The 72,089-nt window shown below is 36.3% G+C and overlaps 2 protein-coding genes, 2 non-coding genes and 1 pseudogene across 4 annotated transcripts; 2 read left to right on the forward strand and 3 right to left on the reverse strand.

Moving 5' to 3' along the window:
• Positions 1 to 1,958: 1,958 nt before the first annotated feature.
• Positions 1,959 to 18,002, reverse strand: LOC123895267 (annotated as a pseudogene).
• Positions 17,518 to 17,624, forward strand: LOC123903357. Its single transcript, XR_006807935.1, has one exon. It is a non-coding gene; the product is annotated as a small nucleolar RNA R71 (small nucleolar RNA).
• A 5,876-nt stretch (positions 18,003 to 23,878) lies between the features above and the next one.
• Positions 23,879 to 24,841, reverse strand: LOC123895276. The gene has a single exon (XM_045945533.1). The coding sequence runs from the start codon at positions 24,839 to 24,841 to the stop codon at positions 23,879 to 23,881; it is 963 nt and encodes a 320-aa protein (XP_045801489.1).
• A 21,304-nt stretch (positions 24,842 to 46,145) lies between these two features.
• LOC123895286 lies at positions 46,146 to 51,344 on the forward strand. Its single transcript, XM_045945543.1, has 3 exons — positions 46,146 to 47,805; positions 48,598 to 50,220; positions 50,725 to 51,344. Exons 1-3 carry the CDS (start codon positions 46,146 to 46,148, stop codon positions 51,342 to 51,344), a joined length of 3,903 nt encoding a protein of 1,300 aa, XP_045801499.1.
• LOC123903362 lies at positions 46,524 to 46,630 on the reverse strand. The gene has a single exon (XR_006807939.1). It is a non-coding gene; the product is annotated as a small nucleolar RNA R71 (small nucleolar RNA).
• Positions 51,345 to 72,089: the final 20,745 nt, after the last annotated feature.

Below are 72,089 nucleotides of genomic sequence, written 5' to 3' on the forward strand. Positions count from 1 at the left end.
GCATGGCGTGTAGCAGTGAAACAATGAAGGAATCTCTATATAGCCTTGCAGGTCACATGAGTTTGCATGCTCATAATAATTATAAAAAGAGATGATACTTGTGCATGCGACTTGCAGAAAATTAAGTGTAGCTTGTGGCATATAGGGTCATGTGAGCTGATAAATTTTCTTGTTGTGCAGTGTGTAAGAAATGCTTTTGACTAGACTAAACAATTATGTGGATACTATAATTGGATATTGACCATAGTAGCAAAGCAGTACGAAAAATTTAACTAAGTTGAATAGTATATATATAGATAGATGAAACATGCAGAAAAAGGAAATCTAACATGAAAATACGTACATAATTTATTAATTCCAAAATAAAATAATTGTATCTAATTGAGAAATTTATGCAGGAAAATTAAATAGTTTAGATGCATAAAAAAATAAAATACTGAAAGCGGGAAATAAATGTTTTCTTTCGCGCAAATTTATTCAAAGAGGTGTTTCGGCGCGAAAGAAGAAAATAGACAGATGTTTGTCGTCAGCCACTAGGTTGTGGCGCAGCGGGAGGCAGTTGAATGGCGCGTATCTGGTTCGAGCATTGATCGAACTGTCCTATGACCAGGTCCATGAATCTATGGAAGTCTCCCTTTAGAGTAGCGAGATCTGCACGAAGAGTTTCAAGTTCATACTGAATTTCGGCGATGGCCGCTCCGTAGTCAGGTGGTGGTACTGAGGTAGAAGCAGCTGTTTGGGCAGGTGATGGAGGGGCAGGTGAATAAATGAAAAGTGGGGTGGGGGTTTTGGGTCATTAATAATGTGGTAGTATGGTGGTGTCTCAGGGTCTGTTTCATCTTGTTCTTCCAAGTTGTAGAGCCAGTTCTTTTTATCGTGGACATTAGTTTTGTCATAATAAGGCAAGGTAAACTCATGAACAGGCTCAAGGTTAACCAACAGTTGGAAGGTATCAGGGCCAAGGTTTCCTATTAGGTGATTGTTAAAACAGAACTGAATACCCATAAGTTCTACTCCTACAGAGAGGGTGATCTGTGATAGTGGGGTATACAGGTCTAGGGCCCTAGCTATGATGGTGACAAAACCACCAATACCTATGCGGCAAGTTTGGTCTTGGGTGAATTTGGCTAGGCTGTCAAGTAGGAAGGCTGCATCATTTAGTGGTCGACCTTGGGATCCACAGAACATTATGAAAAGTTCTTCCCTACTGACGGTTGTGACGTTGGGGGGTTTTCCGAAAAAGGTGTGAGCGATAATCATGTGGAAATATCTTATTGCCGGGTTATGGATGGCTGTGCTTAGTCTTTCGTCAGGGGGTGAGTTAGGGTTACTTGCTATGCTGTCCCAGTATTGTTGAAGCATGCTTTCCATATAGGTATCATCTTGTATCTCAGTAAAAGCATCTGGGCCACAAGCTACTCCTAAGTACTCGGCTATCTCTTGGGTTGTAAGATGGTAGGTTTTTCCAAACAGTCTGAAACTAACTAGGCCTCCATGTGTGGAATTTCCACGAGTCGGCTCATACCTAAATGCACTTAGGAATTCTAGAGTAAGATTACGGTAGGTGGGTGGGTTGGAGAAGATGAAGCGGTCCCAACCTAGCTGGTTGATTAAGAACCTTACACTCTCAGAGATACCTAAAGCAACTAAGGCGTGATTGTCTGGAAAAACATGGAACGATGTCACTCGGTGGGAAAGGTCTTCGTAACGCTGCTTCTGTGTGGCGCTTCTGAACTTGACTATCATTTTGTCCTCCATTTCGTTTTTTTTTCTTTTTCTTTTACTTAAAATTAACTCAGTATCTGCTATTTTCAGTAAGAGAAAACAATCATACAAGTTAGTGCTGATCAACAAAAAATAAAAATAAAGCATATGAAAAATGGAAAATACACATATGGGTTGCCTCCCATGCAGCGCTTCGTTTAATGTCGGTAGCTCGACAGTAATCCGGTCAACGTCTAGGTTTCAGGTGGGAGATCATCTAACTTTAAACTTGAGTAGTGATCTCTGTCATTGGGGAAATAGTAGTGTTTTAAACGCTGTCCATTAACAATGAATGTTGCGTTTGATTTACTCTTGATTTCTACGGCCCCATTTTTAAAGACTTTAGTTATTTTAAACGGTCCTGACCATCTGGAACGAAGTTTTCCAGGAAATAGCCTTAGCCTAGAGTTAAAGAGGAGTACGAGTTCTCCTTCCTTGAATTCTTTTCTTAGTATGTGCCTGTCATGCCATTTTTTAGTTCTTTCTTTATAAATCTTGGCATTTTCGTAAGCATCTAGCCTAAGTTCATCTAGCTCGTTTAGTTCTAGCATTCTTTTTGCTCCGGCAGCCTGATAGTCCGTGTTAATATTTTTAATTGCCCAATAGGCTCTATGTTCTAATTCTACCGGCAAATGGCAAGATTTTCCGTAGATGAGTTTAAATGGAGTTGTCCCTATGGGTGTCTTATAGGCGGTTCGATATGCCCAAAGTGCATCATCCAGTTTGGTGGCCCAATCCTTTCTAGAAGTGGATACGGTTTTTTCTAGGATTGTTTTGATTTCTCTATTAGAGATCTCTACTTGGCCACTTGTTTGTGGGTGATATGGGGTTGCAATTCTATGTCTCACTCCATATTTTTTTAATAAGTTTTCTAACTGTTTGGATATAAAGTGAGAGCCGCCGTCGCTTATGACTAACCGGGGGACTCCAAATCTAGGGAAAATAATTTTCTTAAACAACTTAACGACTACTCGTGTATCATTAGTGGGAGAGGCGATTGCCTCTATCCATTTTGACACGTAATCTACTGCTACGAGTATGAACTTGTTACCTGATGAGGATGGAAAGGGTCCCATAAAATCTATACCCCAAACGTCGAAGATTTCTACTTCAAGGATGTTTGTGAGTGGCATTTCGTTTCTTCTTGAGATGTTTCCCGTACGCTGACATTGGTCGCATTTTGCAATAAACACGTGAACATCTCTAAAAAGGTTAGGCCAATAGAGACCGGCTTGTAGGATTTTATAAGCGGTTTTAGAAGTGCTTGCATGCCCTCCATAAGGTGAGGCGTGACAATGGGTAATGACACTCTCCATTTCTTCTTCCGGGACGCATCGACGAAAAATTCCGTCGGCGCCTCTTTTAAATAAAAGGGGCTCGTCCCAGTAAAATTGTTTAACATCATGGAAAAATTTCTTCTTTTGTTGATAAGATAATTCAGGTGGCATTATTCCGGCAGCTATGTAGTTAACATAATCAGCGTACCAGGGGGCTGTAGTTTGGACTAGAATGGTTTCTATTTTCTCATCGCGAGCTCTTTCTTTGTTGGAGGAAAAATCTAATTGGGCGATCAGTCTATCACAAGGGAAGTCATCGTTAATTGGGATATGTTCTTCCCTAATATCATCTATTCTAGACAGGTGGTCTGCTACCGTATTTTCTATGCCTTTCTTGTCTTTGATTTCTAGGTCGAACTCTTGTAGCAGCAGTATCCATCTTAGAAGTCTTGGTTTTGCATCTTTCTTACTCATAAGATATCGGATTGCTGCGTGATCGGTGTAAATGATGATTTTAGATCCTACCAAATATGAGCGGAATTTGTCGATTGCAAATACGACAGCTAAGAGTTCTTTTTCGGTGGTAGCATAGTTTAGTTGTGCCGCGTCTAGAGTTCTACTTGCATAGTAGATAGCGTGTAGCTTTTTATCCTTTCTTTGTCCTAGAACGGCTCCTACGGCGTAATCGCTGGCGTCACACATAATCTCGAATGGTTCACTCCAATCAGGAGGTTGCATTATAGGTGCGGAAATCAAGGCTTGCTTGAGGTGTTGGAATGCTTCCATACATTTTTCGTCGAAGATGAATTCGGCGTCTTTCATTAAAAGGCCTGTTAAGGGTTTAGTTATTTTAGAGAAGTCCTTTATGAATCTACGATAAAAACCTGCGTGTCCTAAAAAACTTCTTATGTCCCTAATGGTTTTTGGAGGTTGAAGGTTTTCTATTACTTCAATTTTAGCTTTGTCCACTTCTATTCCTCTATTAGAAACTATATGTCCTAAGACTAGTCCTTCACGAACCATGAAATGACATTTCTCCCAATTGAGTACTAAGTTGACTTTAACACATCTTTGTAATACCAATTCTAAATTAGCGAGACATCCTTCGAAACTTTCCCCATACACAGAAAAATCATCCATGAATACTTCCATGATATTGTTTATAAAATCTGCGAATATCGCCATCATACATCGTTGGAAGGTTGCAGGGCGTTACATAATCCAAAAGGCATACGTCTATAGGCAAAGGTACCTACAGGGCATGTGAAGGTGGTTTTTTCTTGGTCGTCGGGGTGTATCGGGATTTGGAAAAATCCGGAGTATCCGTCTAAATAACAAAAATATGAGTGTTTAGCTAGACGCTCGAGCATTTGGTCAATGAACGGTAAAGGAAAATGATCTTTCCGAGTGGCTTTGTTTAATTTTCTATAGTCGATGCACATTCTATATCCTGATTCCACTCGCTTAGGTACAGATTCTCCCTTCTCGTTTTTGACAACTGTTAGTCCTCCCTTCTTTGGTACTACATGAACAGGGCTGACCCACTTACTATCAGATATTTGATATATTATGCCTGCGTCTAAGAGTTTCAGCACTTCTTTCTTAACTACTTCGCTTAAGATAGGGTTTATCCTTCTTTGGTGTTCTCTCGAAGCCTTTGCATCTTCCTCTAATAAGATTCGGTGCATGCACACAGAGGGACTAATTCCCTTTAAGTCTGAGATGTTGTACCCTAAGGCAGAAGGATATTTTCTTAAGACATCTAATAATTTTTCTGTTTCTATCGGGCCTAGGTCAGCGTTCACTATGACTGGGCGTCTCAGATTTTCGTCTAGATATTTGTACCTAAGGTTCTTGGGTAGCGGTTTGAGTTCTAGCGAAGATTGTTTAGGTTCCGGCGTGAGATTGGGTTCGAATGGAGGTTCCTCTCTCAAGTTATCTTCTACACTAAGTTTTAGTGAAGCTTGGCCTTCATCTATAGGAGGTTCTAGAATTTCTATTTCTTGAGGTAGTTCTTTCTCTATTTCCTTAACACACTCATCAATTATGTCTATGGCATAGCAAGTGTCTTCGACAGCTGGTGTTTGCATGAATTTAGAAAGAATAAATTCAATTTTCTCTTCGCCTACTTCTAATGTAAGTTTTCCTCGCTTAACGTCTATTATTGCTCCTGCAGTGGCTAGGAATGGTCTTCCTAAAAGGATTGGAATACATGAATCTTCCGTAATGTCCATTACTACAAAGTCGGTAGGGATATAGAGCTGGCCGATTTTTACTGGAATATTTTCTAGGATACCTACAGGGTATTTAACTGAACGGTCTGCTAGTTGAAGAGACATCCTAGTAGGTTTTAGATCACACAATTTTAACTTTTTGCTGATTGAGAGGGGCATGAGACTAACACCTGCTCCTAAGTCGCATAGTGCCTTATCTATTACGTAGTTGCCTATTACGCAGGGAATTGAAAAACTTCCTGGGTCCTTAAGTTTAGGTGGCATTTTGTTTTGGAATATGGCACTGCATTCTTCGGTAAGTGCGACTGTACTATCTGTAACGACCCGATTTTTAGTAAATCGATATTTTATATATTTGCATATATTTTGGGTTAGTGTTAAATATTTATTTACGCGACGCATAATTATTTATCGCGAACATAAGTTTGTGAGCGAAACCTTTGTCTTGTTAGTGGGCTTGGGGCGTGTGATAGAAGCTTATTGGGCCTAAGCCATTGGGCTTGGTTCATGACTAGAGAGTAGTATAAGTAGCAAGTCAAACCTTGAATAGTATCACAATTCATTTTTCATGAGAAGTTAGAGTTTGTAAGCTTAGAAGTAAGAGCAAACCCTAGGAGAGCAAGAAGAAGAACACGAGCAAGGAGAAGAGATTTAGAGGCCAAGAATCACCATTCAATCCAAGGTGAGAGTGGTTAAGCATAAGCTTGGGTGATCCAAGAGAGGGGAGGTGTCTAGCCTCCATTCCTAAACTCTCTCATCCAATTTCTTTGGGGTTTGGGTGAAGTTTCTTTATCATAAACATGTCTTTTCATCTTAGTATGCTTAATGAACATCTAGGAGGGAATATGTATATGTTTGATGATGGTTTTGCATGTTTATGCAACTTTGCTTATTTTGCAAGAAATTGACATGATTTTGATTGTTTGATGTATTTGAATGTTTGGAAGGGATGATTAATGTTCCTTGATACCATATATGCTTGAATTAGCTGTTTATAAGAATTTATAACATGTCTAGATGGATTTTTGGTTGGATTCAATGTTAAACCGCCTTATTGAAACTCAAGAACAGATATTTTTCTGGTGTAGTTCGCTAAGCGACCAGGAGTTCGCTGTAGCGAACATGTTCGCCGAAGCTCGCCAATGCTCGCCATGAGCAGGTGACTTCCTGGTAAGGTTCGCCATGTCTCGCTAAGCCCTCGCTTAGCGAAGGCCTCTGCGACAGCAATTGTTGTTGATGTTTATAAGTGTATCTAGGCACTTGTAACATGGTTTTGTTTTGGTTTTGAATTATTATATGTTTAATAATTGTGTTGTGTGATGGCATTTATATAAAATGTCAAAGAAGTATATGTATTTTTGTATATCGGGTTGTCCGATAAAGAAGAATATCAGTTTGTCTGATAAAGAAGTTTAATGGGTTATGCTATCCATGTAATGAGCAGTAGCTTCGTGCTAAGTGATTATCATATGTTTGGTAAATGCATGACATTCATAAATTCATGCATTATTTAGGGATATCAGACTTGTCTGATAAAGAAGGATATTGGACTTGTCCAATAAAGAAGGATATCAATGGTAAGTTCCTTGATAAAGAAGATGGTACCACATGCATTAGTCGTGTCTAGGTTGGCATGACATTGAATGTTTGGCATTAGTCGCATTTGAGTAAATGTGCAATTATGTGTTATGTGTTATGTGAGTTCTTTGTGTTGTCCGAAACGACGTGAAACTATCTGGTTGTGTATTTGTGAGTATGTGTTATCTGGTGTATTACCTATTGAGGCATGTGTGTGAGTTAGTAATACGTGATAGGTTGAATATAGGTGCGTTTCTATATTCGTATGTATGTGATTATGTTTACTAACTCTCTACCTATTTGTTATGTGCTGGACCTTTGGGGGTTCAGGTATTTAGGTCGAGGTCTCGTTGAGCTTTAGCTGCAGATCGTTTTGGTGTGGAGCACTTTTGTGAGGAGCTAGTGTAGGCTACCTCTGTATAGTCTTGTTAAGTTTAGTTGGGTTGTGATGTATATTAGTGCTCTGGTATTTTGTAACATCGAGTCGGGGATCGTTGGTATTCCGTCGTATATTGATGCGAACATCTTAACTTATGTTTTATGTTAATGAATTATCTTTCGAACTATTTTGTTCATTGCTTTGAAAATCCTTTATGTTATGTTTTCCGCTGCGACGTTTCGTGTCATGTGCACGATCGTTTTATAAAATGTTTTCCGTAGCGCTCCGGCTACTTATCTTTAAAAAGTTTTTAAGATCACGTTTTTGAGGGTAGTTAGTTCGGGGTGTTACACTATCCTCATCTAATTTCCTCTTGTTTGATAGAATTTCTTTAAGAAATTTTGAGTATGTTGGCATTTGCGTTATTGCTTCTGAGAAAGGTATGGTTATGTTTAGTTGCTTCAGAAGTTCTACAAATTTCTTAAAATGTCCTTCAGTTTTAGTCTTAGCTAATCTTTGAGGAAAAGGGATAGGTGTTTTGTAAACAGGTGGTGCAGCAGGTGCAAGCTTTTTGGTTGTCCCCTCCTTATCTCCTAATTGGGGATTTTCGGATTCTCTCTCAGGCTCTTTTGGTGGTTCACTACTCTCGGCTTCCTTGTTGGTTATCTTAGCGCTTTCTGAGTTTTTTACTCCAGAATCAGGTGGTCCTTGCAACTCCTTTCCACTTCTTGTGATTATAGCATGTATGGCATTCGCATGCCCTTTTGGGTTAGGCTCGGGTTGTCCTGGAAATGTGCCAGCTGGGGCGGCAATAGTTGCTTGTTGTTGTGCCACCTGGGAAATCTGTGTTTCTAGCATTTTGTTATGGGTGGCTAGGGCATCTACCTTAGTTGCTAATTGTTTTACCAATTCATTAGTGTGAATGTTTTGGTTTAAGAATTTTTCCATCATAATATCGAAGTTAGACTTCCTTGGTGGATAAGGTGCGGCTGGTTGTGCTCCTTGCTTTTGGTAACCTGGAGGTGCTTGAGTAGGATTGAGTGTATTATTGTTCCTATAAGATAAGTTAGGATGGTTCTTATAGCCAGGATTATAGTTATTGGACAGAGCGGCATAATGCACTTGGTCGAGTCCGGCTAATATAGAACAATCAGATGGTACGTGACCAGGGATTCCACATACTTCGCAATTTGGTTGGATTGCAGCTACGGTGTGTAACGACCCATTTTTCGTATTCGTATGTTTTATTAAATGTTATTTTATTTATTAATTGGCTTTTATTATTTTAGTGAGCGGCGAATAATTATATAACCGAACGTAAGTTATTAGGCGCGAGAACCTTGTTTTGGGCTTAAAGGGGCGTGAGAGGCATGGGCCTAAGCCATTTGGGCTTGGTTCATGACATGAGAAGTAGTATAAGTAGCAAGTCAAACATATGAATAGTATCATAAATTCATTTCTTTGAGTTTGAGTGAGTAGAAGCAAGATAGAGCAAGAGCTAGGGTTTTGGCTAAGAGAAAGCTTGAGCAAGAGAAGGCTTGGATCATCATCTTTGCTTAAGGTAAGAGATTAGAATTCATGATTCTTGAGTGGTAAGGAGAGGGGAGATTGTCTATGTCTCCGTTCCCGAACTCTCCCACTCAATTTCTTTTAGACTTTGATTAAGCTTTTGTATGTGAGTATGATGTTCTTCATCATCACTTTGTATGTGTTAATCACTAGCTTGATTCCATGATAAATATGTATGTGTTGGGATCATTTTTGTTAAGTTTATGAAAGTTACTTAAAACCCAAGTAATTGGCTTGATTTTGATTATTAGAGGTATTTGGATGTTTGGAAGGGATGATTAATGTTCCTTGATACCATATATGTTTGGAATAGCTGTTTATATGAATTTATAACATGTTTGGATGAATTTTTGAGTTGATTTAAGGCTAAACCGCCTTAGATAACTCAAGAACAGATATTATGTTCTGGTGTGGTTCGCTAAGCGACCAGGAGTTCGCTGTAGCGAACAGGTTCGCTGGATCTCGCCGAAGCTCGCTATGAGCAGGTGACTTCCTGGTGAGGTTCGCCAAGTCTCGCTAAGGCTTCGCTTAGCGAAGGCCTCTGTGACAGCAATTTTTGTTGATGTTTATAAGTGTGATTAGGCACTTGTAACATGGTTTAAGAGTATCCTTACATGATTGTTGATACATGTTGATACTGTTAATGCTTATTGTTAATCATTATATGATTGATAAACGTGTATGCAATAAGTTGTAGCTTAATATGGGCAATGTTATGTTTTGGCATTAATTTGCAATGTTAAGTGAATGTGTTAGGATTGTGTTCCCGCGTTCATAAAAGAGTAGCTTCGAGCTAGAGAATATCATATGGTTGATATGTGTATGCATACATGCATTCATGATTGTATGTGAACATTGGAAACTTGGGTTCCAATAACGAAAATGGATTATGTGTCCATAATGAAGCCGAGGATCGGATTAGATGAATCCATGAGTCCAGAGTTGCTATCCAACAGGATATAAAACTGTTTTGGCTTATCCAAGGGAGATAAGATGGTTCGGTAAGTTCCGACATATCCAGCATGATATAAAACTGTTCTTGGTCCACCGTTGGTGAGACATCTTGGTACCACATGCATTTAGTTATGTCTAGGGATGGCATGACAGTGAATTAATTGGCATTAGATACCTTAGGGTAAATGCGCATATATTTGATAAATGGTACGTGACATGAATTGGTTGAATTGTGTTGAACTTTATTAATTGATAATCGTTTAGTGCGATGTTTTGGCGTGAGTTAGAATATGTATGATGTAGTTCGAAAGTGTAAGGTCTTTCTTATGCTCGTATGATATGCGATTATGTTTTCTAACTCTCTGCTTTGTGTTATTTGCTGGACCTTTGGGGGTTCAGATATTCAGGCTGAGGATTGTGCCGACGTTTAGACTGCTGTTCTAGCGTGGTGTTGAAGTACCTTTTGGTGAGGAGACTTAGCATAGATTACTCCTCTTAGTACTAGCTTTTGACTAGAGTTTGTAAATAGTAAATGCTCTGGTAATGTAACATCGAGTCGGGGTTTACGCTTGGATTTCATCGTATATCGGTGTTACCTTTTGATATGCTAGTTATTGTATAAGTGACATCCTTAGGGATGAATATGGCTTATGTATATATATATGTATATATATGCATGCTTGGTTTGATTGGAATCCGCTGTTGCTTTTCATGTTAAATTTCATGATGCTCTGTGTGTATGCTTGTGTTTTAATTACCGCGTGGCACTCTGCCTTTACACTTGTTGAAAAGTTTTTAAAATTACGTTTTTAAGGGTAGTATGGGTTAGGGTGTTACAATAGTGGTATCAGAGCAGGTCGGTTCGTGTGAACCAATTAGGACTTTTCTTTTCCCCGTATGAGCATGTGTAGGGAACACTGTTAGTACCTTCTAACGTCTAGTTGTGATTCGTTCAGGAATCATGGCTGCTGCGAGAACGAATGCTCAGATTGCGGAGGCTTTGGCCGCACTCACCAACATTGTGGTTAGAGATCATCAACCTGGAAGAGAGGTAGAGATGAGGTTGGAAAGGTTCATGAAGCAGAAACCGCCAACATTTACCGGAGGTTACAACCCGGATGGAGCTCACAAGTGGCTGGAGGAACTTGAGATAATTTTTGAAGCAATGGATTGTTCCGAGGAAGGGAAGACAACCCTTGGGACATATGTGTTGCGTGAGGAAGCGAACGTGTGGTGGAAGAACGCCAAGTTGAGGCTAGGACCCGGTGGTATGGCTATACCATGGGCAATGTTTAAAAGAGAATTTTTGGTTAAGTATTTTCCTGTTGATGTGAAGAACAAGAAAGTGGTGGAATTCATGGAACTGAAACAGGGAAATATGACGGTAGCCGACTATGCCGTCAAGTTTGAGACCTTGTGTGCGTTTAGTCCGCATTACAACACTTTGGAAGCGGAGAACGACAAGTGTGTGAAGTTTGAAAGTGGTCTACGTCCAGACATTAAACATATGATTGGATTTTCACAGATAAGGGATTTTGCGACCCTTGTGAACAAGAGTAGGATTTGTGATGAAGATGGTAGAGCTAAGGTGAACTACTACAAAGCTGTGAACGACCGAAAAGGGAAAGGGCAAGAGCGCGGGAAACCTTATGACAACCGCGGTAAAGGAAATACAAGTGGTGGTAAGAAGCCGGTGAATGGAAGTTGTTACAAATGTGGAGAGCGGGGTCATATGTCGTATGATTGCCCGAAGAAATTGGACAAGTGTTTGAATTGTGGGAAGTTAGGCCACAAAACTGAAGTGTGTAGGACAAGAGTGTTTTGTTTCAACTGTGGTGAGGAGGGCCACAAGAGTATAATCTGCAAGAAGCCCAAGAAGGTGATGGGCAAGGTGTTTGCTTTGAGTGGAGAGGATGCTAGCCTTGAGGACAATCTCATTAGAGGTATGTGTTTCATCTATGACACTCCTTTAATTGCGATTATAGATACGGGAGCGACGCATTCTTTTATTTCTTTGGATTGTGCGAAGCGTCTTAGTATTCCTTTAACGGATATGATGGGTAGGATGGAAATAGAAACTCCTGCTAATGGTTCAGTGATTACCCGACAAGTATGTCGTAACTGCCCCGTAACCATTTTTGGTAGGCATTTTGGTATGGATTTAGTGTGTATTCCACTTAGTGGTATGGATGTGATTTTTGGTATGAATTGGTTAATCTTCAACCGAATTCATATCAACTGTCGTGAGAAGGCCGTTGTTTTTCCGAAGCCGGAGGAGAACTTGCATTTGATGAGCGGGAAGGAAGTATCGGAAGCATTGAAAGAACATGCCGAGATGTTCATGATGTTTGCATCATTGAAACTCGAAGGAGGAGTTAAGATAGAAGAGTTACCGATCGTTTGTGAATTCCCAGATGTGTTTCCGGATGACATATCTGACGTGCCTCCAAAGCGAGAGGTAGAGTTTTCTATCGACCTAGTACCTGGAACTAGTCCGATATCGATGGCGCCGTATCGAATGTCAGCGTCAGAGTTGAATGAGTTGAAGAAGCAACTTGAAGAGCTGCTTGAGAAGAGGTTTGTTCGACCGAGTGTTTCGCCATGGGGAGCGCCGGTATTGCTTGTGAAGAAGAAAGATGGAAGCATGAGATTATGTATAGACTATCGTCAGTTGAACAAAGTGACGATCAAGAATAAATATCCACTCCCGAGGATAGATGATTTGATGGATCAACTAGTTGGAGCTTGTGTGTTTAGTAAGATCGATTTGAGATCTGGATACCATCAGATTAGAGTGAAGACGGAAGACATACCTAAGACTGCATTTAGGACGAGGTATGGGCACTACGAGTATTCAGTTATGCCGTTTGGTGTGACCAATGCACCTGGAGTTTTCATGGAGTATATGAACCGAATTTTCCATTCATTTTTGGATAGATTCGTGGTGGTGTTCATTGACGACATTTTGATTTACTCAAAATCCGAGGAAGAGCACGAGGAGCACTTGAGGATTGTTTTGCAAGTCTTGAAGGAGAAGAAGTTGTATGCCAAGTTGTCGAAGTGTGAATTTTGGATGAAAGAGGTGAGTTTCCTAGGGCATATAATTTCAAGTGGAGGAATCGCGGTAGATCCTGCGAAGGTTGACGCTGTGTCACAGTGGGGAACGCCGGAATCTGTTTCAGAGATTAGAAGTTTCCTTGGTTTAGCCGGTTATTATAGAAGATTCATCGAAGGTTTTTCGAAGTTGGCTTTACCGTTAACCAAGTTAACGAGGAAGGATCAAGCGTTTGTTTGGGATGGTATTTGTGAGAAGAGTTTCCAAGAGCTCAAGAGAAGATTGACTACTGCACCCGTGTTGATTTTACCTGATGCCAAAGAGTCGTTCGTCGTGTATTGCGATGCTTCGAAGTTAGGACTTGGTGGAGTGCTTATGCAAGGGGGTAATGTGGTAGCATATGCTTCAAGGCAACTGAAGGTTCACGAGAGGAACTATCCAACGCATGATTTGGAGCTAGCCGCAGTGGTGTTTTCTTTCTAAGCGTGGAGACACTACTTGTATGGATCGAGGTTTGAAGTGTTTAGTGATCACAAGAGTCTGAAGTACTTATTCGACCAGAAGGAGTTGAATATGAGGCAACGTAGATGGCTCGAATTCTTAAAGGACTACGATTTTGAATTGAGTTATCACCCCGGAAAAGCCAATGTAGTGGCCGATGCATTAAGTAGGAAAACTTTGCATATGTCATCATTGATGGTGAAAGAGTTAGAGTTGATTGAAGAGTTCCGAGACTTGAGTCTTGTGTGTGAGGTTACTTCTTCAAGTGTGAAGCTTGGAATGTTAAGATTGACGAATCCTTTTCTTGAAGATATTAAAGAACGCCAGAAATCGGATAAGAAATTGATGGAGAAGATGGTACTCATCAATGAAGGTAAGGAGACCAATATCAAGATTGACGAAGGTGGAGTCATGAGATTTCAAGGAAGAGTTTGTGTACCGGATGTACCCGAATTAAAGAGAATGATCATGGAAGAAGGTCACAGAAGTGGTTTGAGTATTCATCCTGGAGTAACCAAGATGTATCAGGATTTGAGGAAGTTGTTTTGGTGGCCGGGAATGAAGAGGCAAATTTCTGAATTTGTTTATTCATGCTTAACTTGTCAGAAATCGAAGATTGAGCATCAGAAGCCGTTTGGTTTGTTACAACCAATGTTTATACCCGAATGGAAATGGGATAGCATTGCAATGGATTTTGTGGGGGGTTTACCGAAGACCAAGAAAGGTAACGAGGTGATTTGGGTAGTGGTAGATCGTCTGACGAAGTGTGCTCACTTCATTGCTATCAGGAAAGGTACTTTGGTGCCTAAGTTGGCCGAGATTTATGTGGAGCAGATTGTGAAGCTACATGGTATTCCAACAAGTATTATTTCGGATAGAGATCCGAGATTTACTTCCAGATTTTGGGAAAGCTTGCAAGAAGCTTTAGGAACGAAGTTGAGGTTGAGTTCAGCGTATCATCCTCAGACAGATGGTCAGTCGGAGAGGACGATACAATCCTTAGAGGATTTGTTAAGAGCGTGTGTTTTGGAACAAAACGTGAATTGGGATTCATGTTTGCCGTTGGTAGAGTTTACATACAACAACAGTTACCATTCTAGTATCGGAATGGCACCGTTTGAGGCTTTGTATGGGAGAAGGTGTAGGACACCTCTGTGTTGGTATGAAACTGGAGAAGGTGCAATTCTTGGACCAGAGATTGTACAAGAAACAACAGAGAAGATTCGGATGATTCGTGAGAAGATGAAAGCGTCTCAGAGTCGACAGAAGAGTTATCATGATAAGAGGAGGAAGGACATTGAATTCCAAGAGGGGGATCATGTATTCCTACGAGTTAAATCGACTACTGGAGTAGGACGTGCGTTGAAGTCAAGGAAATTGACGTCAAGGTTTATTGGACCGTTTGAGATTTTGAAGCGAGTTGGGAAAGTTGCGTATAGGATTGCATTACCGCCATCATTGGCGAATTTGCACGATGTTTTTCATGTATCACAGTTGCGCAAGTATGTGTCTGATCCGACACACGTGATTGAATCGGACGATGTTCAAGTGAGGGATGACTTGACCATTGAGACTGTGCCTTTGAGAATCGAAGGAAGAGAAGTGAAGAGGTTGAGAAACAAAGAGATTGCATCCGTGAAAGTCGTGTGGGGAGGACCGGCTGGTGAGAATGCGACGTGGGAGTTGGAAAACAAGATGAGAGATTCTTATCCCGATCTGTTTCTAGGTAATTTCGAGGGCGAAATTCTTTTAAGGGGGGTAGGATTGTAACGACCCATTTTTCGTATTCGTATGTTTTATTAAATGTTATTTTATTTATTAATTGGCTTTTATTATTTTAGTGAGCGGCGAATAATTATATAGCCGAACGTAAGTTATTAGGCGCGAGAACCTTGTTTTGGGCTTAAAGGGGCGTGAGAGGCATGGGCCTAAGCCATTTGGGCTTGGTTCATGACATGAGAAGTAGTATAAGTAGCAAGTCAAACATATGAATAGTATCATAAATTCATTTCTTTGAGTTTGAGTGAGTAGAAGCAAGATAGAGCAAGAGCTAGGGTTTTGGCTAAGAGAAAGCTTGAGCAAGAGAAGGCTTGGATCATCATCTTTGCTTAAGGTAAGAGATTAGAATTCATGATTCTTGAGTGGTAAGGAGAGGGGAGATTGTCTATGTCTCCGTTCCCGAACTCTCCCACTCAATTTCTTTTAGACTTTGATTAAGCTTTTGTATGTGAGTATGATGTTCTTCATCATCACTTTGTATGTGTTAATCACTAGCTTGATTCCATGATAAATATGTATGTGTTGGGATCATTTTTGTTAAGTTTATGAAAGTTACTTAAAACCCAAGTAATTGGCTTAATTTTGATTATTAGAGGTATTTGGATGTTTGGAAGGGATGATTAATGTTCCTTGATACCATATATGTTTGGAATAGCTGTTTATATGAATTTATAACATGTTTGGATGAATTTTTGAGTTGATTTAAGGCTAAACCGCCTTAGATAACTCAAGAACAGATATTCTGTTCTGGTGTGGTTCGCTAAGCGACCAGGAGTTCGCTGTAGCGAACAGGTTCGCTGGATCTCGCCGAAGCTCGCTATGAGCAGGTGACTTCCTGGTGAGGTTCGCCAAGTCTCGCTAAGGCTTCGCTTAGCGAAGGCCTCTGTGACAGCAATTTTTGTTGATGTTTATAAGTGTGATTAGGCACTTGTAACATGGTTTAAGAGTATCCTTACATGATTGTTGATACATGTTGATACTGTTAATGCTTATTGTTAATCATTATATGATTGATAAACGTGTATGCAATAAGTTGTAGCTTAATATGAGCAATGTTATGTTTTGGCATTAATTTGCAATGTTAAGTGAATGTGTTAGGATTGTGTTCCCGCGTTCATAAAAGAGTAGCTTCGAGCTAGAGAATATCATATGGTTGATATGTGTATGCATACATGCATTCATGATTGTATGTGAACATTGGAAACTTGGGTTCCAATAACGAAAATGGATTATGTGTCCATAATGAAGCCGAGGATCGGATTAGATGAATCCATGAGTCCAGAGTTGCTATCCAACAGGATATAAAACTGTTTTGGCTTATCCAAGGGAGATAAGATGGTTCGGTAAGTTCCGACATATCCAGCATGATATAAAACTGTTCTTGGTCCACCGTTGGTGAGACATCTTGGTACCACATGCATTTAGTTATGTCTAGGGATGGCATGACAGTGAATTAATTGGCATTAGATACCTTAGGGTAAATGCGCATATATTTGATAAATGGTACGTGACATGAATTGGTTGAATTGTGTTGAACTTTATTAATTGATAATCGTTTAGTGCGATGTTTTGGCGTGAGTTAGAATATGTATGATGTAGTTCGAAAGTGTAAGGTCTTTCTTATGCTCGTATGATATGCGATTATGTTTTCTAACTCTCTGCTTTGTGTTATTTGCTGGACCTTTGGGGGTTCAGATATTCAGGCTGAGGATTGTGCCGACGTTTAGACTGCTGTTCTAGCGTGGTGTTGAAGTACCTTTTGGTGAGGAGACTTAGCATAGATTACTCCTCTTAGTACTAGCTTTTGACTAGAGTTTGTAAATAGTAAATGCTCTGGTAATGTAACATCGAGTCGGGGTTTACGCTTGGATTTCATCGTATATCGGTGTTACCTTTTGATATGCTAGTTATTGTATAAGTGACATCCTTAGAGATGAATATGGCTTATGTATATATATATGTATATATATGCATGCTTGGTTTGATTGGAATCCGCTGTTGCTTTTCATGTTAAATTTCATGATGCTCTGTGTGTATGCTTGTGTTTTAATTACCGCGTGGCACTCTGCCTTTACACTTGTTGAAAAGTTTTTAAAATTACGTTTTTAAGGGTAGTATGGGTTAGGGTGTTACACGGTGGATGTGGTTGGCAGGGTTAAACTCTCCAACTTTTGAGTAAGGGCTTCTACTTTGGCGTTGACATGGTCTATGCCACTTACTTCGTATATACCGCCTTTTGTTTGGGATTTCTCTATAGCAGCGCGTTCGCTTCCCCATTGATAATGGTTTTGGGCCATGTTTTCTATAAGCTGGGTGGCTTCTTGGTATGGTTTATCCATCAGTGCTCCACCGGCGGCTGCATCTATGGTTAGTCTTGTGTTATAAAGCAGCCCATTATAGAAGGTATGGATTATAAGCCATTGTTCTAGACCATGGTGTGGACAAAGTCTCATCATGTCCTTGTATCTTTCCCATGCTTCGAAAAGTGATTCTCCTTCTTTTTGCCTAAATCCGTTGATTTGGGCTCTTAGCATAGCTGTCTTACTTGGCGGGAAATATCTAGCCAAGAATTGTTTCTTCAATTCGTTCCATGTAGTGATGGAGTTCGAAGGTAGAGCTTGGAGCCAAGCTCTAGCTCTGTCTCTTAAAGAGAACGGGAAAAGACGGAGTCGTATTGCTTCGGGTTCGACACCATTGGCTTTGATCGTGTCTGCGTACTGCACAAACACTGATAAATGGAGGTTGGGATCCTCCGTAGGGGAACCAGAGAACTGGTTTTGTTGCACGATTTGCAACAAAGCGGGTTTCAACTCGAAGTTTCTTGCTTCGATGTTAGGGGGCGCGATGCTCGAATGCGGTTCTTCTTCGGAAGGAACGGCGTAGTCCCTAAGAGGACGTGCGTTGTTAGCCATGGGTAAGAGGTTTTGAAGTTCGCGGATTCGACGTTTAAAATGAATAAAGCGTTCTATTTCGGGTATAGGTTGTTGTAATGGTTCCTCGGAGTTACGAGTATTGGGCATACAACCTAAGAAAAAGGGTTGCCTTAATCGTCACAAATTAAAAACTAATTAGCGAAAATTGACTAAATTGTTCCCCGGCAACGGCGCCAAAAACTTGTTGCGATAACTCTGCAAGTGCACAGGTATATCGTGTAGTTATAAAAGATTATCGATCCCAGGGACTATTTGTTAATATTTCGCTTATGTTTTTAATATATCGTAAGGTTAAGGCTAGATATTAATTAAAGAAGGCGTTTTAGATAATTAATTAAACTGTATTGAATAAAATATTATTAAACTAACCGGAATGTAAATTAAGTTGCTTCAATGGATTCGGTAATTAAACTGTGTTTTGAAATAATGTTACCTTTTTAATAAACTGAAATTGATTAAAAGATACGCGTCTCACACTCTCGCGCTATTGAGTAATATCGTATAGTTATAAAATAAATGTTTCACTTTCGCTCTCGCACTTACTTATAAAAAATACTTTTTGAAAATCAATTCGATTTAATTAAAAAGATCTAGTTTTCTCAAAACAACATTAGTTTAAAAATATAGTCTCACGCCGTCGCGCTATTGAACTAATACTATATTATATAAATGAATGCTTCACTCTCGCTCTCACATTTATTTATAAAATACTTTTTGAAAACTAATATAGTTTAATTAATTTTAAAGAGCTGTCGCGGTGTTTAAAATTAATGTTCAGTTTTTACTATCCGGTACAAATCTCACACTTTCGCGCTATTAATTTATACCTTAGTTAATTTTCACTCTCGTGCAAAATCTTTAATTTAATTATTAAAAACTGAACAGAAAACTAGATTAAAAACGTAAGTCACAGATTAATTACCAAATCCAGATTAGCTTCCTAATTCACATTCCAGTTAAATAGATTTAGGTACGCATGATTTTATTTGACAAGATACTGATTAAATAATTCTTAGTTAAACGAAACATTTAAACAGAGTAACCGTAAATCAAACAGAGCATACGAATATCAAACTGGAATATAATAATATTGAAACTGACTAAAATAAAAGTACTGTTATTAAAACTTACAAATACTAGTGAAACTAGTACAGGTACACCGGAACAAAGGAAATCAAAGACTGATTGAAACTGGAACTGGAAGTGTAAGCAGCAACACCACACCTTTTTGCTCCGTAAACTAAAACACTTAACAACTAAAATTTTAAATTGAATTTTTCTCTTAAGTCTGCGTGGAATAATGTGTGAAAAACACTGACTGGTGTTCTCTATTTATAGTCTTTATGAGATACAAATATCTCCTTCGAATCCGTTGTTCCGTTATAAGAAACGTGCATATCTTAGTTGCTTCCACCGAAATCTGAGGAACGCCGAAATCTGAGGAGCAGTTGAGGATAAAGCCGTGTGAAACGTGCCCGTGAAAGTAGGAAGGAGACACTACGTGGCGGGTGCCATAAAGCACATGGCGGGCGCCATGTGTGCAAAGCCTGTGGCGGGTGCCACAAGGCACATGGCCGGCGCCATGTCTTATGGGTGTGGCGAGTGCCACAAGCATGGCCAACGCCATGTGTTGTTGTGTGGACCACATGTGCCTGGCACATGCCAAGTGCATGTGGGCTTGGCTTGTTCGTCCAACTTCTTTTGGGCTTCTCTTCCATCTGATCCAATGTCTTTTTTTTATCCACTTTGACATTAATTTTGTGACCTTTTTTATTTCGAGAAGTTCCGGAAATACCTGTAATACACAATAAAAAATGATAATAATACTACTAAAATGCAAAGAAAATAATAAAATATTAAACTAATATTATAAAATAAATACTATATTTTTCAGTGTTATCAATCATATCGAACGCATTCATGTCCTCATGTTGCTTCTGAAGCTCAGAGGTCATGGTAGCCAGCATGAGGCACTTTGCATCCATGGCATCATCAAGACGCTTCTGATAAGCATCCCTTTGAGCCTTAGGAGCATTGGCCGCAGGTTCATCGTCAGGGTTAGGTTGGGGTTCCTCAATAGCATACAGCTTTTTCTCGTGCATGAGGACTATCCTCAAGTTACGATGCCAATCAAGAAAATTTGTCCCAGACAATTTCTCTTTGTCAAGAATGCTTCGCAAAATGTTGTTTGAAGTATTGGTGTTTGACATGGTGATCTACAATTGTAAAAGTGAAAATATAAGTATTGAACAATTTTAATACACATTTAATTAGGCCTTTAATTAAACATGTGCTCCCACTATTTTACTCAAAACAAATGACCCTCGACATTTGATTCGGAAAATCCCGTTGGAAGATTTTCTAGTGAGAATGAGATCCATATTTCACTTCGTTTTAAGTCAGCGTTGGGCTGATTACACAAAACTTAGTTATTTAGGTAGGAAACTCCTTTCCAATTGTATCTCATACAACTCTCATATCCTTTCTATTGGGTGAATAACGCTTATTCTAATCCATCACATGGAATAACCCAATGCTTGCTTCTAAAGTCATATAATCTTATTATATTTTCTTTAGTTAAGTTAGACCCATTAAATAGCGATCGGATAAATAAATTACCTCACCGCAACTTATCAATATTGACAATGCACTCCGCGTTGGCAAAACCTACATTGATCGATATTGATCTTGAAGGGCGCTATTCGTTGGAAAGCGATAAAACTTAATATTAATTCCTTTGAGGGCTTTTATAATTAATTTGATCTCACCTTACCACGGCTTACATACAATGACGTCACTCCATACATAACATGCATCAACATACATAATATAATAAAGTGATATGGTTATGGCCCCTAGCGTGATTGTTCCCTCAAGCCAATGAGAGAACCTATGCTATATCTAAGAACGACCTATGCTTCTCCAAGATAGATCTTCATAGCTGTCCTTCCTGTCCTATTTGCTAATCTTATATTACATCACTACAAGAAACTCGTGTTCATACGAGGGAGTGAGATGAGAAAAGAAATTACATCAAGAGAATATAAGAGAGGCACGACACGCAGGCCGTATTTAAATCCCAAATAAAACGAAAAGAAGAACTAAGGCCATAACCATTCATCATGCAACTTTAATGACAATAAACACATAATTTATTATTATTAAATTAGTCCAATTAATAAAATACCATGATTGATCACCTTAATAAAATACCATAAAATATCAATTAATAAACACTTAATTTCGATGAACACTTCATCAATGAATCCTAATCGCACCAACACTTGATGCTTCAGATATAAACCCTAGCCGTACTCTGTTTGTATAACAACACAACCCTTGTATTGTTACAAAATTAATACAGTAATCATTCATCAAAACGTTTCAGGATTTTGTTCATCATAGACGATTGGATATATGATGCTTCACCAGTTATCGGTTCCGAAGCTCACGCTCACAATCATCCATGCTCACGACAATCACTTAAAACTTTCAATGAACAATATGTTCTGTTTATATAACAACACAACACTTGTATTGTTATAAACCCTAATACAACCACCATTCATCAAAACATTTCAGGACTGCTAGTTCTAGATGAACGATCGGATATATGATGCTTCACCATAAATGGTTCCGAAGCTCACGCTCACAATCATCCAAATTAAACGCCAATCACTCAAACATTCGAATGAATGACACGATCAATGTATCACATACACCGATGCGTCGTATCAGAAATATATATCACATATATATTTTAAAACCGATCAATCAAATTTTATTAATCCTTGTTATTATTATTATTAATACCGATTCAAAACCATATTAATAAAACAGTAATAAAACAACAAACCGATTCATGGTTTCACAAGTGGCTCTGATACCACTGAAGGAAAATCGTGTTTAAAACAGAGTATAAAACGCAGCGGAATTTTAAATTTTTCCTTCGATGGATCCTTGCGAATGGGCATGATCAGGGTTAAATGTTATACCTTTGATGAACTGAAATAGCAAACTCTTTGCTTCTATTCGTTGATCACAAGCACCACACGACGACAACACCTCTAGCTAGTCCACACGAACAGGTCTTCAACTTTCAGTGCTAGCTGCTACCAGATGAAGGCTTAGGAAGTGTGGTTAGGGTTTCAGAGCTTTAGGGTTTCTCTGAAAAAAACGAATTGTGAAAAGCAAGCACTCACTGAACTACACAAGCTTCTTATTTATGGAGTTTCTTGTGTGGTCAGTTGGGCCAAACGGTGTTTGGTCTTCTTAAGCCCAAAACCGTTTTTCACTAATCGCACCCTCAAAATAAGTCTTACTTATTTCTTCCATATCGACTGTCCTTATGTGTGTGACCCTGTAGGTTCTTATAACGTTGGTAATAATATTATTCTTAATATTATAAACAGTGAGCGGTATCTAGCAACACATCACTGCTACCCAAGTCACAAGAATGTCACGTGATCTGACAAACCTTTCCGTGATAAAACTCATGTGTCTAATTACCCTTTTACCCTTATGTCTATATTGAACACAAGGCATAGTACGTCACCCTTGTTAAGTTCAATATTGGGCCCATAGACATATCTCCTGTTATGTAGGAGGGGTAAATTCCATCTAGGTCACTCATGTCCCTTAGCATGATTCGTGGAATACCCATCAACCAACTTTATAGTCATCCTGTTACGGATAACTTTGAATGGCGACAAAGTACTACACTCCTACATCTAGGGAATATAGTGGTTTCAGGTCGAAGGGTGGAATACACCACTTATCACTATGAGAATATCCTATGACATTTCATAACATACTATGTAGTATTCTCATGGTGGGTCAATCCGATATAAATATTACTCTTAATATTTATATCTATGTGAAGACTTGATAACTCTTTATCTATGATCCGTGAGATGTGATCATCAGTCTATCAACATAATAGTCTCTATGTTTTGATGTTATCCCAATTCACATTAAAGCTCGACTACGGATGTTTTAAGAATAGTGTTCTTATGTGTAATGGACTCTCACGATTAAGTCACACTTAACGTTCCATTCAATGAACTTACTATTCTAGGGACTCTATTATTATTTAACACATAAACATAATAAAGAAAAGCCTTTATTAATAAGTAAATTATCCAATACAAGTATCATGCAATTATAAATAATTGGCCTCTAGGGCTTACACCAACACTCTTATAAGGTGGTTTAGAAGAATATTGTTTAGGCAGATGCTTCTGAGAACGTTCTGCTTTCCAGTGAGAGTGTTGCCTTTTCTTTTTATAGCAAAATGATTCAGCATGACCATTTTTATGACAAAAAGAGCATTTTAGTTTAAGAACCTTTTTGTTTTGATCAGGGATAAAGAAATTTTGAAAAGGCTTTTGTTTTTGATGAGTTTTAAAACCTAATCCAGATTTGTCAAAAACACTAACTTGAGATCCCATGATTTTTTCAAAAGTTTCAGTAGATTTTACAAAACATTTTATATCATTTTCTAAGATAGAAACAATTTCTTTTAAAGCAATATTTTCTTTGTGAGTCTCAGATTTTTCAAAAATTTCTTGATTAGATATTTCCCTTTTTTTCATATTTGAAATAACCTCTTTTAAAATGATATTTTCAGCTTTATATTCATCTCTTTCTTGAGTTATTTTAGTGACATCATCTCTAAGCTTACCATTTTGTTGAGTTATAAATTAAGAGTCATATAATAGGTTATCAAATAAATGTTCAGTTTTAAGGCAAGAAGCATAAGGTTCGAGTGATACCTCTTGAGTGTCTGAGTGTGTCATGTGGCACATCTTCGCTTCTTGTTGTTCTTCTTCTTCAAATGCTTCATCTATTTCATCCTAGGTAGCCATCATCGATTTATTTTTGACTGGAGGTTTTTGCCTTGTCTTTGGACAATCATTTTTGTAATGTCCAAATTGATTACATCCATAACATTGAACCTTGCTCAAGTCACTTTCGTTTCTGGTGTTATTTCTTTGAAATGAGTTTCTTATCTGGTTTCTTTTCATCATCAATCTTTGAATTCTTCTTGAAATGAGTGTAAATTCTTCTTCATCATCATCTTGAAGTAAACTATTATTATTTACAGTCAGATTGTTTTGAGAGTGTTCCATTACTTGTGACTCTAGAGCAATCATCCTTTTCTGTGTAGGTTTATCTTCTTGAATGATTGATTCATGAGCTTTCAGAGATCCAATCAAGTCTTCTAATTTGAGTTGAGAGAGATCCTTTGCTTCAGTGATAGCTATTACTATATGCCTCCAATCTTTTGGTAAACTTCTTAGAATCTTTCTTACTCTTTCATGTGCAGTGTAGGTTTTTTCAAGAGAGTTGAGTTCATTGATAATGATTGTGAATCTTCCATACATTTGATCTATGGTTTCATCTTCTTTCATTTCAAACAACTCAAATTTTCTCACACCTATATCAATCCTTGTTTCTTTAACACGACTTGATCCTTCATGATGATTTTGAAGAGTTTCCCACATTTCTTTAGCAGTTTTGCATTCCATGATTCTATCATGTTCTTCCCTGTTCAAAGCAGATTTTATAAATAATTTTGCTCTAGTATTTAAAAGTACCCGATCAGATTCTTGTGTGGTCCATTGATCTGAAGTTCTTGGAGTTGTTGAATCTTTAGCTGGTGGTGGAACATATTCTCCAACTTCAATTACATGCCACATGTTGTTGTCTTGTGATCTAAGGAACAGCTCCATTTTATCCTTCCAGTAGTAGTAATCCTGTCCTTCAAATAAGGGTGGTCTTGTTGATGATCCTCCTTCATTTATATACTTTGCCATTACTTCCTTCCTGAATCTTTTCCTCTAGCACTTGTTAAATGCTCAACCTTAGAGGCAGAGCTCTGATGCCAATTGAAGTAGCAAAGTTTTTCACAAGAAAGGGGGATTGAATTGTGAACCTATTAAAATTTACCTTTTAAAAATATAACTCAACAGAAAGCGTTAGAATGATCTCAGAATGATCTGGTTAGCAGTAAAACAAATTCAAAGTGAATTGTGTGCTTAGTGTTTACAGAAAATAAAAGATAAGGGAAGAGAGAATCAACACACAACAATTATACTGGTTCCCCCCCTAATAGTATGGGTTACGTCAGTCCCTCACGCTCCGTGAGTATCCACTATAATCTTGAGATACTAGTAATCTCAAATTACAAACCTCCTTGATCTAAACCAAGATCAATAACCTTAAGCCCTACAAGCTTAATATCTACCTCAGTCCTACAAACTAAGGTGTCACTCAATCAATAGTTACGTATTGATTTGAGCCAAACTTTTACAATGAATTGTTCGGATCACAAGTTTTCAAATGAAGAGAAAATCAAGTTGAGAAGCTAATAGAAGAATACACTCAGTTCACTCAATGATATACTGATCCAAGTATGTGATGTTAGAGAGCTGGAGTGAGAGTGGAAGTGTTTAATGACTTGGTCGAAAAAGACAAGTGTAGATGTTGAAATTTGTAGTTGAAACTCTTGAATCTTCAAAGCACCCAAGTGTGCTATTTATAGATGTTGTTTGTCCTTTGTTCCGTGGTCTCCAAGCAGGTTGGAGTGTTGCCAAAGACTAGCCGTTAGTCCTTTAAAAGATCAGATCAAATATTATTCAAATAATATTTGATGAGAGAGAAGATGCTTCTTGAGAACATTCATAGAATGATGATGTCATGAGGAGCGTGAGGTTGAGCATCTTTGAGCTGTATGAACTTGTTCTCCAAGAACAAGCACTGTTGAAGCCTTGGAAGATCAATTACAACAGCTGGATACAGCTGGAGAGAATCTTTTGATCAAGAGAAGAAAGTCTGCTTGATTCTGGAACGTTCTTAGATCGTTCTCCCAGAGTATTTTCTGATTCTTGGCCTAGATCAAATAGAGAGATGTGCATTGCTTGTTTTGATTTCGTGGGCCTCAAGATATTCATGATGATCATATGATGATAGCTGGTCTTCTTATCCTTTTACTATTCATGTGTACTTGTAAAAGTACAAGTAGCTTTCCATTGTAGATCAAGATCATAGTGAAATATATTTTATGAAGTCCTTTGAGAAGTATCATTTCAAACTTGTTGTCTCCTTTTCATTGGTCCATAAATGTCTTCAAATAATCTCTGAATAGAGCATGTGAGCTTGAGAAATAAATTGTCAAAGACATGTTCATGTTTATTCATTAAACATGACCAAATAGGAAGCTTTCTTTTGCTATCATTTAATCCTTGCTTTAAATGACTTATATCCTGTAGAGATTTTCTTCAATAAAGTCTTTTGCAAAAGTGCTTATTTGTCTCTTGTTCAGATGATATCAATTAAGTGCTTATTGTTGATGTATAGCTTTGCACGTGAGAAAAAGTGCAGACTGGAGAATGTTCTCTGATCATTCTAATAAACTTGCAGTTTTCAATCAATTTAAGTGTAGTGATATATAATGAATGAGCTTTTGTTCCTGTCTATATTAATCACTCAAGAGCACTTGTTAGATCACAAAACGATCAGAATTCACTTAAAATATAATTAAGATGTTTGTTATCTTTAAAACATCAAATTAGGATTTTGCCTCAACAAATACTAGTACAAAAAACGCTTTTTAAGTCAGTTTCGTACCCGTCTTAACAGTTAATGACAATATTAATTGAACTTAGAGCATCTCCAATAAGGGTATCTAAAAGAGTTTCATAAACTAATGATACAGTACCTTAATTTTTTTATCATTGGAGTTCCATGACATAGCACAGAGGGTATCAAAATTGATGATACCAGTACCTTAAATAAGGTACCGTATCATCAATTTAATGTTATTATTATTTTTATTTTTGGTATATAAATCCAATTTGATAACTTCCATATATTTCAAAACATTACCGTTTGTCATTAATGTATGATACTCAAAAAGTGGTATCACCATTGGAGTAAAATATGTATTGTTGGAGTAAGCCCTAAAAGCCAATCTATTTTGATAGAATCGTCTTTTGTATAATGACTTTGATTTATATATTTAATATATATATATATAATAAGGCATTTCTTTATTATGTTTGTTTCAAACTAATAAAGTCCCTAGAATAGCTAGTCTAATAAATGGAACATTAAGTGTGACTTAATAGTGAGACTCCATTAAACATAAGGACACTATTCTTAAAGTATCCATAGTCAAGTTTTACTGTGATGTGGGATAACAGTAAAACATAGAGACTATTATGTGAGTAGACTGATGACTTCATCTCACGAGTCATGGATATGAGATATCAAGTCTTCACATAGATATAAATATTAGGAGTAATATTTATATTGGATTGACCCGCCATGAGAATGCTACATAGTATGTTATGAAAAGTGTCATAAGTTATTCTCATAGTGATAATGGTGTATACCACCCTTCGACCTGAAACCACTATGGACCCTAGATGTGGAGTAGAGTACTTAGTTGCCGTTCAAACATTGTCCGTAACAGGATGACTATAAAGTCGGTTGATGGGTACTCCACAAATCATGTTGAGGGACATGAGTGACCTAGATGGAATTTGCCCCTCCTACATAACAGGAGCAATATCTGTAGGCCTCTTGATGGAATATGACTGATAAAATGCGTGGCCACGCCGAACTAAGTCAATATGAGATATTGAGCTTATTCGTTGCTCAGTATATTCTGGGATCAAGAAATAAGATATTGAACCATACAAGGGTGACACAATCTATGCCTTGTGTTCAATATAGATATAAGGGCAAAGGGGTAATTATACACACGATCGTTATCACGGAAAGGTTTCGTCAGATCACATGACATTCTCGTCACTTGGGTAGCAGTGATGTGTTGCTAGATACCGCTCACTGTTTATAATATTAAATATGTGATTTAATATTATTGCCAACGTTACGAGAACCTATAGGGTCACACACAAAGGACAGATAGATGAGAGAAATAAATAAGTAAGACTTATTTATAAAATAATAAGTAGGACTTATTAGTAATTAAATAATTAAGTATGACTTAATATTTAATTTATGAAAATAGAGAAATGCGGTCCACCGTCAGGTACGGTGAAGTGCTTGGTTTGATGACCACACAAGTAGTTCTATAAATAGAACCCTTGTGATGAAGTTTTGTAAGCTTAACCTAATTCACAAAGTGAAACCTAGCCGCCGCTCTCTAAACCCTATTCTCTCTGAATCTCTGGTGGAATTGGCTAGCACCGGTCATCGGAGAAGTTCTGTTCGTGTGGACTGAGTAGATGCATCGCTACTTTGCTTTGCTCGTGATCAGAAACAGTTTCTACCTCAAAGGTTCTGCACTTCAAGAGGTAAACACATAAACTTGTGGCTTTGTGTTCTTTGATTTGTGATTAATGGTTTAATCAAGATCCGTTCATCGGGATTGTTCCGCTAAGAGGATTAATTATTTTGAAAAACCCTCTTAAATCCCTTCAGTGGTATCAGAGCATCGGTTGTGATTAAATCATTTAATCCAATTACCTCTAATGCATATCAATAATTATATGGTTATATAATTATTGTCGGAATGCGTTTACATGATTCAAGCATGTTTATATGGTTTATATGTTTGTTTTGTCCGTCATATATAATTGATAGAAGTATGTATATGATACATAATTGATTTCTTTTAATTTGGTACACTAATTGAGTATATATGATATACTTATTAATTTGCTGATTTCTTTTAATTTGGTACACTAATTGAGTATATATGATATACTTATTAATTCGCTCATTCAGCCTAGAATAAGTAATTATTGTTCATTCGAATGATTAGTGTTTATGCTTCGGAACCGTCTTTTCTGGTGAAGTGTAAGTCACTACGGTCAGTCAGATTGAACAAGTAATTGCTTACCTATGAATGGAACGATAATTATTGTATAAACGCATCAAGTGTTGATGCAACAATTAGTTAGTAATTGAAAGAGATCTTGACAAATATAATTTAATTTTGAAATCATTTTAAAATTCAAGAAATATCTTTTGAAATTGTTTTAAAAATAATATTACCAATTTTGGGAAATAATTTTATTCAAAAGAGTTTTGATCAAATAAATCTTCATATTTGATAATTGGAGAATTGTCAAAGATTTAATTCAAAATCAAAATTGGATATTTACGCATTGTTTTCAAAACAGATTTTGAATTCATTTGATTTCTAAAATATCGGATATGAGCTGAATATATATGATTCAGGTTAAAAGGAAATAATTTTATTTAAAAGGCATGTTTATCTCGGTATTAAATCAAATTGAAATCGTTCAATAGGAATTATAATTTTTGGTACAAATATAGAATTTGGTACAAATATAGAATTTGGTACAAATATAGAATTTTTGGTACAAATCGTTCAAAAAAAATATAGGAATTATAATTTTATCAGTCATGAGTTTAATATGATTAAATCTCATGAATTTGATTGGCCGGATCCAAATATAGAAACAAATATCTCGTTCACTTATGTTGCTTTAGAGAACAATATTTGTATTCTTTTTGCTAGATTCAAATTTTTATCCCGTATACATACTGTTAGCAATTGAATTTATTTTTAATTAATAGTATAAAGAGTTATTATTAAATAGTATAATAGAGGTATATAGTTATGGCCTTAGCGTGTTTGACATTTATTTTATTTGGTTTAAATACGACCTGCGTGTCGTGGTTATTATTTTTAAATACGACCTGCGTGTCGTGACAATTTATTTACTTTAAATAATTGTAATTGCTCGTGATGACGGGAGACAAAGCCAAACAAAGGATGCCGATGGAGAAACTTGAGAAGTTTGCTCGAGGGTCAAAGAATTGTAATAAATTAGTTTATTTAATTCTTTCATTTTAGGAGGCCATAACTATACTACCTTAGTTTATTTTATGTATGTGATGCATGAGATGAATGTTTTAATTATATATGTTTTGAATATTTTATATAATTGTTAAACAAATATTTACATGAGTGTCATGTAAATTGAAACACGTTTTGTATGAGATACAAAATACGGTGAGATTAAATTTAATTAAAATCCCTTAAAAGAAATATTAAGTTGAAAGCTTTCCAACATTTAGCACCCTTCAAAATCAATATCGATCAATGTAGGTTTTGCCAACGTGAAGTGCATTGTCTATATTGATAAGTTGCGGTGAGGTAACCAGTTCACCCGATTGCTATTTATTGGGTCTAACTTAACTAAAAGAAATATAATATGATTATATGATTTTAGAAGCAAGTGTTGGGTTACTCCATATGATGGATTAGAATAAGTGTTATTCACCCAACGGAAAGGATATGAGAGTTGTATGAGATACAATTGGAAAGGAGTTTTCCTACCTAAAATAACTATGTTTTGTGTAATCAGTCCAACGCTGACTTAGAACATAGTAAAATATGGATCTCATTCCCACTAGAAAATCTTCCAACGGGATTTTCTGAATCAAATGTCGAGGGTCATTTGGTTTGAGTAAAATAGTGGGAGCATATTTAATTAAAGACCTAGTTAAATATGTTTTAATCATGATACAAATATTCTTATTTTCGTAGTTAGATATATTTGGCATATATTTTATATTTTACTGTAAAATGTCCTTACGAAGGATAAATAGTTCAGAAAGGAGTTTCTGAATTGGTACGTATTGAGAATTGTTCTCTCAAATACGAGAAAAACTACTAATGATTTTGAAAGAGTTAAAGTTGAAGAAAGAAGTAAGACTTCTTCATTGACCTTGTTATAGAAAGTTAAATTATCCACTTTTTATCTTAGGTATATGATACCGGTTGTTAATTTCATATTTGTTGAAATATGAAGTTGTTTTAAAGAAGTGATAATTTGACTATAGATAAAATCAACCTACGATTATAATGAAATAGTTTCATTGATCGTAGAAGTTGAGTTTGACACGGAACCAAATAATTGTTATTAAGTTTCATTTAATAATAGAAACATTGAACCTAAACCTTGTATTGACAAGAAAAAGGACTGCTTGCATGAATAATAGACAAGTGTTGTTACATTATTCCAACAATGTTTTCTATTCTAGTGTCCTAATCAAGTAATGGAATTGAGTTCCATCAACTTGATAACATTATATATAACAATCATGAAAAGGAATCAAATAAGATTTGAACCTTACGCATATTAGTAGCAATATTGTTTAGTATTAATAAGTGAGTCACACATTTCTAGATTCCATAGATAGGAATTTTGGACTCATTTGATTTATATCATTTGAAGGATGTGAGTTACACTTTTGAAAATAGTTCAGTATGTCAATTACCAAATAAGGTAAAGTGACATTTGATCTATTTGAAATATATACATATGAGATGTATATGAACTACTAAACTAATTATTTGCTAGATATAATTTTATTTCTTTTACTTCATTTACGTTACTAATTAGCTTAGTAGATGTGAATATGTGTGGTTGACACAAAGTACGATTCTTTGAATTTGTTCAAAGAATTTATGAAGTAAATGAATAATTTTGAAAAAGTATTAAGACCATACAAACAAGTCGTAATGGTAAATACTTAGATAAGGAGTATAGTAATAACTATTTATATTACATCATGTTTTACATGATTACAAATAAGATAGTCCTTTTATCTCCGATGACTCTTTCGAAAAAATTATTTTAATTAGAGTTATTCTTTACCCACAAAAGTTCCAATAAAAGAAATCATAAAGACACCATATTTGATATGGAGGTAAAAGTACCTAGTTTGACTTTATGTTAGTTTGGGATTGTACGGTTTATAAGATAAACATAATTCCAACTTGGATTAATGTGTATTTGTGGAGGGATCCTAAAGAAACTTAGAAATACTAATTCTACAACACTCTCTAGGACAAAAGTTGTTTTGTTACTAGAATTAAAATATTCCTTTAGAAGGAATGTGTCTCTAGAAGAGATAGTGGGAGTGATGTAGAACTTGAGTAAATTCGAGTACCACAAAACACATGTTTTTGAGAATGGAACATGAATCGGTTCAACAAGAGTTGTTGTTGGAGCACCAGTTCGAGTAGCACAAGACCTATATAAGTCGGATATGTCATATCACACAGTTGAGAGTCACGGTTTTACCATGACTCGACAAGGTGATATATGATGCTCATGGAAGATGAGAATGTGACTTATAAAGAGTCCATGTACACAAAACATATATGGATATTGTTTTGTCATCCAATTGAGTAAGACTCATAGGATAAATATGAGTCTTGTTGTAAAGACTCACATGGATGGTATTGTGAATACCTTTAAGGTGTGATTGAATGTGAAAGGTTTCACACAAATCATGATGCAATTATGATGAAACTGTTGGGTTTTTGTATGTTGGCTACATTTTGCAAAAACATATTTTAGCCAAGTGTTGAGACAAATGTGCTGACCCCAAGTGTTGTGACAAATGTTGGGACACTTTGGAACAACACCTGACTCTGTATCGTGCGCGCCAGCTAGCGGGTTTAAATTTCTACTCAATCTTTCGAAGATTTGATTGAAGAATTATTTCGTGGTTTCTTATACAACAAGGCGCACGTGATCAATGTGTTTCAGAAGGCAGCTGAACCCTAGTTCTATTTTCCAAAGGAATTATATTTTTGGAAAATATATTTTTGTGTTTCAAAAATAGAACTATTATTTTCAAAAATATATCTTGTGAAGATTGCTGCAGAAAATATAAAAGATTTATTTCAAATAAATCTTTGTGTGTTCCAGAAGATTAGAAGATTTAATTTTAAAATATATTTACAACAAATATATTTATGGAAGGAATATTTGATGCAAAGAAAGATTTGATAAAAATATATATTTTGCATCTAGAAGATTTCTTGGAGCTGAAGCATTATGAAAAGCCCACGAGGCTATGCTATTTAAAGGGTGCTGCTAACCCTATTTTATGAACCGAAACTTGAAGCTAAAATAGAATATCAAAGATGTAGTCTTTTAAGGGTTTCGTGTCTTTAAGCCACTCTCTAGGAGAGTTGGTGTAAAGTGAACCACTCGGGTTGTGAGATGGTCACTATGTCCTCACTCAGAAACCTATAGGTAATGAGTTGAGTATTGTAATTGGAGGAAGCTTTTAAGCAACTCCAAATTGTGAACTTAGTCGTTGGCTAGGTGGTGATGTTATTGAAGCGTTTCTTCATCTTTGTCAAGGAGAGTGTCTCCATTATGTTGTTATTGAAATCCTTACTGGTTGTAAGGTTGAGGGGAGTGAGACGGGGTCTCATATCTAGGAGTTCCTAGGTAGAAGTGTCATTGGGTAGGGATTAAGTGAGGAGTTGTAAACGGGGGAGTTTAGCTCCGAATTAATACTACTGATAGTGAATTTCCTCCTGGATTGGTATCCCCCAAATTAGGCTGTTAGGCTGAACTGGGTTAACAATTATGTGTGTCGTTTATGCTTTTCAGTATATGTTTTTAATGCTCTGTTTTATTGTTCTTACTGCTAAGACAAGTGTTGCGACAAGTGTCGGCACATCGTGGACAACACTTGTCTACTGTGTACCAGAATTTCAATTGGTATCAGAGCAGGCATCCTGTTCTGTATCTGGGTGAGATCCTAGGGAAGATACTTTCTGGTTATGAACAAGTAAGGAATACTGAAAAGTTGTTTGGACTTGAAGAAGTTCATATTTGTTTGAATGGTCCCTAGAAGTGGAGGATGGACTATTCATGGCACGATGTATAGCTTTGATGTTTGAGCTTCTGTATGGTTTGATTTATTTTCAAACCTATGTTAACCTGTTGCACATGAAGTGTGGAGTTTGTGCAAAGGTCATTATGGTGTGCCTGAAGTTTGTTGAGGAGTTTTCTGGTTTGAATTCCGCTGCATACATATATGATGGGAAAACTCCTGGTGGTTTTGAGTGTGCTACACTCTGTTCTCCTCTGGTGAGGTTCAACTAACTTGTTGGAGATGCCAACGATACTTGAGGGTGATCTCAAGTCCACTCATAAAGGCACTCATATATGAGTTTGTTGAAGAGAGATCTGAACGAAGTTGTGAGCAATTTATTTTTGCTTCTAACCCTAAAAGCCAACTTCCAGTGGCTTTGATAAAGGATCTCTTGGTGTGTTCCTTGAGAAGGGGACTGATGTCGTCCCAGATGTTGCTACATCTGACCAGCAGTATGCAGAATCTTGTTGGATTTATTTTGACACTAGAAACTTATGGTTGACTTCTTGGGTGAGTTTATTTCTGATCCAAGTAAGTGGTAGTGCAGATGTGTGTTTTGCTTTTCCTGTGTAAGCTTGATAAAGGATCTATTATTATGGTACCTGAGAAGGGGACTGATGTGCTCCCAGATGTTGGTACATCTGACCTGCAGATTATGCAGAATCGTGTTGGATGACAGTTGGGCATGTAAGGTGCTTGGAATTATGCATAGGAGTGCTCAAGTTGTATGGTCAGAAGAAGCTTATCTGCCTATGTGAATCAGAATGTGGAGGTTCTAATCTTTCTTTAGTAGTATGCTCTAGCAATGCATGACTATTGATTCCACTAGTAGTGGATGTAAGGGCAGCAAAATATTGTCAGATACTGAGGTCTGATAATTGTCTTTGGTTATCTACTGCAAGTCACTCGAGAAAAGGGCTGATAATCAGAATCTTAGTCAAGCTTTTAAGCAAACTAAGAAGTTTTGGAGTTTGTGAGTGACTTCACACTTATTAAGCATGACATCTTGCCTATTCAAAAGGTCATGATACAGAGTGTGGTTCTGCAAGGACAGTGATCAAGATGTGTCCTTGTTAAGTAAAAGGGTTAGAGTGTTGTTCAAACATGTGTGGATGATCTGGTATTGAAGGTTAATCAACTACTGATGGTTGATCCTCTTGTGTCCCCCTGCTGTTGTTAATTGTGACTTTGGTGCTTCCACTAAGGCCACAAGTGATTGTGTTGGTGAAACTCTCAAGGAAACTATCCCTGAGACAAATGTTGTACCAAGTGTAGGTACATTTGTGGCACCTGCAACTGCGACATATTTTGATACATCTGCAGCACCTGAAACTATAATAGATCATAATGTTTCAGATATTTCTTACCAGATGAATACTACTGAGAAAGAGAATACTACAAAAGTAATTATGACTGGTAATAATTCTGCTGATCACTGTGTTGTGAACTATAAATCTGATGAGAGTATTAGGTCTTTGTTTGCTGATAAAGAACCTTCTGTTGACAAAAGTGTGGGTGATGATCCTGATGTTGTCATTGTGAATGATATAGTGGCTGGTAACAAGTCACTAGATAAGACACCTAGTGCTAATGTTGTAGGAAGAATCAGAAGTAGGGCTGGTAAAAATGTGACAACTGTCAATACACTTGTCCAGAAATCTAAATCATGAAAGGTGACAAGATTTGTTGGGAAGAAACCTTTTTACGGTCCACCAAGGACAAAGAGTAATAATGTATCTGTTACTGGGAGAAGAAAAAGAGTCTGAAAAGAAAGAACCCCCTTCTAGTAAATCAGACTTTGAAAGGGAGACAAGTGTAGCTACATTTGGTGACACATTCAGAAGAAGTGTGAAAGGAATGAAGGTCTGATGAGAACAGTGTCTGATCTAGGTGACTGTTTTGATAAGCTGGTAAGGGGATTTGTAGTGAATGTTGGTGACAATTGTGATGATCCTAAAAAACCCTGAGTATAGGCAGGTTTTTGTGAGAGGAAGGTGTGTTCACTTCTCACCCTCTATAATCAACAAATTTTTGGGAAGAAGTAATGAGGAAGTAGCTGAGCTGAAAGTCACAGATAATATTTGTAGAACAATCACTGGGAATAGGCTGAAGCAATGGCCTTGTCAAATGAAACTTTCTGCATCTCAACTATCTCCTTTATATGCAGTTCTGAATAAGATTGTTGTTGTTAATCGGGTTCCTACCACTCATTCCAGTAATGTAGCCAAAGAATTGGCTAGGTTCATTTATGTTGTTGGAACTAAGGCCAGGTTTGATTATGGTGCTTATGTCTTTTATGCCACTTTGGAACATGCTAAATCTTTTGCTCTACCCATAGCATTTCCTACTTTACTGTGTGGTACTGTTCTTGACCAACATCCAAATATTCTTGTGGACACTGATGTCCCTTGTAAAAGAAAAGGAAAGCTGAATATTGAGCAAAGGCTGCTTGCAGGGACAAATGTTGCAGCAGGTGTTGGTACATCTGTCCAGCAAAAGCTGGTGCTCTCACTAGGCAGCAAATGATAACTGACTTGATTGAGTCTAGTAGAGCTCTCAGGAAACTGAAGACTGTGATGATCCTTTGAGCAAAGAATTCATGAAGGTTTTTGACATGGGTAGATGTGTTGAATTTTCACCTGATGTGATTAATAAGTTTTTGGGCAGGAGTGAAGAACCTGAAGCTGAGGTAGAGTTTTCTGACAGTGCTATAGGCTTGAGTAACTTTATCTACACTGTTGGTACCAAGACCAAATGGGATTTTGACTCTTATATTTTTCAAACTACTAAGCATGCTAAGCCTTTGGATGTGAAGATGCCAACAACATTTCCAATGTGCTTTGTAGTACTATTCTTGATCAGCATCCTAGTATTTTGATCAGCTCTGATGTTATCTGTAAGAGGGAATCTCCTCTGACATTGCACTATAGACTAGTTGAAGGGACAAATGTCTCACATAATGTTGCAACATCTGGCACGAAAACTTCTAGGTTCATGACCAGAAAAAGAGATGATTGCTGATTTGATGAGACCTATGCAAGTTGAAAACCTTGTTCGAAAGAAGTATGTCTTTTTAGTTGTTGATGATTCCTCCAGATTTACTTGGGTAAATTTTATTAATATCGAATCAAATGTTGTTACTCATGTTAAAGGTTCTGTCAGTTCAAATGTTGTGGGTAGTGTTGGAACATCTGTCAGATGTACCTCTGAAACTTTCAATCTGGTATGAATGTTGCTGTTGTTGATGACACTATTGTTGAAATCGTGCATGTGTCATCTTCCAAGGTTGTTGGTTCTGACACTTTGTCATCCCTCACTAAAGTTGTGGTTGAGTCCCCCAAAGGAACCTAACATAAGTCTAATGTCATATCGGATGTTGAAACATCCTGGACCAACCAGTTAGTGTTGTTGAAACCTGTTCTGCAATCCCCCAAACTTATGCTGATATGGTTCTGAGAGTCCTCAATCTAATAAGGTTGAAGATCAACTAATGGTGGTTTGGAGTATTAAGGTTTTGATTGTGGTAGAAGAAACTAATCTTGATGATCTTCCACTTGACCAAAGTTGTTGCTCAAAGTGTGACTAAAAGAGAACTAGCATGGTACGATTGTTTGGATGTGCATTCTGCTGAGAAGTATTATATGTGTTCAAATGTGTTATGATCAGATGCGATAATGCTCAGATATGTGATGATCAAAGGTGATTACTACTATGGTAAGTGATTGTTTCAGACCTGTTTCTGAAACCTCTAGTTTGATGTTCTTAAGTGATGACAATATATCTATTGTTGAAGATGCTTTTGGTATATGTCTCTTGAGATTGACACTGAATAATACTCATCTGTGTTGAATAACTTGTCTGTTCTGGTACGAGATGTTGTAACATCTGTCTCAACATCGTGTTATCTCAAGTGTTCCAACATTGTGTACAACATCTGTCACCAAAATGCTAGAATGTGGTTGACTATGAGCCAAATATTGAGGATGATGTTCTGGGCATCATTTTCACTTGACAGGAAGAGAGTTGACATCTCTTCTGTCCTCTTAGAGAATGTTTCATTCATTTTGAAGAAATTGTCTAGAAATAGAAATTTGTGTTTTAAAGGAGATAATGCTATGAGAAGCTGGATTTTTGGTAAGTATGTTTTTAACTATGAAGCAAGCTACAACGTTTATGGTGAAGCTACCAATAACCTTTATGGGTGTAATCTCTAAGAGTATTATGAGACAACTCTTTGAGATTGAAAGATCAGAAGCACTCCAAAGCCAAAAAAAAAGGAATGTCTTTGACTTCTGACTATAGATTTCTTTTGTCGGACCACATGTTCCTAACATTGTTTTCTCTGCCGGTTGGTACATGTTGGTTCCAAGAACAATGTTTTCTCATGCTCTTGTCATGTTGTGGAAACAAGGGGAAAATGTCTATTTTATGAGTGTTAACTATGGAGTTTGATGTGGTAGATATGATATGGTTCCTCCACTTCTGATATATATCTGATGAACTATGTATCCCATGGGGTTATATTTGGTTGTAGTAGCTCTGTGCACTATGTGGTTGATGTGATGAAGATAGTATAGGTTTATGCCTTGTTACTTATGATCTTCATGCTATACTGTTGGAGTTTGGTCATGGTATTGTGGATGAAAGCGCGCATGTTCTCTTTCCACTACTTTTGTTCTTCGTATCTTTTGTGGGCTAGGCCATGGATTTCTAGCACCTGTATGTGCCTATGGTCTGGAATATCTGCACTCTGGATATTTCTGTTTTTGCTACTCTGTGTTCTGATATGTATGATGTTTGTCAAAATTATGACTAAAAAGGGGAAGTAGTGTGTGTGTGACAAGTGTGTGGACAGATGTTCTTACATCTGGTGACTGTTTCTGTGCTAATGCTTCTATGCTCGTATTGATGTTCTTATGCTTTTATGCTCGTATTGAGGGGGAGTGTGAGTTATATATATGCATATGTTGAGGGGGAGTAATGCTATTCAGGAGGAGTAGTAGTGTGTAGCTAGCCTGATAATGCTAGCTTATGCTCTGATAGTGTGCTTGATGGTTGTGGGAGTGCTATGTTCCTGATGTGTGATGTCATGCCTGATGTCTAGACATCCTGATCTGATGTGTGAGAATTTATTTTTCTCAGTATGTGGTTCTTTTGTGAGAGTTTAGTTCTCTCTGTTATGTAACTTGCACTTCTGATACTGCTATGGTACCTCTATGCCTCTGTTCTTTTGTTTAATGCACACTGACTTTATTTGTCAGAATTTGTGGCTAAAAAGGGGGAGTAGTGATCTGTGATATGTAAGATCTATCTGTGTGGACAGATGTGCTGACATCTGGTATCTGCGTGATGTGTGGACAAATGTGCTGACATCTGGTGTGTATGTTGTTGCGGTTCTTTCTGCGATGTGTTAATCTTCTAGGCCTATGTCTGAGTGGAGTAAATGTTACCTTCAGCTCTGTGTGATGTGTTGCAAGAATTCCAAAAAGCATTTAAATTTGTAGCATAGGGCATGATCATAATCATAGTCATAGAAATATGGATGATTCATCGTGCTTAGTCATAATCATAGAAATATGGATGACTTTTATGCTTAGGATCACAGTCATAGAAATATGAGTGATTTAGGTCACATTCATAGCAATATGGGTGACTTAGTTAGTTACATTCATAGAAATATGGGTAACTTGTACATGCTTATTTATGAATGCACACATGTGTGTCTACAACAACTATTAAGCGTTAATCACTCTGATTGAATGCTTCTGCTATTACAAGGATGTTGTAGTTCCTATGGTTGATTACATTGTATGCTTGTGCTCTGTCATGCATAAATTCAGGGGGAGTGGTAGTATGAATAAGTGACAAGTGTGATGCCAGATGCTGAGACATCTTGGCTTTATTCTCTGGTGGCTGGAATTTATTTTTCCTAGTTCTATGTTTGTGGGAATTTATTTTTCCCTGGTGATCTTTTGTTGAATGGATGTACTCTGATTATAGGAGTTTATTTCTCCTATCTTTGAATCCACTATGAGAGTTTATTTCTCTCTATCTGCTCTGTGAGGCTATATGTGTTTATTCCTCCTATTGCATGCCTCTGATGGTACTCACCTCTCTTGGAAGTAGTCTTACTATGTGTTACTTTCTTTTTTCTAGTTGTGTGATCATGTTGACTTGAAGGAAAGGTAATATTGTTGTTTTAGCCAAAATTTGCCAAAGGGGGAGATTGTTGGGTTTTTGTATGTTGGCTACATTTTGCAAAAACATATTTTAGCCAAGTGTTGAGACAAATGTGCTGACCCCAAGTGTTGTGACAAATGTTGGGACACTTTGGAACAACACCTGACTCTGTATCGTGCGCGCCAGCTAGCGGGTTTAAATTTCTACTCAATCTTTCGAAGATTTGATTGAAGAATTATTTCGTGGTTTCTTATACAACAAGGCGCACGTGATCAATGTGTTTCAGAAGGCAGCTGAACCCTAGTTCTATTTTCCAAAGGAATTATATTTTTGGAAAATATATTTTTGTGTTTCAAAAATAGAACTATTATTTTCAAAAATATATCTTGTGAAGATTGCTGCAGAAAATATAAAAGATTTATTTCAAATAAATCTTTGTGTGTTCCAGAAGATTAGAAGATTTAATTTTAAAATATATTTACAACAAATATATTTATGGAAGGAATATTTGATGCAAAGAAAGATTTGATAAAAATATATATTTTGCATCTAGAAGATTTCTTGGAGCTGAAGCATTATGAAAAGCCCACGAGGCTATGCTATTTAAAGGGTGCTGCTAACCCTATTTTATGAACCGAAACTTGAAGCTAAAATAGAATATCAAAGATGTAGTCTTTTAAGGGTTTCGTGTCTTTAAGCCACTCTCTAGGAGAGTTGGTGTAAAGTGAACCACTCGGGTTGTGAGATGGTCACTATGTCCTCACTCAGAAACCTATAGGTAATGAGTTGAGTATTGTAATTGGAGGAAGCTTTTAAGCAACTCCAAATTGTGAACTTAGTCGTTGGCTAGGTGGTGATGTTATTGAAGCGTTTCTTCATCTTTGTCAAGGAGAGTGTCTCCATTATGTTGTTATTGAAATCCTTACTGGTTGTAAGGTTGAGGGGAGTGAGACGGGGTCTCATATCTAGGAGTTCCTAGGTAGAAGTGTCATTGGGTAGGGATTAAGTGAGGAGTTGTAAACGGGGGAGTTTAGCTCCGAATTAATACTACTGATAGTGAATTTCCTCCTGGATTGGTATCCCCCAGATTAGGCTGTTAGGCTGAACTGGGTTAACAATTATGTGTGTCGTTTATGCTTTTCAGTATATGTTTTTAATGCTCTGTTTTATTGTTCTTACTGCTAAGACAAGTGTTGCGACAAGTGTCGGCACATCGTGGACAACACTTGTCTACTGTGTACCAGAATTTCAGAAACCTTTATTTCAATCATAGTGCTTAAACTCATTTGATTCCACTTGCAATTATTGTATGTTTTACTACGAGTTCTGGCAGATGGATAACGAGGTTCCATTCCTTAATTGGAATGACCTTACATATGTATTTGACATATGGATAGGGTTTCGTTAATCTAAAGGATGCTAGAAAAGTATATAAATTACAAAATTCATTTATGAATTTGTTCAAATTTCTCAAAGTTGAATTATCAGTTTTATTGATCAAGTTTTATGAAAACTAAGATTAATAAAGGAACTCTTGTGCACACAAGAAAGTCAGTGGGAGTATTTAAATTAATCTGGTATTGTATGTGGATGACATACTGATCATCAAGACAATTTTCATACACTACACATGTAAGACATGATTAGGTAATTGTTTCTTGATGAAATACTTAGGCGAGACTTCCTAAAAGTTAGGAATCAAGATCTATAGAGATAGATTGTTGACATATCTCAACCTTAGCCTATGTACAAATTTGATGAAGTGTACAGACACCTCATGTGCTTAATTTTATTGAAATTATTTCATACGTCACATGATGTATTTTTGTCTCAAAGACAATATCCAACCTCATTGGATGAGAAAGGGATGCATGAGAAGTATCCAAATGCTTTGGCAATTGGATTGATCATGTATATCATGATATGTACTAGACCAGATGTACTATATGCTATTAGCATAAACAATATGTACCAATTATTTCTAGTGATTGTCATTAGATCACCATCAAGAATATCCATGGATATCTTAAAATCACTAAGGATGGCTTCTTGATCGGATCTGGAAATGATCATTGTAAATGAGTTACAATGAAACTGATTGTCCAAAACCGAAGAACAGTATACCCAGATTGTAGTCTTGAATAGTTTGTTTCATAAGATGAGGCAGAAAATTGTTTTCCTTACGTTGCAGATTCCCTTGACCTCATTAAAGATGGTATTGGTTTAATCTTGCAAGCAACGGAAAACCATATCTCACCAACGATTCAAATACAAGTTTTGACACTTTATTTCTTTTGATAGAAGATCAAAAGTGTAAATTGGAAGATGTATCAGGTACCAACATAGGAAAGAGTTCCTTATCCACTAATAGAAAATCTTGCATAGAAGATGCTTGATGATGACGCTAGCCCAATAGATGTTGAGTTAATATCTGATTGGCTTTAGTGCTAGTGGGAGATTGTTGGAGTAAGCCCTAAAAGCCAATCTATTTTGATAGAATCGTCTTTTGTATAATGACTTTGATTTATATATTTAATATATATATATATATAATAAGGCATTTCTTTATTATGTTTGTTTCAAACTAATAAAGTCCCTAGAATAGCTAGTCTAATAAATGGAACATTAAGTGTGACTTAATAGTGAGACTCCATTAAACATAAGGACACTATTCTTAAAGTATCCATAGTCAAGTTTTACTGTGATGTGGGATAACAGTAAAACATAGAGACTATTATGTGAGTAGACTGATGACTTCATCTCACGAGTCATGGATATGAGATATCAAGTCTTCACATAGATATAAATATTAGGAGTAATATTTATATTGGATTGACCCGCCATGAGAATGCTACATAGTATGTTATGAAAAGTGTCATAAGTTATTCTCATAGTGATAATGGTGTATACCACCCTTCGACCTGAAACCACTATGGACCCTAGATGTGGAGTAGAGTACTTAGTTGCCGTTCAAACATTGTCCGTAACAGGATGACTATAAAGTCGGTTGATGGGTACTCCACAAATCATGTTGAGGGACATGAGTGACCTAGATGGAATTTGCCCCTCCTACATAACAGGAGCAATATCTGTAGGCCTCTTGATGGAATATGACTGATAAAATGCGTGGCCACGCCGAACTAAGTCAATATGAGATATTGAGCTTATTCGTTGCTCAGTATATTCTGGGATCAAGAAATAAGATATTGAACCATACAAGGGTGACACAATCTATGCCTTGTGTTCAATATAGATATAAGGGCAAAGGGGTAATTATACACACGATCGTTATCACGGAAAGGTTTCGTCAGATCACATGACATTCTCGTCACTTGGGTAGCAGTGATGTGTTGCTAGATACCGCTCACTGTTTATAATATTAAATATGTGATTTAATATTATTGCCAACGTTACGAGAACCTATAGGGTCACACACAAAGGACAAATAGATGAGAGAAATAAATAAGTAAGACTTATTTATAAAATAATAAGTAGGACTTATTAGTAATTAAATAATTAAGTATGACTTAATATTTAATTTATGAAAATAGAGAAATGCGGTCCACCGTCAGGTACGGTGAAGTGCTTGGTTTGATGACCACACAAGTAGTTCTATAAATAGAACCCTTGTGATGAAGTTTTGTAAGCTTAACCTAATTCACAAAGTGAAACCTAGCCGCCGCTCTCTAAACCCTATTCTCTCTGAATCTCTGGTGGAATTGGCTAGCACCGGTCATCGGAGAAGTTCTGTTCGTGTGGACTGAGTAGATGCATCGCTACTTTGCTTTGCTCGTGATCAGAAACAGTTTCTACCTCAAAGGTTCTGCACTTCAAGAGGTAAACACATAAACTTGTGGCTTTGTGTTCTTTGATTTGTGATTAATGGTTTAATCAAGATCCGTTCATCGGGATTGTTCCGCTAAGAGGATTAATTATTTTGAAAAACCCTCTTAAATCCCTTCATGTATGAGTTGCATAAATATTACATGGCGTTGTAGGATCCACTTGTTAGTAACTTATGATACCCAAAGTGGTATTACCATTGGAGATGCTTATATAACCAATGAGAATTATATATGCACATCGAGTCAACGTTTAAAAAGTGTCATCAAGACAACATTAACCATATAGCCAATAAAAATTGCACTTAAAGGTCATGGAGACAACATTTAATGAGGGTCAACGAGACAACTTTTAATAAGGGTCATTGATGCAACATTAACCAAATTTATATAGTCAATAAAAATTGAATTTTTTAGGGTCATCGGGGCAACATCTAATAAGGGTCATCAAGACAATTTTTAATAAGGGTCATCGAGGCAACTGATAACACTGAAAAATATAGTATTTATTTTATAATATTAGTTTAATATTTTATTATTTTCTTTGCATTTTAGTAGTATTATTATCATTTTTTATTGTGTATTACAGGTATTTCCGGAACTTCTCGAAATAAAAAAAGTTCACAAAATTAATGTCAAGTGGATAAAAAAGACATTGGATCAGATGGAAGAGAAGCCCAAAAGAAGTTGGACGAACAAGCCAAGCCCACATGCACTTGGCATGTGCCAAGCACATGTGGTCCACACAACAACACATGGCGTTGGCCATGCTTGTGGCACTCGCCACACACATAAGACATGGCGCCGGCCATGTGCCTTGTGGCACCCGCCACAGGCTTTGCACACATGGCGCCCGCCATGTGCTTTGAAGTACCCGCCACGTAGTGTTTCCTTCCTATTTTCACGGGCACGTTTCACACGGATTTATCCTCAACTCAACTGCTCCTCAGATTTCGGCGTTCCTCAGATTTCGGTGGAAGCAACTAAGATATGCACGTTTCTTATAACGGAACAACGGATTCGAAGGAGATATTTGTATCTCATAAAGACTATAAATAGAGAACACCAGTCAGTGTTTTTCACACATTATTCTACGCAGACTTAAGAGAAAAATTCAGTTTAAATTTCAGTTGTTAAGTAGTCTTAGTTTACGGAGCAAGGTGTGGTGTTGCTGTTTACACTTCCAGTTTCATTCAGTGTCTCTGCTTTCCTTTGTTCCGGTGTACCTGTACTAGTTTCACTAGTATTTGTAAGTTTTAATAACAGTACTTTTATTTTATTCAGTCTCAGTATTATTATATTCCAGTTTGATATTCATATGCTCTGTTTGATTTAAAGTTACTCTGTTTAAATGTTTTGTTCAACTAAGAATTATTTAATCAGTATCATGTCAAATAAAATCATGCGTAGCTAAATCTATTTAACTGGAATGTGAATTAGGAAGCTAATTTGGATTTGGTAATTAATCTGTGACTTACGTTTTTAATCTAGTTTTCTGTTCAGTTTTTAATAGTTAAAATTAAAGATTTTGCACGAGAGTGAAAATTAACTAAGGTATAAATTAATAGCGCGACAGTGTGAGATTTGTACCGGATAGTAAAAACTGAACATTAATTTTAAAACACCGCGACAGCTCTTTAAAATTAATTAAACTATATTAGTTTTCAAAAAGTATTTTATAAATAAATGTGAGAGCGAGAGTGAAGCATTCATTTATATAATATAGTATTAGTTCAATAGCGCGACGGCGTGAGACTATATTTTTAAACTAATGTCGTTTTGAGAAAACTAGATCTTTTTAATTAAATTGAATTGATTTTCAAAAAGTATTTTTTATAAGTAAGTGCGAGAGCGAAAGTGAAACATTTATTTTATAACTATACGATATTACTCAATAGCGCGAGAGTGTGAGACGCGTATCTTTTAATCAATTTCAGTTTATTAAAAAGGTAACATTATTTCAATACACAGTTTAATTACCGAATCCATTGAAGCAACTTAATTTACATTCCGGTTAGTTTAATAATATTTTATTCAACACAGTTAATTTAATTATCTAAAACGCCTTCTTTAATTAATATCTAGCCTTAACCTTACGATATATTAAAAACATAAGCGAAATATTAACAAATAGTCCCTGTGGGATCGATAATCTTTTATAACTACACGATATACCTGTGCACTTGCAGAGTTATCGCATCAAGTTTTTGGCGCCGTTGCCGGGGACTAATTTAGTCAATTTTCGCTAATTAGTTTTTAATTTGTGACGATTAAGGCAACCTTTTTTTTCTTAGGTTGTATGCCCAATACTCGTAACTCCGAGGAACCATTACAACAACCTATACCCGAAATAGAACGTTTTATTCATTTTAAACGTCGAATCCGCGAACTTCAAAACCTCTTACCTATGGCTAACAACGCACGTCCTCTTAGGGACTACGCCGTTCCTTCCGAAGAAGAACCGCATTCGAGCATCGCGCCCCCTAACATCGAAGCAAGAAACTTCGAGTTGAAACCCGCTTTGTTGCAAATCGTGCAACAAAACCAGTTCTCCGGTTCCCCTACGGAGGATCCCAACCTCCATTTATCAGTGTTTGTGCAGTACGCAGACACGATCAAAGCCAATGGTGTCGAACCCGAAGCAATACGACTCCGTCTTTTCCCGTTCTCTTTAAGAGACAGAGCTAGAGCTTGGCTCCAAGCTCTACCTTCGAACTCCATCACTACATGGAACGAACTGAAGAAGCAATTCTTGGCTAGATATTTCCCGCCAAGTAAGACAGCTATGCTAAGAGCCCAAATCAACGGATTTAGGCAAAAAGATGGAGAATCACTCTTCGAAGCTTGGGAAAGATACAAGGATATGATGAGACTCTGTCCACACCACGGTTTAGAACAATGGCTCATAATCCATACCTTCTATAATGGGCTGCTTTATAACACAAGACTAACCATAGATGCAGCCGCCGGTGGAGCACTGATGGATAAACCATACCAAGAAGCCACTCAGCTTATAGAAAACATGGCCCAAAACCATTATCAATGGGGAAGCGAACGCGCTGCTATAGAGAAATCCCAAACAAAAGGCGGTATATACGAAGTAAGTGGCATAGACCATGTCAACGCCAAAGTAGAAGCCCTTACTCAAAAGTTGGAGAGTTTAACCCTGCCAACCACATCCACCGTAGCTGCAATCCAACCAAATTGCGAAGTATGTGGAATCCCTGGTCACGTACCATCTGATTGTTCTATTTTAGCCGGACTCGACCAAGTGCATTATGCCGCTCTATCCAATAACTATAATCCTGGCTATAAGAACCATCCTAACTTATCTTATAGGAACAATAATACACTCAATCCTACTCAAGCACCTCCAGGTTACCAAAAGCAAGGAGCACAACCAGCCGCACCTTATCCACCAAGGAAGTCTAACTTCGATATTATGATGGAAAAATTCTTAAACCAAAACATTCACACTAATGAATTGGTAAAACAATTAGCAACTAAGGTAGATGCCCTAGCCACCCATAACAAAATGCTAGAAACACAGATTTCCCAGGTGGCACAACAACAAGCAACTATTGCCGCCCCAGCTGGCACATTTCCAGGACAACCCGAGCCTAACCCAAAAGGGCATGCGAATGCCATACATGCTATAATCACAAGAAGTGGAAAGGAGTTGCAAGGACCACCTGATTCTGGAGTAAAAAACTCAGAAAGCGCTAAGATAACCAACAAGGAAGCCGAGAGTAGTGAACCACCAAAAGAGCTTGAGAGAGAATCCGAAAATCCCCAATTAGGAGATAAGGAGGGGACAACTAAAAAGCTTACACCTGCTGCACCACCTGTTTACAAAACACCTATCCCTTTTCCTCAAAGATTAGCTAAGACTAAAACTGAAGGACATTTTAAGAAATTTGTAGAACTTCTGAAGCAACTAAACATAACCATACCTTTCTCAGAAGCAATAACACAAATGCCAACATACTCAAAATTTCTTAAAGAAATTCTATCAAACAAGAGGAAATTAGATGAGGATAGTACAGTCGCACTTACCGAAGAATGCAGTGCCATATTCCAAAACAAAATGCCACCTAAACTTAAGGACCCAGGAAGTTTTTCAATTCCCTGCGTAATAGGCAACTACGTAATAGATAAGGCACTATGCGACTTAGGAGCAAGTGTTAGTCTCATGCCCCTCTCAATCAGCAAAAAGTTAAAATTGAGTGATCTAAAACCTACTAGGATGTCTCTTCAACTAGCAGACCGTTCAGTTAAATACCCTGTAGGTATCCTAGAAAATATTCCAGTAAAAATTGGCCAACTCTATATCCCTACCGACTTTGTAGTAATGGACATTACGGAAGATTCATGTATTCCAATCCTTTTAGGAAGACCATTCCTAGCCACTGCAGGAGCAATAATAGACGTTAAGCGAGGAAAACTTACATTAGAAGTAGGCGAAGAGAAAATTGAATTTATTCTTTCTAAATTCATGCAAACACCGGCTGTCGAAGACACTTGCTATGCCATAGACATAATTGATGAGTGTGTTAAGGAAATAGAGAAAGAACTACCTCAAGAAATAGAAATTCAAGAACCTCCATTCGAACCCAATCTCACGCCGGAACCAAAAAAATCTTCGCTAGAACTCAAACCGCTACCCAAGAACCTTAGGTACGAATATCTAGACGAAAATCTGAGTCGCCCAGTCATAGTGAACGCTGACCTAGACCCGATAGAAACGGAAAAATTATTAGATGTCTTAAGAAAATATCCTTCTTCCTTAGGTTACAACATCTCAGACTTAAAGGGAATTAGTCCCTCTGTGTGCATGCACCGAATCTTATTAGAAGAAGATGCAAAGGCTTCGAGAGAACACCAAAGAAGAATAAACCCTATCTTAAGCGAAGTAGTTAAGAAAGAAGTACTGAAACTCTTAGACGCAGGCATAATATATCAAATATCTGATAGTAAGTGGGTCAGCCCTGTTCATGTAGTACCAAAGAAGGGAGGACTAACAGTTGTCAAAAACGAGAAGGGAGAATCTGTACCTAAGCGAGTGGAATCAGGATATAGAATGTGCATCGACTATAGAAAATTAAACAAAGCCACTCGGAAAGATCATTTTCCTTTACCGTTCATTGACCAAATGCTCGAGCGTCTAGCTAAACACTCCTATTTTTGTTATTTAGACGGATACTCTGGATTTTTCCAAATCCCGATACACCCCGACGACCAAGAAAAGACCACCTTCACATGCCCTGTAGGTACCTTTGCCTATAGACGTATGCCTTTTGGATTATGTAACGCCCCTGCAACCTTCCAACGATGTATGATGGCGATATTCGCAGATTTTATAAACAATATCATGGAAGTATTCATGGATGATTTTTCTGTGTATGGGGAAAGTTTTGAAGGATGTCTCGCTAATTTAGAATTGGTATTACAAAGATGTGTTAAAGTCAACCTAGTACTCAATTGGGAGAAATGTCATTTCATGGTTCGTGAAGGACTAGTCTTAGGACACATAGTATCCAATAGAGGGATAGAGGTAGACAAAGCTAAAATAGAAGTAATTGAAAACCTTCAACCTCCAAAAACAATTAGAGAAATACGAAGTTTTCTAGGACATGCCGGTTTTTATCGGCGATTCATTAAAGATTTCTCTAAAATAACCAAGCCTTTAACCGGTCTTTTAATGAAGGACGCTGAATTCATCTTCGATGATAAATGTATGGAAGCATTCCAGCTCCTTAAGCAAGCCTTGATTTCCGCACCTATAATGCAACCTCCTGATTGGAGTGAACCTTTTGAAATCATGTGTGATGCCAGCGATTACGCTATAGGAGCCGTTCTTGGCCAAAGAAAAGACAAAAAGTTACATGCTATTTATTATGCAAGTAGAACTCTAGACGCGGCACAACTAAACTATGCTACCACCGAAAAAGAACTCTTAGCTGTCGTATTTGCAATCGACAAATTCCGCTCATATTTGGTAGGATCTAAAATCATCATTTACACCGATCACGCAGCAATCCGATATCTTATGAGTAAGAAAGATGCAAAACCAAGACTTCTAAGATGGATACTGCTGCTACAAGAATTCGACCTAGAAATCAAAGACAAGAAAGGCATAGAAAATACGGTAGCAGACCACCTGTCTAGAATAGATGATACTAGGGAAGAACATATCCCAATTAATGATGATTTCCCCTGTGATAGGTTAATTGCCCAATCTGACCTTCCTCCTAACAAAAATAAAATCAGCCATGAATACACAGAAACCGCATTTGCACAAATCATTGTTCCATGGTACGCTGATTTCGCCAATTACTTAGCCGCCGGAGTTTTACCACCTGAGCTAACCTATCAAAAGAAGAAAAAGTTCTTTCATGACGTCAAACAGTATTATTGGGATGAGCCTCTCTTATTTAAAAGAGGCGCTGATGGAATTTTTCGTCGGTGCATCCCTGAAGAAGAAACAGAGAGCGTTCTCAACCACTGCCACTCATCACCTTATGGCGGACATGCAAGCACGTCTAAAACTGCCCATAAAATCCTCCAAGCAGGACTCTACTGGCCTAACATTTTCAAAGATGCCCACGCTTTCATTGCAAAGTGTGACCAATGCCAGCGAACTGGAAATATTTCCAAAAGAAATGAAATGCCGCTTAATAACATTTTAGAGGTCGAAATCTTCGATGTTTGGGGAGTAGATTTCATGGGACCTTTCCCATCCTCCATGGGTAATAAATTCATACTCGTGGCCGTAGACTATGTGTCCAAATGGATAGAAGCCATAGCTTCACCTACAAATGATACGCGAGTAGTAATTAAGTTGTTCAAGAAAACCATTTTCCCTAGGTTTGGAATCCCTAGGATAGTTATAAGTGATGGCGGATCTCACTTCATATCAAAGCAATTGGAAAGTCTATTAAAGAAATGTGGAGTGAAACACCGAGTTGCAACACCTTACCATCCACAAACAAGCGGCCAAGTTGAAGTCTCTAATAGAGAAATCAAATCAATCCTAGAGAAAACTGTTTCCACTTCTAGAAAGGATTGGGCCGCAAAGCTTGACGATGCTTTATGGGCTTATAGAACAGCTTACAAAACACCCATAGGAACCACTCCATTCAAACTCGTTTATGGAAAGTCATGCCACTTGCCGGTAGAATTAGAACATAAAGCCTATTGGGCAGTTAAAACCCTTAATATGGATTATCAAGCTTCCGGTAGAAAAAGGATATTAGATTTGCATGAACTAGAGGAATTAAGGTTAGACGCCTATGAAAATGCCAAAATATACAAAGAACGAACTAAAAAATGGCATGATAGGCATATACATAAGAGAGAATTCAGAGTGGGAGAACTTGTACTCCTTTTTAACTCTAGATTGCGATTGTTCCCTGGAAAACTCCGATCGCGATGGTCGGGACCTTTTGAAATCAATAGAGTTTTCCAAAGCGGCGCTATAGAAATTAAAAGTCAGTCAAAACAAACATTTATTGTTAATGGGCAGCGTCTAAAGCATTACTATATCCCAAGCGATGGAGAATACTCCTCTAGCTTTAAGCTAGATGATCTCCCTCCGACAACTTAGTTTTTCAACTTTTACTGTCGAGCTACCGACATTAAACGAAGCGCTGCATGGGAGGCAACCCATATGTGTATTTTCCATTTTTCATATGCTTTATTTTTATTTTTTTTTATTGATCAGCACTAACTTGTATGATTGTTTTCTCTTACTGAAAATAGCAGATACTGAATTAATTTTAAAAAAAACGAAATGGAGGACAAAATGATAGTTAAGTTCAGAAGCGCCACACAGAAGCAGCGTTACGAAGACCTTTCCCACCGAGTGACATCATTCCATGCTTTTCCAGACAGTTACGCCTTAGTAGCCTTAGGAATTTCTGAGAGCGTGAGATTCTTGATTAACCAACTAGGTTGGGACCGCTTCACTTTTTCAAACCCACCCACCTACCGAAATCTGACTCTGGAATTCCTGAGTGCGTTTAGGTATGAGCCGACACGTGGAAATCCCATACATGGAGGTCTTGTCAGTTTTAGATTGTTCGGAAAATCCTACCGTCTTACCACCCGAGAAATAGCTGAATACCTAGGAGTGCCTTGTGGCCCAGATGCCTTCACCAAGATACAAGAAGATACTTTTATGGAAAGTGAGCTTCAACGCTTCTGGGGCAGCATTTCGGGCAACCCTAACTCACCCCCCGATGAAAGACTAAGCACAGCAATCCATAACCCGGCAATAAGATACTTCCACATGATTATTGCCCACACTTTCTTTGGAAAACCCTCCAACGTCACAACCGTCAGTAGGGAAGAACTGTTCATAATGTTTTGTGGATCACAAAGTCGACCACTCAATGCTGCATCCTTCCTACTTGACAGCTTAGCAAAATTCACCAAAGACCCAACTCGCCACATAGGCATTGGTGGTTTTGTCACCATCATAGCTAGAGCCTTAGACCTCTACACCCCCCTGTCACAAATTGACCTCTCTATAGGAGTAGAACCTATGGGAATTGAATATTGCTTCAACAACCACCTGATTGGAAACCTTGGCCCTGATACCTTCCAGTTATTGATCAACCTTGAGCCTGTTCATGAATTCACTCTGCCGTACAATACCAAAACTAATGTACACGATAAAAAGAACTGGCTCTATAACTTGGAGGGACAAGATGAAACTGACCCCGAAACACCGCCATTTTACTACATTCTTAATGACCCAGAACCACCAGAACCACCACTTTTCTTTTACACACCTGCACCTCCATCACCTACCCCTACAGCTGCTTCTACCTCACCACCTGACTGTGGAGTTGCCATTGCCGGCATGCAGAAAGAACTCGTTGCTCTTCGTACGGATCTTGCAACTTTAAAAGGAGATTTCTATCGATTCATGGACTTGGTCATAGAACAGTTCGATCGTTGTTCGGACCAGATTCGCGCCATTCAACTGCCTCCCGCTGCGCCACAACCTAGTGGCTGACGACAAACATCTGTCTATTTTCTTCTTTCGCGCCGAAACACCTCTTTGAATAAATTTGCGCGAAAGAAAACATTTATTTCCCGCTTTCAGTATTTTATTTTTTTATGCATCCAAACTATTTAATTTTCCTGCATAAATTTCTCAATTAGATACAATTATTTTATTTTGGTATTAATAAATTATGCAAGTATTTTCATGTTAGATTTCCTTTCTCTGCATGTTTCATCTATCTATATATATACTATTCAACTTAGTTAAATCTTTCGTACTGGTTTGCTACTATGGTCAATATCCAATTATAGTATCCACATAATTGTTTAGTCTAGTCAAAAGCATTTCTTACACACTGCACAACAAGAAAATTTATCAGCTCACATGACCCTATATGCCACAAGCTAGACTTAATTTTCTGCAAGTCACATGCACAAGTATCATCTCTTTTTATAATTATTATGAACATGCAAACTCATGTGACCTGCAAGGCTATATAAAGATTCCTTCTTTCACTGCTACACGCCATGCATTAATACCATTTGAGTCACATACCCAATAACACACTATAAGCCACCCAATATAAAGACAAAACCAAAATTTGTGTCAGGTAACACATATGGCCGGCGCCACACACACATGCCAATAAGCATGTGGCGTGCGCCACACAACTTATGGCCGGCGCCATATGCCTTATGCCAAGCTCTCCTTAAAAACTTCATTTCATTCAACACTTCTCCTAATTAATTCACCCGGCCTTCCAGTATCATCTCTTTTTGCAACACTTTTGTTCAATTTAGTCCTCACAAGTACACACTTGCACGAAGCTTACAAAGGAAAATACAATTATAATGGCTCAACCAAACTATGAAGTCATCTTTAGGAAAGGCAGAAATGAAAAGCAAGCTAGTCTTTACCAAGAGTTAAGCACTAGAGAAATTGTATCAACCAGGTATTGTGATGAAGCTTGTTTAAAAATGTTAGGTTTGTATGATAGTGTCAATTTTATGCTTGATTCTCTCCATCTCAATTATTTTCTATCACAAGCTAACCTAGTTTATGTTCAATTGACACTTGAATTCCTAAGTTCACTCTGTAACATCCCGGATTTTTATCCAAGATATTAGTGAGAATTTTTCTTAATTATAAAACGTACGGCTATTTTTTTCTTTCCTTACAAAAAAATAAAATAGTTATATAATAATTCAAATAGAATTCTTGAAAATATAAACTTAATTAAAAATGAATTATACTTCGAAAATTTGCTACCGGAGGAAAATACAACAGCGAATTATTTATTACATAAAATTCTCAATTTACAAAACCCAATTTTTTTTTTCCCCGTTCGTACGCGCTTCAAGCATCACATCACATTCAATCAAAGCTTTCTCCTTGAGTACCTAAAATGTTGGTTGTAAGGGTCAATTTCCGGATCCATATTGAATCATACTCACCACAAGAAAATGTTATAAAATAATAACAAAACACTTCACCTTATCGAAAATATAATTATTAGTTTATTATAAAAACTTTTGGGTGATAAGAGTACACATATACAAACATAGATAGCATCTTATTGTTCAACGACAGTAATAAACAAGGCAATATTACACATATTACAAATTGCACGACAAAATCAAATGAAAGAGGAGAAGATAACGATCACCGCTTTACCCTGGACTAACTATACTTTTTCTTTAATCTTTTTTTTGTTGATTCTTCTGTGACCAAGATCATCACTTACTACTATTGTTAATTGTTCCATCTCTACATGAAATGAAATGTAACTAAGACCATCCTATATGATATACTAATGATCCGGATAATAAGTCTCATACCAATGAGAGAACCAGCCACACAGGCTCCAAGCCACACAGGCTAAATTAAACCAGCCACACAGGCTAAAAAAAATAAACCAGCCACACAGGCTAAAAAAATAAACAAGCCACACAGGCTAAAAAATAAACCAAGCCACAAAGGCTACCTATAGGAACTCTGCTATACACATCCTATATGATGCATGAAACTCCACTTCCTTAACAAGACCAACTTGACCTGCGACATAACTAACACTCCCTGTATTTTTATTCACGTCCCTTAATTTATATTTATTAGATCACACCCACAAACTAATATTCATACGCTTCAAGGAAAAGAAGGAAACCAAAATCTTTAATCATATGAAATAAATAGGAAATTAACAAACATATATATACACGGCATGCATGACAAGGCATATGCAATAATAAGCAAGCACTAGGCATATGTATAATTAGTCTAATTACTAGAAGCATATATACAAACGAATTTATTTATTTTTATAGAATTAATTCCTTTGGTTTATTTTAAGTGATAAAGGTTCTACCATCATCTCACAACAAATCCCTATGTAGCATGAATGTATGGGGAAAAAGCCCTTACCTCAGACGCTTTCCTTCCAAGCACTATACTAGTTAAATTCGCAGCTACAAAGCACACACGACATCTCATGCTCCAGAGCTCGTTTCGACGATCCAATTTTTAAATATGAAACACCGCGTGTTGTGTACGAGAAGTGTGAAAATAGATGTTAAGAGTTTGAACTCGCGTTTCAAGCACCATCGTGGTTTAAGGAAAGTTACAAGGGAAGCAAAGGTTATTAGCGTGAAGGAGGTTAATGGGAAAGGATAGGTTTTTGCTATCATGGAGGATATGTATGCAATAGTTGCAAATATCTTGACGCGAGTACACGTGAACAATTTGGGTCTACAAGAATGCTTCCTTATATTTTGGCCAAAGACATGCACTAATATAGAGTAATATCTCCTTAAATATAGGAAATGCAAGGTATTAATATGGAATTGAAAACGAGATAGAAATGAGAGGAGGGATTATTAACATTAGTTACGATTAAGAAATAAAATAGCACTAATTAAAAATAAATAGCAATAACTAGGCATGAAACAGGCTGCCAGCTATGTGGCGGTTATGGTATGCTTTGGGTCAAAGGAAGAATGAAAGGTCCAAATTTAAATTTGAATTGTTTTCAATCAGGTGGAATAATTCTGCTCCTATAATTTTTAGCCAAGGCAATAATAATGTATAATGACATTTTATTGACATTTAAAAACATGTGATTAAGAGAAGCAAATGTGCCAACCAAAAATCGGAATAAAGGAGGAAATGATTTGCAAATTCAAGGACTCTTACCAGATTTAGGCATCAAAGTTAATAGGAGTAATTGGTTGACAAATTGAGAGGTTGTGTAATATAATATTAAGGCTATTAAAATGAAATCAATGCTTGAGGGAGTACCCGATCAAAATAATTAGGAAGTAATAATGGTAATCATTGTTGTCTCTAATGTAAATTAATTGATAGAACAAAATATGGGAGCTCATGCCATTCCACGTGAAACCAAAGTGCATGATGAGAAATTAAATAAATATAATTAAACAATATAAGAGTTCCTAATAACTAAATAAACTATGTAGTGGCAAAGTTTTATTAAATACTTTAGATAAAATATATAAGATAATAATAATAATTCAATAAAAATCGCAAACAAAGAAACATATAAAATATTGGGGCGTTACATTATTACCCCCTTAAAAGAGTTTCGTCCTCGAAACTAGAAAATAAAAAGATTAACGTAAATTTCTCTTATACAATCAAACGTAATAAAATCACTTGTTATAAAAGACGAAGTTAAAGCATTTTGACTCATAAATAAAATAGTTATCTTTATATTAAAATAGATTTCTCAAGTCTTACATTCTACCCACCAAAAATTTAGTTTCGTCCCGAAAACTAGACAATAAAAAAATTTGAAGTATAATTTTCAAAAACTCTTTATGTAAAGTACTTCTTTGAATAAATTTTTGACAATATAAGAAAGCTTAAGAATAAGGTGAGACATAAAATATATTAAACGTCGTATTTCTGCTGCGCACTCTGATCTAACATAAGTAGCAAGAAAATTGCAAAGATAAAAAAAATAAAAAATTTGCAGCTTTAGGGAAAAAAAAAAATATTATAATAATTCAAAATATGGTAGAAACATTTTTCTAAAGATCATATTACTTCATCATAGATGTTCTCTAAGAATTTACTTATTTTAAAATCATCGTAGTAATAAATTTCTTCAAAACTAAAGACTACAAAATTATTCAAAAATATTTCACTCAAAAAAAAACTTATCTATAGTCGTCAAAAAAAAAAAAAAAAAAAAAAATACATTCATTTTCATTAAAAGAGTATAAGGTCTATTCAATGTAAAATTGACAAAAGCAAGGATAGCTTCTACCAACCACAAAATCATTTCAATTAAGCAAAAGAATCCATACAATTGTGGTAAACGAATAGTACGCTAAGCAACACTAATCATAACAAGCACATCCAAAAACAAAAAAAAAAAATCACACATCAATCAAGGCATTCGTCGTAAACAAAATCGCTCCCACCCCAAAAATCGTCCGAGGATTATTGCTCTGATACCAAATGTAACATCCCGGATTTTTATCCAAGATATTAGTGAGAATTTTTCTTAATTATAAAACGTACGGCTATTTTTTTCTTTCCTTACAAAAAAATAAAATAGTTATATAATAATTCAAATAGAATTCTTGAAAATATAAACTTAATTAAAAATGAATTATACTTCGAAAATTTGCTACCGGAGGAAAATACAACAGCGAATTATTTATTACATAAAATTCTCAATTTACAAAACCCAATTTTTTTTTTCCCCGTTCGTACGCGCTTCAAGCATCACATCACATTCAATCAAAGCTTTCTCCTTGAGTACCTAAAATGTTGGTTGTAAGGGTCAATTTCCGGATCCATATTGAATCATACTCACCACAAGAAAATGTTATAAAATAATAACAAAACACTTCACCTTATCGAAAATATAATTATTAGTTTATTATAAAAACTTTTGGGTGATAAGAGTACACATATACAAACATAGATAGCATCTTATTGTTCAACGACAGTAATAAACAAGGCAATATTACACATATTACAAATTGCACGACAAAATCAAATGAAAGAGGAGAAGATAACGATCACCGCTTTACCCTGGACTAACTATACTTTTTCTTTAATCTTTTTTTTGTTGATTCTTCTGTGACCAAGATCATCACTTACTACTATTGTTAATTGTTCCATCTCTACATGAAATGAAATGTAACTAAGACCATCCTATATGATATACTAATGATCCGGATAATAAGTCTCATACCAATGAGAGAACCAGCCACACAGGCTCCAAGCCACACAGGCTAAATTAAACCAGCCACACAGGCTAAAAAAAATAAACCAGCCACACAGGCTAAAAAAATAAACAAGCCACACAGGCTAAAAAATAAACCAAGCCACAAAGGCTACCTATAGGAACTCTGCTATACACATCCTATATGATGCATGAAACTCCACTTCCTTAACAAGACCAACTTGACCTGCGACATAACTAACACTCCCTGTATTTTTATTCACGTCCCTTAATTTATATTTATTAGATCACACCCACAAACTAATATTCATACGCTTCAAGGAAAAGAAGGAAACCAAAATCTTTAATCATATGAAATAAATAGGAAATTAACAAACATATATATACACGGCATGCATGACAAGGCATATGCAATAATAAGCAAGCACTAGGCATATGTATAATTAGTCTAATTACTAGAAGCATATATACAAACGAATTTATTTATTTTTATAGAATTAATTCCTTTGGTTTATTTTAAGTGATAAAGGTTCTACCATCATCTCACAACAAATCCCTATGTAGCATGAATGTATGGGGAAAAAGCCCTTACCTCAGACGCTTTCCTTCCAAGCACTATACTAGTTAAATTCGCAGCTACAAAGCACACACGACATCTCATGCTCCAGAGCTCGTTTCGACGATCCAATTTTTAAATATGAAACACCGCGTGTTGTGTACGAGAAGTGTGAAAATAGATGTTAAGAGTTTGAACTCGCGTTTCAAGCACCATCGTGGTTTAAGGAAAGTTACAAGGGAAGCAAAGGTTATTAGCGTGAAGGAGGTTAATGGGAAAGGATAGGTTTTTGCTATCATGGAGGATATGTATGCAATAGTTGCAAATATCTTGACGCGAGTACACGTGAACAATTTGGGTCTACAAGAATGCTTCCTTATATTTTGGCCAAAGACATGCACTAATATAGAGTAATATCTCCTTAAATATAGGAAATGCAAGGTATTAATATGGAATTGAAAACGAGATAGAAATGAGAGGAGGGATTATTAACATTAGTTACGATTAAGAAATAAAATAGCACTAATTAAAAATAAATAGCAATAACTAGGCATGAAACAGGCTGCCAGCTATGTGGCGGTTATGGTATGCTTTGGGTCAAAGGAAGAATGAAAGGTCCAAATTTAAATTTGAATTGTTTTCAATCAGGTGGAATAATTCTGCTCCTATAATTTTTAGCCAAGGCAATAATAATGTATAATGACATTTTATTGACATTTAAAAACATGTGATTAAGAGAAGCAAATGTGCCAACCAAAAATCGGAATAAAGGAGGAAATGATTTGCAAATTCAAGGACTCTTACCAGATTTAGGCATCAAAGTTAATAGGAGTAATTGGTTGACAAATTGAGAGGTTGTGTAATATAATATTAAGGCTATTAAAATGAAATCAATGCTTGAGGGAGTACCCGATCAAAATAATTAGGAAGTAATAATGGTAATCATTGTTGTCTCTAATGTAAATTAATTGATAGAACAAAATATGGGAGCTCATGCCATTCCACGTGAAACCAAAGTGCATGATGAGAAATTAAATAAATATAATTAAACAATATAAGAGTTCCTAATAACTAAATAAACTATGTAGTGGCAAAGTTTTATTAAATACTTTAGATAAAATATATAAGATAATAATAATAATTCAATAAAAATCGCAAACAAAGAAACATATAAAATATTGGGGCGTTACATTATTACCCCCTTAAAAGAGTTTCGTCCTCGAAACTAGAAAATAAAAAGATTAACGTAAATTTCTCTTATACAATCAAACGTAATAAAATCACTTGTTATAAAAGACGAAGTTAAAGCATTTTGACTCATAAATAAAATAGTTATCTTTATATTAAAATAGATTTCTCAAGTCTTACATTCTACCCACCAAAAATTTAGTTTCGTCCCGAAAACTAGACAATAAAAAAATTTGAAGTATAATTTTCAAAAACTCTTTATGTAAAGTACTTCTTTGAATAAATTTTTGACAATATAAGAAAGCTTAAGAATAAGGTGAGACATAAAATATATTAAACGTCGTATTTCTGCTGCGCACTCTGATCTAACATAAGTAGCAAGAAAATTGCAAAGATAAAAAAAATAAAAAATTTGCAGCTTTAGGGAAAAAAAAAATATTATAATAATTCAAAATATGGTAGAAACATTTTTCTAAAGATCATATTACTTCATCATAGATGTTCTCTAAGAATTTACTTATTTTAAAATCATCGTAGTAATAAATTTCTTCAAAACTAAAGACTACAAAATTATTCAAAAATATTTCACTCAAAAAAAAACTTATCTATAGTCGTCAAAAAAAAAAAAAAAAAAAAAAATACATTCATTTTCATTAAAAGAGTATAAGGTCTATTCAATGTAAAATTGACAAAAGCAAGGATAGCTTCTACCAACCACAAAATCATTTCAATTAAGCAAAAGAATCCATACAATTGTGGTAAACGAATAGTACGCTAAGCAACACTAATCATAACAAGCACATCCAAAAACAAAAAAAAAAAAATCACACATCAATCAAGGCATTCGTCGTAAACAAAATCGCTCCCACCCCAAAAATCGTCCGAGGATTATTGCTCTGATACCAAATGTAACATCCCGGATTTTTATCCAAGATATTAGTGAGAATTTTTCTTAATTATAAAACGTACGGCTATTTTTTTCTTTCCTTACAAAAAAATAAAATAGTTATATAATAATTCAAATAGAATTCTTGAAAATATAAACTTAATTAAAAATGAATTATACTTCGAAAATTTGCTACCGGAGGAAAATACAACAGCGAATTATTTATTACATAAAATTCTCAATTTACAAAACCCAATTTTTTTTTTCCCCGTTCGTACGCGCTTCAAGCATCACATCACATTCAATCAAAGCTTTCTCCTTGAGTACCTAAAATGTTGGTTGTAAGGGTCAATTTCCGGATCCATATTGAATCATACTCACCACAAGAAAATGTTATAAAATAATAACAAAACACTTCACCTTATCGAAAATATAATTATTAGTTTATTATAAAAACTTTTAGCCAAGGCAATAATAATGTATAATGACATTTTATTGACATTTAAAAACATGTGATTAAGAGAAGCAAATGTGCCAACCAAAAATCGGAATAAAGGAGGAAATGATTTGCAAATTCAAGGACTCTTACCAGATTTAGGCATCAAAGTTAATAGGAGTAATTGGTTGACAAATTGAGAGGTTGTGTAATATAATATTAAGGCTATTAAAATGAAATCAATGCTTGAGGGAGTACCCGATCAAAATAATTAGGAAGTAATAATGGTAATCATTGTTGTCTCTAATGTAAATTAATTGATAGAACAAAATATGGGAGCTCATGCCATTCCACGTGAAACCAAAGTGCATGATGAGAAATTAAATAAATATAATTAAACAATATAAGAGTTCCTAATAACTAAATAAACTATGTAGTGGCAAAGTTTTATTAAATACTTTAGATAAAATATATAAGATAATAATAATAATTCAATAAAAATCGCAAACAAAGAAACATATAAAATATTGGGGCGTTACACACTCAAAATTTCCACTGTCCCTGGTTCAAACAGTACTAGTGGGACTATAAATTTTAGAATGTTTAATCACGATTATACTTTTAGTTTCCACGATATGGCTGATCTTTTACACTTTCCTCACACACATGTGGTATGTGAAGTCACCGATGATGAGTTATGGTCAAAAACTTTTGTTTATATGTGGAAAGCTCTCACCGGTAAAAATACTACTAGCTTTGAGGGTAACCGCGCTTCGGCAATTCATAATCCGGCCGTTCGATATTTTCGCCAGTTACTAGCTGGCACTATTTTTGGTCGGGCAAATTCTAACAAAGTGAATTCAAAAGAGCTTTATTATTTGTTTGCTTTTGTTAAGAAAATAAAAATTAATTCTGTTCCGTTTATGTTTAATCATATGCGCTCAATCGTTACTTCTCAACGCGGAACTATCACTTTTGGTGGATTGATCACCACAATTGCTAAAGCCATAGGATTAGAACACCGACTCAGAAATCTTCCTTCACTGCCTATAAGCTCAATTGACTTTGATATGGTAAAGAGCATGAAATTAGTAAAGGAAGCAAAGGACGGACATTTATATTTAATGATTAATAATAGTGTTTTCCGTGAATTTGTTTTTCCTAACCCAGAAAGGACTGACGTTCGTGGTTTCAATAATTTTTTGTATTTTCCACCTGAAGATGAAACCCCCACGAACAATTCTGATAATGTTGCTACCGATGGGGGCCACACTGTTGTTCCACCTGCACACGACACACCTCTTTCTAACCCTTTTGCAGGTCCTTCTTCCTCATCTCGCCAGAGCACCATAGATGATGTGCTTAATGAGTTGCGCACCCAAAATGCTAGGAATGAAGAGCGCGATGGCCTCTTTTATGCAATTCACCAACAACAAGAGGGGATGATGGAACAAATGAACTCAATGCAAACACAACAAACTCTTATTCTCCGAAATCAACACCAGTTGGAGGCTGCCCATGCACGACAATAGCAGCAACTCGATCGCGTCATTTATGACATAAACGATTTGAGATTGCAATTTGACAACTTTCATAGATACCCGCAGCCTCCTCCATGATTCACCATTTTCCAGGTTACCCGTTCCTTTCCTTTATTTAATTCACAACATTGGGGACAATGTTGGATTTAAGTTTAGGGGAGGACTTCACTGCTTTCGCTTACCTTTTTTTTTATTTTATTTTTAGCTTATTTACTATGCAAATAAATTTTTCAGGTCATTTTCAATTTTTCCAAAATCTTGAGCCATAACAAAATTTTTTTCTTTTTGAGAAACAATAAAATTTCGATGTTCCAAAAAGTCACTGACGAAATTATGACCGAATTTACTTGTAAGTACGTTTTCATACTAGCTATATCATTTTAACACCATAAATTTCTTAATTATATATGTAGATCAATTTTGATATTTGCCTTACTCGAGCTTAAATTTCTTGACTTTACTAATCCTTAAGTAAACCATTAGGTAGTCGGCACCATCTAAGACCACTATCTAAGTGGTAGAGTCGACGAATATAAGTGAATGATTTCGAAAAAATGATGATGATAAGTAATAAATGTTGAGGCAAAATCCACTTTTGATGTTTTAAAGATTACAAACATCTTTAATTATATTTTAAATGATTCTGATCATTTTGTTATCTAACAAGTGCTTTTGAGTGGCATAAGATTAAATAGATTCTAACAAACCACTTGCAAAGTAAAAATCCTGCAAAGCTGTTTCAAGACCATTCTAAGAACATTCTTAGCAGACAGACTGCAGTTTTGACAAATAAGCACGTTTTGGAATAAGTGCTTTCTGGTTTTTCAAGTCAACTAAGAACAAAACAAATAAGCACTTTACAATGGATTTATGGACCAAATCACTACAGGAGATAATCTCTTTTGGGATCAACAACATTTGATGGAAAATAAGCATATGCTTTCCTAGTTACTTATCATAAAGAAAACCATGAGCTTGATCAATTATGGTATTGGCCAACCAATGAATACATCTGATATAATATCATGGACCAATCACAAAGGAACAACCAGATTTAAACTATGAGTTGTATTGTACTTATGCAAAAGTACACAAATGGAACATTCTTTAATGTGGTGTCATAGAAGTACATTTTTGTCTTATATCCTCATGTACTATTCCAGCTGGTTTTATTCTCAAGCTAAGGCTACTACTGATCAGCCCTTAGAGCTATTATACAGCTGCATACCACAAGAAAGGAAGGATGAAGGTTCATCTTATTTGCTGGTGCAGTCAAGACTGTTTCAAGACTGATGCAAGACTGATCCTGCACACAGTTTTTCAAAACCATCTCCAACTGTCATGAGTCCTTTTCTGAGCATCCAAACGGCTATATCTGATACATGACAGTGGAAGGATGTAAGAAACAACTCATATACACTTGGCAACAGCTCATACTTATTTGGATCTTATGGATCAAAGCCTAATGGAAATCAAGACTGTTCCAAGACTGAACAGAGAATCTGCACATTATGCAGAAGTTGTCTGCTGAAGGTAGAGCACTGAGTAACAGCTCTATTTTGCCCTCCAACTGATATACTTGAAGGCCAAGCTTCAAACTCAAGCAAGCATCTATAAAAGGCAATCAAGTCCAAGGGAAAGAGCAAGAGTTTTCAAGCAATTCAAGTGATATAAATCTTATTCAATCTCTTTAGCTCATAGTTCTTTTAAAGTCACTCTTTTGTAACATAATCTGAGTACCAACCTCTTTAGAGTGCTTTCATCTAAGCTTCTCTTTTATAGTGAGTCTGAAATTAAGCTTAGAAACAAATCATCTATATTGTAATTGCTCAAGTCAATACGTGACTATTGATTGAGTGTTGTTTGGTCAAGGTGACTAGGAAAGATCAAAGCTCTAGGAGCTTTGGTAAGTTGTTGATCTTAGGTCAAGATCAAGGTGAATGTGTAAGTCTTGGATCTGTAACATTTAAGTGATTCTAGTGGACAAACTCACAGGAGGTGGGGACTGGACGTAACCCAAAGATTAGGGGTGAACCAGGATAACTCTTTGTGTTTATCTTCTTTCCCTTAAACTTTTATTTTCTGCATCTGTTTTTACACAGCACAGATCATTCTTAGAACGATCTCACTGAGCACAAAATTAATTTTATTACTAACCATTTATTTTGTGACTTAAGTTTAATTTTAAAAGGTTCACAATTCAAACCCCCCCCCTTCCTTGTGAAAAACTTTGCTACATCAATTGGCATCAGAGCTCTGCCTCTAAAGGTTGAGCATCTAACAAGTGCTTAGAGGAAAAAGATTCAGGAAGGAAGTATGTCAAAACCTGCAAAGTTTATCTCAGAAGGTGGATCATCAACTAGGCCTCCACTATTTGAAGGGAATGACTACTACTATTGGAAAGACAAAATGGAGCTGTTCCTAAGATCACAAGACAATTACATGTGGTCAATGGTTGAAAATGGAGAATACACACCTTTGGCAAAAGACTCCATCACTCCAAAGCCTCAAGCTGAATGGACAACCACTGAAGCAGATAGGGTACTCTTAAATACTAAAGCTCAATTATTTATTAAAAGTGCTTTGTGCAGGGAAGAATATGATAGAATCATGCAATGCAAAAATGCTAAAGAAATGTGGGAAACTCTCAAAACTCACCATGAAGGAACCAGTCGTGTCAAGGAAACAAGAATTGATATTGGTGTAAGAAAGTTTGAGTTATTTGAGATGAAAGAAGATGAATCCATTGATCAGATGTATGGACGATTCACCATCATCATAAATGAACTCAACTCTCTTGGAAAAACATATACCACACATGAAAGAGTAAGGAAGGTACTAAGATGTCTACCTAAAGAATGGAGGCATATAGTAACAGCCATCACAGAGTCAAAAACTCTCTCTGAAGTTAAAATGGAGGACTTGATTGGTTCTCTTAAAGCTCATGAAGCAATACTTCAAGAGGATAAATCTCCAAAGAAAAAGATGATTGCTTTGGACTCTCAAACAAAAGAATGTCTTCAGCAGAAAGGAATTCCTTTTAGCAAAGACTTGCTTGATGAAGATAATGAAGAAGAATTTGCTCTACTCTCAAGGAGAATTCAAAGACTCATGATGAGAAGAAATCAAATGAGAAGAACATTTCCAAATAAGAGAAATAGTGCAAAATCTGAGGTTGACATGAGCAAAATTCAATGCTATGAATGCAATCAATTTGGACACTACAAAAGTGATTGGCCAAAACTCAAAAAACCTTTTGCAAAGAAATCAATGATGGCAACCTGGGATGAATTAGATGAGCTCCCAGAAGAAGAAGAGGAACAAGAAGCAAATGTATGCCTTATGACAAGATCAGAAACACACGAGGTAAATGCTGAAACTTGTTCTTCTTGTCAAAAAACTGAACATCTGTTTGATAACTTATTTTATGATAGCTTAAGTCTAAATAAAAAATATGATCAGCTTCAAGAAGAAGTAACCAAAATTCCCAAAGAAAAGGATGAATATAAAACTGAAAATGAGACATTAAAAGAGATAATCAAAAACATGGAAATTGCTCACAATAGAAAATTAGAAGAACTCAGAGAAAATCAGAAGGAACAAATCAAACCTAACATACAAATAGAAAATAGAATACTAAAGGAAAATATTTCAAAACTTGAAAATGACATAAACAAATTTGTAAAGTCTACTAAAACCTTTGAAAATATTCTAGGATCCCAAAAATGCAGTTCTAGCAAAACAGGCCTAGGTTTTGAAAATTACAATAATCAAAAATTATACAAGAAACTTTTTGTTCCAAATAAACCCATATACAAATGTTCATACTGTCATAAGGAAGGACATCTTGAACCCTTTTGTTTTAGAAAATCTAGACAACAAAATTATCACAGGAAATATTTTTTAGAACGTTCTCAGAACAATCTTAAAAAATCAACTCATAAACAAACATACAGGAATTCTTCTTACCAATATAAGAAGAATCATTATAACACTAACCATCAAGGACCCAGAAAAATATGGGTACCTAAAAACATGCTAAAAATAAATGCAGGAATGTCTTCTCACAGTCAAGAAGAAGCCATGGTACTTGGACAGTGGTTGCTCCAGACATATGACTGGAGATAGACAAAGCTTTCTTTCCTTTGAAAAGAAAGAAGGAGGATCAGTTACTTTTGGCAATAATGAGACAGCTACCATCAAAGGTAAAGGTACAATTGGTAAGATAAACTCTGCTAAAATTGAAAATGTCCATTATGTTGAAGGTCTTAAACATAACTTAATAAGCATTAGTCAATTATGTGACAATGGTTTTGAGGTTATATTTAAACCTGATACATGTGAAATCAAACACTCATCTTCTGACAAAATTCTTTTCAATGGATCAAGAAAGAAAAATGTTTATATCATATACTTAGATGAACTCCCTGATGAATCATGTTTTGTGTCTCTTGAAAGAGACAAGTGGATTTGGCACAAAAGGGCAGGACATATAAGTATGAAAACCATTTCAAAACTTTCTAAACTTGATCTAGTAAGAGGATTACCAAAGATAAGCTTTGATAATGATAAGTTATGTGAATCATGTGCAAGAGGAAAACAGGTAAAAAGTAGTTTTAAAATAAAGGAATTTATTTCAACCAAAAGACCTCTTGAACTACTTCACATAGACTTGTTTGGACCAGTCAGAACCACAAGCCTTGGAGGTAAGAATTATGGTTTTGTTATTGTAGATGATTATTCCAGATTTACTTGGGTGTTGTTTTTAAAACAAAAAGATGACTCTTTTGAAGCTTTCAAAAACTTTTGCTTAAAAGTTCAAAATGAAAAAGAAACAAAAATTATCTCCATTAGAAGTGATCATGGAGGTGAATTTGAAAACTCTCTGTTTGAAACCTTTTTTAATGAAAATGGTATTTCTCATAATTTTTCTTGTCCTAGAACTCCACAACAAAATGGAGTTGTAGAGAGAAAAAATAGAACTCTACAAGAAATGGCAAGAACTATGATAAATGAATCAAATGTGGAAAAGTATTTTTGGGCTGAAGCCATAAACACTGCTTGCTATATCTTGAACAGAGTAACTATTAGAAAAGTTTTAAAGAAAACACCTTATGAAATCTGGAAGGATAAAAAACCTAACATATCATATTTTCATATTTTTGGCTGCTACTGCTACATTCTTAATATTAGAGATAATCTGGGTAAGTTTGACTCAAAATCAGACAAAGGAATATTCTTAGGATATTCTTTAACTTCAAAAGCATATAGAATTTATAACCTAAGAACTCAAGCTATGGAAGAAAGCATGCATGTAAAGTTTGATGAGTTTGAGGAACAAACAACCATAATTGCTGATGAGGAAGAGGAAACTACAAATCAGAAAAGGAAAACTAATGAAATAGAAGAATCCCCACAAGCTCCTCCAAGGACATGGAAAATGGTCAATTATCATCCACAAGAACAAATCATTGGAAATACAGCAGATGGTGTAAGAACAAGAAGAGCTACTCAGAATAAAGAAAACAATCTAGCTATGATTTCTCAAATAGAACCAAAATCCATAGATGAAGCAATTATAGATGAATCATGGATTGAAGCTATGAAGGAAGAGCTTCTGCAATTTGAAAGAAATGAAGTATGGAAGCTAGTACCTAAACCTCAAGAAAATTCAATCATTGGTACTAAATGGGTCTTTAGGAATAAACTTGATGAAGAAGGAAAAGTTATAAGGAATAAGGCAAGACTTGTGGCTCAAGGATATAATCAACAAGAAGGCATTGATTATGATGAAACATTTGCACCAGTGGCCAGGTTAGAGGCAATTAGAATACTACTTGCATATGCATCTCATAAATGTTTAAAACTTTTTCAAATGGATGTCAAAAGTGCTTTTCTAAATGGATTTTTAAATGAAGAAGTCTATGTTCATCAACCACCTGGTTTTATTGATCAACATAGACCAGATCATGTTTTTAAGCTAACTAAAGCTCTTTATGGGCTTAAGCAAGCTCCAAGAGCATGGTATGAAAGATTAAGCACTTTCCTTTTAAACAATGGTTTTTCTAGAGGAAAAATAGATACCACACTTTTTAGAAAGGAAAACCAAAATGATCTTTTAGTAGTTCAAGTTTATGTTGATGATATCATCTTTGGAGCTACAAATGAAACAATGTGTGAAGAATTCTCAACCCTCATGCAAAGTGAATTTGAGATGAGTATGATGGGAGAACTTAGATTCTTTTTGGGTCTTCAAATCAAACAACTTGAAGAAGGAATCTTTATAAGTCAAGAAAAATATGTCAAAGATCTCCTCAAAAAGTTTAAGATGAATGAGGCTAAAATTATGCCTACACCAATGCATCCATCAACAAGTCTAGACAAAGATGAAAAAGGAAAGGATGTATCTGAAAAGGAATATAGAGGAATGATTGGATCACTCCTTTATTTGACTGCAAGTAGACCAGACATTGTCTTCTCAGTAGGGTTATGTGCAAGGTTTCAATCATCTCCAAAAGAATCACATCTCACTGCTGTCAAAAGAATTTTTAGATACTTGGTGGGAACACCAGATACTGGTCTATGGTACAAAAAGGGTTCACATTTTGATCTTATAGCATATTGTGATGCTGACTATGCTGGGGATAAATTGGAAAGAAAAAGCACAAGTGGAGCATGTCAATTTCTTGGAGAAGCACTTGTAAGTTGGTGTTGCAGAAAACAAAATACCATAGCACTTTCAACAACTGAAGCAGAATATGTGTCTGCTGCAAATTGTTGCTCTCAAGTGATTTGGATCAAAAACCAACTTGAAGACTTCTCATTAAGGTACACAAATATTAAAATTTTATGTGATAATACTAGTGCTATCAATTTATCAAAAAACCCTATTCAGCATTCAAGATCAAAACATATTGAAATAAAACACCATTTCATTAGAGATCATGTTAATAAAAAGGAAGTTGAATTAACCTTTGTTGATACTGAAAACCAGTTAGCTGACATTTTTACTAAACCTTTGGTTGAAGAACGTTTCAATTTCATTAAAGAAAAATTAAAAATTACGAAATGTCCTATCTGAAGAACAGTCTTAGAACGTTCTTTGTTTTAGGTCTAAAAACACTTGCTCACCTTTAATTAAAAAATTATTTAAGTATTTGAAGGTAATAAACTTATGAAAACCGGTAGTACTCCCTACACTTTTTAAATTACTGTATTAATTAATAGACAAGTACAATTAGTGTAAGAACTAGTTAGGTTTTCTTAGAGTCCCAAGACAAATAGTGTACTCAAGTACACCTACTCCACTCTTAGCATTCTCAAGACAGTTTCTCTTATCTTCTCTCCTTAAAATCACTTTGTAACCGTTACTTCTTCACTCATCCATCTCCTTCAAAAAATTCGCAATGGCTAGAACCAAGAACACCGGTCGTGTCCCTGCTCCCATTCCTCCTCCAACCACTGAAACTGAATCACCATCACTACCACCTGTTCCACCACCTTCTCCAATCTCTGAAACCATCTCTGAACTATTCACAACTGCTCCCAACTCTGATACGGAAATTAACCATCAAAATCAAGCAAATCCCTCAGTGGAATTAGGAAACACTGAGAAGATTATTGCTGAAACAATCATGAAACTCTCTCAGGAAGATGTGTCAAAATCAATTCCTCAATCCTCTAATACTGTTCCAAAACCCTTCATCGTTTACACAAAATCCAAATCCAAATCAACCAAAATTCCTCAAGTAAGAAGATCAGCTAGACTGTTATCTGGTAGTGGAACTAAGAAACCTGTCATAGACAACACCATTTATGAAGTAAATGATAGTGACTCTGAAGAATTGGAAACCACCTCTCTCACTCGTCACACCAAACCCTTATCCCAAATTGTTGAACCGTCCAAATCAACTCAAACCACCAAATCTGCTCCTGTCAAAGCAAGAACTCCAAGCAAAGCATTTCTTGATCATCTGGAAAAATATGTTGCTGAAAAAGGAAAAACTTCAAGCTCTGAAGAAGAAGAAGCTGAGAAGAACTCAGATAATAATGGAGAAAAAGGGAAATCTCCAGAAATTGAAGAACCAACTTTGACTCAACTGCTGCCCAAGAACATGGTAATCCCTCTCATTCACTACTCTGAAAGAGAAGATTTTGATTTATTCTGGAATGGGAAACCTGTCCCTAGCTGTAGGTATTATGATTTTGCAAACCTAGCTAGTGGGGGTATTGATGTGATGAAGCTTACTGAATCACAGGGTTGGACTCACCTGTTTAGAATGAGAGAAACTGTTTACCCTAGAGTAGTTCAAGCTTTCTATTTCAATGCCAAAGTTGATCCTGACAATGATCTAATTAAGTCAACCCTTAGGAATGTTGAAATCAAACTAACCCCTGAGATCTTAGGAAAGTATCTCAATCTACCCATTGATGGAGCCAAGTTGATTGGAGACACTTGGTACTCTGAAGCTCAAGTTAAAAAGGAGGATTTAATTCAGGAGATGTTTGTTGCTGAAGGTGCAAAATTACCTCAACCACCTGCTTCTTACCTGAAAACTGAATACAAAGTGTTATTCAATATGGTCCAAAACCATATCTTCCCAAGAATAGGAACTAGAGAGAAGGTTTATGATGGAGATTTAATGGTGATGCATCATCTGGGAACTGGGAAAAAGCTGAACCTACCCTATGTTATCATTCACAACATGATAGAGGCTGCATCTTCTGGTTCTAAGAAAATCACTCTACCCTATGGAATGCATCTGACCAAGGTTTTTAGAGAATGCAAGGTAGAACTCAAGAAGGAAAAGAGTTTTAACAACTCTAAAGTATTTGATTTGAAAAACTTATCTCACATGAAGAAAGCAGCTGATGAACCTACTGTAGGTGAGAAAAGAAAGAGAGAAGTTTTTGAAGCTGACTGTAACGACCCGTTTTTCGTATTCGTATATTTTATTAAATGTTATTTTATTTATTAATTGGCTTTTATTATTTTAGTGAGCGACGAATAATTATTTAGCCGATCGTAAGTTATTAGGCGCGAGAACCTTGTTTTGGGCTTGAGGGGCGTGAGAGGCAATGGGCCTAAGCCAAATGGGCTTGGTTCATGACCATGGGAAAGAGTATAAGTAGCAAGTCCAACTTATGAATAGTTTCATAACTTCATTTCTTGAGTTTGAGTGAGTAGAAGCAACATAGAGCTAAGCTAGGGTTTGGATCAAGAGTGAAAGCTTGAGCAAGAGAAGGCTTGGATCATCATCTTTGCTTAAGGTAAGAGATTAGAATTCATGATTCTTGAGTGACAAGGAGGGGGGAGATTGTCTATGTCTCCGTTCCCGAACTCTCCCACTCAATTTCTTTTAGATTTTGATTAAGCTTTTGTATGTGAGTATGATGTTTTTCATCATCACTTTGTGTGTGTTAATCACTAGTTTGATTCCATGATGAATATGTATGTGTTTGGATCATTTTTGGAAAGTTTGAGAAAGTTACTTAAAAATCAAGTAATTGCCATGA

The sequence above is a fragment of the Trifolium pratense genome, linkage group LG1 (assembly GCF_020283565.1).
Source record: "Trifolium pratense cultivar HEN17-A07 linkage group LG1, ARS_RC_1.1, whole genome shotgun sequence".
NCBI lineage: Eukaryota > Viridiplantae > Streptophyta > Magnoliopsida > Fabales > Fabaceae > Trifolium > Trifolium pratense.

What these genes read in the sequence shown, in the direction of transcription:
- LOC123895286 (XM_045945543.1), top strand. Translation starts at nt 46,146, where the DNA reads ATGGCTAACAACGCACGTCCTCTTAGGGACTACGCCGTTCCTTCCGAA. An exon ending in CGCACTTACCGAAGAATGCA is followed by an intron (nt 47,806 to 48,597) that starts GTGCCATATTCC and finishes TATTAGAAGAAG; the next exon opens with ATGCAAAGGCTTCGAGAGAA. An exon ending in TCGGTGCATCCCTGAAGAAG is followed by an intron (nt 50,221 to 50,724) that starts AAACAGAGAGCG and finishes CTTACCATCCAC; the next exon opens with AAACAAGCGGCCAAGTTGAA.
- LOC123895276 (XM_045945533.1), bottom strand. Translation starts at nt 24,841, where the DNA reads ATGGCAAAGTATATAAATGAAGGAGGATCATCAACAAGACCACCCTTA.